This window comes from Dipteris shenzhenensis, chromosome 22 (assembly GCF_047967505.1).
Source record: "Dipteris shenzhenensis isolate YYH24624 ecotype China chromosome 22, Dip_SZ_1.0, whole genome shotgun sequence".
Classification (NCBI taxonomy): Eukaryota; Viridiplantae; Streptophyta; class Polypodiopsida; order Gleicheniales; family Dipteridaceae; genus Dipteris; species Dipteris shenzhenensis.
Window position 1 is genome coordinate 46,282,889 of NC_141617.1, and position 72,089 is coordinate 46,354,977.

At 42.2% G+C, this 72,089-nt stretch overlaps 2 protein-coding genes across 4 annotated transcripts in view; both read left to right on the forward strand.

Annotated features, from left to right (window-relative positions):
* The first annotated feature begins 13,062 nt into the window (after positions 1–13,062).
* LOC147888180 (zinc finger (Ran-binding) family protein) lies at positions 13,063–48,277 on the forward strand. The gene is made up of 9 exons (XM_087393813.1): positions 13,063–13,277; positions 30,003–30,179; positions 30,584–30,909; positions 31,103–31,193; positions 31,343–31,437; positions 31,558–31,706; positions 47,117–47,197; positions 47,403–47,487; positions 48,014–48,277. The coding sequence occupies exons 2-8, from the start codon at positions 30,005–30,007 to the stop codon at positions 47,449–47,451; spliced, it is 966 nt and encodes a 321-aa protein (XP_087249939.1). The 5' UTR covers positions 13,063–13,277; positions 30,003–30,004; the 3' UTR covers positions 47,452–47,487; positions 48,014–48,277.
* A 22,073-nt stretch (positions 48,278–70,350) lies between these two features.
* Positions 70,351–72,089, forward strand: part of LOC147888181 (uncharacterized) — a 2,222-nt gene continuing 483 nt past the window's right edge. The window contains exons 1-2 of one of the 3 annotated variants that reach the window (XM_087393537.1): positions 70,351–70,930; positions 72,039–72,089. The exon at positions 72,039–72,089 is cut by the window's right edge and continues 475 nt beyond it. In XM_087393537.1, coding sequence (XP_087249663.1) covers positions 70,754–70,930; positions 72,039–72,089 — 228 coding nt within the window. In that variant the 5' untranslated portion in view covers positions 70,351–70,753. The other 2 variants (XM_087393538.1, XM_087393539.1) reach the window with 2 other exon arrangements.

The following is a 72,089-nucleotide window of genomic DNA, read 5'->3' on the forward strand; positions in this document are numbered from 1 at the left end:
AGGAGGAAGGGCATACGTGGCATTCAAACTTAGAATCAACAACTGAAGACCAAAGTCAAACTTTGGCCTTTTATACATACCACCTTTTGAAATGAGGGCCAACCGTATTCTCTTTATACCACTCTCTTTCCTCATTCTTTACAATCATTCTTGCCCATTTGGCTCCAAGGCACAATCTTAGTTGTATGGACTTGCCACTATCCATCAAGTGACATGAGCAATTGGCAGTGGCATATTGTTAACCAAATCAGTTAGTAATGATTCTCTTTCTCTCTATCTCTCTCTCTCTCTCTCTCTCTCTCTCTCTCTCTCTCTCTCATCGCACTACTGTCATGGTGCTCTGCCATTGCCACCATTCTCGCCACTGCCATCAAGGCATTGTCATTTTACCACCTGCACTGCCCTCCACCACAACGCTCTGCCATCACTTGCCTCTACAGTGCCATATGTTAGTGTTGGCGCCCTCTGTTTGCCGCTCGCTCATTTTTGCCTTCCACTCACATCCTTAGCATCATGTGCCTCAAGTGCCTCAGGTGTTGTACAACCCTACTGATGGCATTTACCATTGCCTTCCCCTTGGCACATGTGCCCTATTGCCTCATGTAGTGGGCCACACTACCATAATCCACGTGAGCCACACTCCACTGCCCACTCATTGATTGTGCCACCTCAATTTGCCTTTGCCTCAATCTTGCCACCCACACTGATGGCACCTCATCGTGTGCTATTCACACTGGTGGCATCGCTCGCTACATCGGCCACCTACCCCTACTGCTCCTAAGGCTTTCCTCTACCCATTTCCCTTGGGCACCATGTGCGCCCTACCAATCTACCTTCCCATGCAACCATGCCACCTTGGGTGCTAGCCATGCCCCTCACTCCCTCCATTTTGTTATTTTCTGTCACTGCCTTCCTCCATTCCTCCTCCATCCCCTTTCCATTCTCACAACACTTTCATTTTCTCCTTCATCCCCCCCCCCCCCCCCCTCTCTCTCTCTCTCTCTCTCTCTCTCTCTCTCTCTCTCTCTCTCACACACACACACACACACACACCGGTGCTATTGTAGCAATCCATTGTCACTGTTGTTTGCCCACTTGACCATCGAGGCACTGCCATTTGACAAAGCCCACCCAAGCACTGGAACCACCAAATTTACAATGGGATCCAAAGGGCCTTGAAAGTACATGCATCACAGAGGAACAAATACTTGAGAACAAGTTGCCTATTGAAAATCCATCACTAGTCTTACAAAGAAAAAAAGATTCCTTAAGTTGAAACCTAATATGCAAATGAAGACTGAAATGGAGAATACATTCCAAAAAGAAAAGCAAGAGGACATCATTGAAACGGATCAAACATTCTCTACAACAATCAATAGTACTAGTATTCAAGCAAGTATTTCACAATGTCATGAGGACCTAAGGGAAGCTCCTTATTACTTAAAAAACTATAGAAGGGGAGATGCAGTAATAGAAATGCCTAGAACAGTAAGACATGAGGAAATAGATAGCCCAAGGGAAGCCATTGTTTGCTTTCGGCTCATTTCCTCCCGAGAAGTAGCACCTATAGTGTAAGAGGGTTTTGCCAAACAAGAAAATTGGAACTTACTTTGGATGGAGAAGAAGAGAAGCCTGTATACATCAGTGAGCAACTCGCACAAGAAGAAGAAAAATGACTAAAAGTACTACTGATGTAATACCTAGATTGTATGGCTTGGTCCTACAAGAAAATGAAAGGAATTTCCCTCAAAGGTGTAGTACATATAATATCTATTAGGGAAGGATCCAAACCTATGTATGTGGACCCTATAGAACAAGCCCAAAGTATGACACCCATGTCTACAAAGGGCTTAAAAAGGTATTGGATGCCAATTTCATCTATGAGATCAAGTAGACCGACTGGGTTTCACCGATTGTGATTATTTCAAAGAAGAATAAGAAGCTAAGGATATGTATGAATCTCAAAAACGTCAATGCAACAACAATCAGATATCACTACCCCTTACCACCATTGATGACAGAAACAATTTTGGAATGAGTAGCTGAGTCAAAAGTATATTAGCTTCTTAGAGGGGTCAGTGGGTAAAACCATGCATAGATTCCTCCTAAAGATCAAAATGATAGACTTTGCCATAGAATAGGGTATTTTTGCATATAGAATCATGCCATTTGGATTATGCAATGCCCCAACCGCTTTTCAAAGGGTCATGTACATTGCCTTCAAGGAATTTCTCAACAAAATTCTACAGGTCTTCCTAGATGGTGCATACATTCAAGTAATTAGGATCAGCTGAAATGTCTTGAAGATGTATTGAAAAAATGCAGAGAGTATGGCATCTCCTTGAATCCTCTAGAATGAAAATTCTTGGTCACACATGGAGTAGACTTAGGGCATATATTCTCTAGACATGGGATTGCTACCAACATGGATAAAATCAAGATCTTCATGGAGCTTCCTCCTCCACAAATTCTAAGGGTGCCCAAGTATTCCTGGACCTGACTTGCTTTGTAATTGTCCATAGAAAAAGTATAGCCTACTATCCCCAAGGTAATGGACCAGTAGAATCCACTAAAAAAATATTATGCATCGTCCTCAACAAGAAATTAGACCCAAATTCATCTCACTGGGTGGAAAAACTAGATGCAAGTTTATGGGCATATCAAACCACACTCAAGGTCAGTACATGATTTATGCCTTTTCAATTGGTGCATGGACTAGAGATAGTGGTCATACCAAGCCTATGCGTACTAGTGTAAGAATGTATGGGAGATCATTAGTCCCTTCAAGAAAGGATATACCAATCAGAGAAGCATACAGAAATGCGATTAGAATCCTACTAAGCCATGCCAGCTGAAAAACAAAGAAGAAAAGCATGGTTGGTAGAATCCTCAAAGAGAAAGATATCAAGGAAGGCGACCTAGTCCTCCTCTATAATGCTAAAATCCATAAGGACAGGCTCAAATATCTAGGTCAAGGGCCTTACAAAGAAAAAATGATTAATCCAATTAGAGTTGTGCTACTAGAGACACTTGATGGAGTCTAGTTCACTTCAACAATCAATGGAAGTGGACTCAAGCACTACTACAACAACTTGCGACTCCTCCACGATAGCATGCAAGCCACCCTTGACAATGTCAGAGATTTGGGAGTCTCAAATCTCCCCTAGTTAGCACTAGATTGTTGCACATGCACTCACTTGCATATGTACATTTTTGCACATATAGATAGACCCAATCACTTTTGACCTAGGGCCTAGAGGAGATGATTGGGTCCTAGTTGTCCTATGAATTTCTAGAAAATAAGCATATAGTAAGTCCCTGTTAGGTCACATGCACTTCAATAATTTTGCATAAGCACATACTAAATTGCATCAATAAAAACTCTATAACACACTTTCATTTTCCCCCTCTCAAAGCATATCGTGAATTCATATCTTTCATAACACACTTTCATTTTCCCCCTCTCAAAGCATATCATGAATTCACATCTTTCATAACACACACATTTTCCTCATGCACAACTATCACACCTGCATACAAATTGATTTATAAGTTAATGACCAAGATACAACTCCTATCAAAAATGGATGCAAGCCGGGAAGAAATACCAAAGCTAAAGAAGATTTAACACAAGAATCTGTAGCTTATTGATGAGACCCCTACCCAAGTTCACAGGCATCTACCTCTTCTCAAGAAATGTGACCCCAAGAATTTGTGGTGTAGAGTGATAGCTCTAATGAAGATTCACTGCATGACATGGAGCTAGGAGAAGTACCAATGCAGCCCAAGTCTCCTTCCCTTTGCAAGACTGTTGATGCAGTCAAGTCCTTGGAACTTATATGGCCACCTCCCTTGACATACGCTCTTTCCAATGCTACACAAGCTTTCCTAGGTCAAAGGGGACTCGCGGAACTTTGTTCAAATGCCCATAATCCTTGTAGGAAACTCCTACTATGAAAGCATATATCTAGGAATTCCTGCACTCATTTCACACCAGGGATGAACATGCTAAAAAATACAGTACCATCATTATAAATTAGAGACCACTCAATATTTAGATTGATACTATATTAATCCAAAAGGCTTTTTCACTTTTAATTAAAAGTGAAAAATATTCCTTAAGGCCTGCCAATGCCAAGTTTTAAGAAATTCAACATTTCCTCTCCTTGGGCTCCAAGTTCCATAGGGATGGAATAATACTTCATACAATCATAGACCATAAACTCAAGGAATTAGTTGCATTTATATCCATAATCTTGTGTATCAAGTGTGGAATAATTGATCCCTTCCACTCTGTGCATTTGTTCTACTCATTAGGAAGCTAAAAAAAGACTGGATCTAGCATTTGGTCCTCTTCTTAACAAAGACCTCAATGGTTCATGTGTCCAAAAATGTGAAATTCCCCACCTGCTGGCATTAATCGTCAATACAAAGATTTAGAAAAAGGAAACGGACCTACCATTGCCACTAAGACCTCTTGAGGATTTGGGCATCCTCCTGTCACTAATGTGTGAATAGTCACAATTGTCTCTTGATGCTACATTACCCAGTGAGGATGTCCCAAAGGAACAACTACCTACATTAAAGGTAGGGAATGAAGAGTTGCAATAGGATATGCTACATCTCAATGCACAATTGCAACCAACAAATATCCAATAGCAATAAGAGCCAGAGCCTACAACCATCCAAGGTCATGGACTTCAATGAGCCACAAAGGGTTCTATTGTAAGCTCAACAATAGGACTCCTACACCCAAGTGTCAAAACTAGATGGAGCAACCCCCAACCAACACAGCAAGCTCAATGTGGATGCATAGGCACTAGATGTATTAACAATTTTGACACTGCCATCCCCTGACATCAAGCTAAATAGATGCAACAAATGTCAAAAATATTTACTAGGTTGGCCAAGGAGGAGCATATCCAAAAATTGAAATGCTAACCTATAGTAGAAATCCAAATCCAATTACAAAATATCCAGATAGAGGTCACAGCTCTTGGGCCCAAATTGTTGAGAAAGAGCTTGAAGAAGTGCGGATGAAGCAAGCTCTCTAGGCTAAGGAGAAAGCAATGCTTGACATGACTTCCAATCTCTAGCAGAGCCAAATACAACTATCAATAGCAATTCATGCTATGACAATCCTACAAACCTCCAATGACTACTTGACCTCAATACATGCTCAGCAAACAGAGGAACTTGTGCAAGCGAGGCTCACACTTGTTTGAAAAAAATGAGGCAATGCCCATGTTCTACATTGAGGAGCTCACAAGGAAATGCCTTCTACTCAAAGAACAACTTGCCACTAATTTACAAGCAACCACTACTCAAGCCCAAGTCTCGAAGCAATGGTCAAGTACTAGTGAAGTCATTCCTCAATGAAAACAGGTCATTTTACAAATGAAAAAGGTTAATTATGCTTATATCTAGATCTACCATAAGGAGAAATCAGATGAACTGCACTCCCATAGAGTTACAATCTATAACCTAGAACTCCAATCAACCTAGCATAGACCAATGAGGCAATGGATGAAACAATAAATAAAGTCCCATTATAGTGCATGACTATAATTTACTAAGAGGTTGGTGCAACCCTACAAGCACAACATCATCTTAGAGAATGACACTAATGCAATGGAGGAAAGTCTAGTTCAAGATCCTATCTTCACCCAGCCATGACATGGGAATGCTCCATAGGGGAAAAAGTTTTGTGCAAAATTTTGAAGACATGATAGAAGATAAAAATTCCTTCTTTTTCCTATCCATTGATGTAGGGTTTACTACACTCAAGGTTGATGCTTTCATTCCATATGTATGCCTCATGGGCAGTCCTCCCTTGAAGGCCATTGGTGGTTTTCTACTACTACTACAAAGGCCCTCAATCTTATCCACAAGGAATGACATGTCCACCATCCCACCCCTACAGCAGATGATCCCATTTCACCAAGGAAAAAATGTGTCAAAGGACTTCTTGGGCTATCTAAGTTCTAACTTCCCATATCTCACCACTCTCTTTGCCAAACTCATAACATCACTCCCCTGTGCTACTATCACTCTCTTAAACTTTTTGGAGATCCAATCAAGTCTATGTTTCCTTCATTTCCTCTTTTCTCATCCCTCTCACCACTTCCACCTCACCCAACACTCTAACTTATTAGCCCATCACAACTTCATGCCTCAAAACCCATTGGCTCTTCTAAAGATGAAAGGTTTCATTAATGGCAAAGAAGTTGTTATTCTACATGATGATGGTAGTACACATGATTTCATTTCAGAAAGAGCCTTAGCAAAGCTAAACCTAGAGTCTTTCCCATCTAACTACAAGGTCAAAGCTGCTTTTACCAAAACAAAGTACAATTGCACTAGAGAAGTCAAGAATCTTGAAATCTCAATCAAACCCTACAAGGATACACGAGACTTTCTAGTGGCACCCCTATAGGGAGTAGACATCATCTTAGGAATGCCATGGAGGCATCAATATAATCCTAAGATAGATTACGATTCACATCAGATGTGGATTGAGAAGGACAGACAAGAAATATGTCTAAAAAGCTCAATGAAACCTGAGATCAGTCCTTTACTCAACCACACACAAGCCAAAAGAGCAATTAGAAAATGTGAGAAGACATATTTGATTTTGGTGAATACAGTAATGGCTACTCAGCCAAACACTAAGCTTATACACCAAAAGTTTCTTTCTCAATTTTTTGATTGTTTCCTAGAGGATTTACTGCCTGGACTACCATGTTCTCGACTTGAAGATTATAGGATAGAAATTCTACCGGGCAATACTCCACCTTGCAAAGCTCCTTATAGAGTCAATCAGCTAGAACAAAAGGAAATTCAAAAGCAAGTGGAGGAACTGATAGAGAGAGAATTGATAAGATCCAGTAGTTCTCCTTATGGAACACCTGTCTTATTAGTCAAAAAGAAAAATGGAACCTATCGAATGTGCATAGACTATCGTGCACTAAACAAAATCACAGTGAAGAACAAATATCCAATCCCTAGGATTGATGATCTTTTGGACAAATTGAAAGGGGCTAAGGTATTCAGTAAGATAGATCTCAAATCCGGTTATCATCAAGTTCGTATGGTAGAAGAGGATATATACAAGACTGCCTTTAGAACTCAAATGGGACATTATGAGTTCCTAGTTATGCCTTTTGGGCTAACTAATGCTCCAGCTACTTTTAGTAGAATGATTAACCAAATCTTTCTTAAACACCAAGATGATTTTTCGATGATATTTTGGTGTTTAGCAAAGACGTTGAGGAGCATAAGGAACATCTGAAGCTAGTCTTTTCACTCTTGAAAGAAAATCAATTGTACATAAATCCTAAAAAGAGCAGTTTCTTTCAAGATCAGATAGAGTATTTGGGTCACATTGTATCCGCCGAAGGGATTCGAGTAGATCCAAAGAAGATCAAGTGCATAGTCACATGGCCTAAACCCCGAGATATACATGAATTAAGATCATTCTTGGGATTGTCTAGCTTTTATAGAAAGTTTGTCAAGAATTTCGCATACATTGCACATCCATTTATAGACCTTCTTAGAAAAGCTAATCATTTCTTATGGATCGAGCGTCAAGATAAATCTTTTACAGCTTTGAAAGAAGCTCTCACATAAGCTCCTGTGTTGCAACTACCCAATTTTTCTAGACCATTCTTTGTAGTTGTAACCGATGCTAGTGGATATGGAATTGGAGGAGTGCTTATGCAAGATGGACATCCAATAGCATATGAGAGCCAAAAATTAAAACCAGCGGAATACAATTATAGTACATATGATAAAGAATTAACCACTATTGTGCATGCCTTATGAATGTGGAAACATTATTTGATGGCATCTAAGTTTCTTATCAAAACCAATCAGCAAAGTATCAAGCATTTGTTGACTCAGCCACCATTAATATCTGATAGGCACATCAAGTGGGCATCATTTATACAGAGTTTTCAGCCCATGATTCAATATCAACCTGGAAAAGAAAATGTAGTTGCTGATGCTCTTACCAAAAAGCCAAGTATCAATCACATCATTGCTGTAGAGGCCCAGCCTTTCAAAGGTATGAAGAATTCTTATCAAGAGGATCCAGACTTTTTCCATATATGGAACAAATTAGAGAATAATGATTGGAATCCTATGTTGGACTATTCATGCAATGATGGATACCTCTTTTATCAAAAGAAATTATGCATCACTCGACCCTTTAGACAAATTGTAATGGAGGAAATGCACCAACCACCATATATGGGACATAGGGGAGTGATTGCCACTTTACAAGTGATAGCGAGGGAATTTCATTGGCCTACTATAATAAAAGATGTGGCTAAGTTTCTAGCCAAATGCATCACTTGCTAGAAGATCAAGAGTTACAAAGGAAAGACCCCTGGATTGCTAATGCCTTTGCCTATTCCTATGCAAATTTGGGAACAAATATCTATGGATTTTATAACAGGTTTTCCTACTACAGCGAATCAAAATGATATGATTTGGACGATAGTAGATCGCTTTAGTAAGCAAGCTTATTTCATCCCGTGCAAGAAGACTTTAACAGCTCAGCAAGCTGCACATTTATTCATCAAGCATATCTTTGTTCGTCATGGCTTGCCAAGGATTATAGTGTATGATCAAGATTCAAAGTTTTGCAGTAATTTCTGGACTGCATTATTTCATAATCTAGGCACTAAATTGGATTTCTGATCAGCTTTCCATCTAGAATCGAATGGACAAACTGAAGTTACAAACAGTAGTATTTTGGATATGATAAGAGCTTATGTGGGAAGTCAACCAAAGCTTGGGACAAATATCTTAATAGTCTCAAAGAAGCCATTGCAATCGCTCAAGAGAAGTACACAAAACAAGCTAATAAGAAACGAAAACACATGCTTTTTAAAGAAGGTGATTATGTACTTCTTCGGATGGAGAAAAGAAGATTGAAGAGTGTTGAGAAATGGCCAGTAATCAAAATGTCCCCACGTTTTTATGGACCATTCAAGGTGATTCAGAAAATCAATGATCTAGCTTATAGGCTTGAATTACCTGATAATTGGAAAATACATAATGCTTTCCATATCAGCCTCTTAAAGCCCTTCAAAGGACCTTTATCTATTCATCATGTCTATGAAGAGGCTCCATTAATTGTTGATGAAGAAGAAATTCGAGAACCCGAATGCATTATTGATCATCAACATACCTCAACCCGAAAAGGAAATGTCTATATTAAATACTTACTCAAATTTAAGAATCATTCGAGAGATGATGCTCAGTGGATGCCTGAACGGTTCTTTCGAACTTTTCCAGACCTCATTAGTTCCTATAATCAAACACACAACTGAGGTCAGTTGTTGCAATCCAAGCAAGAGGGATGTTACAGAAATTATATTTCTGATATATCTTGCTTTGGACATTATTATTTTAGTCGTGTGACTATGGCAAAGTACTCCATAGGAGCGCACCGGACGCAACGGGGGTCCTAGTGGATACTTTGTGTGGTTAGTTGGGGACGCCTGACTAGCTTGTGTTTCGCCATGCTAGATGATCATCAGTATTGTGGGTGATTCCATGTTAATACTGATGTCGCTAGTGTTATTGGACTTGTGCTTGATTATTGTGCTTTGAGTGCGGTTATGTTGGGATCGGTTGATTTGGTGATTTGTTCAATCGATTGTTAATAACTAATGTAATTGGCAGCTTGAGTACATGTGATGGAACTAGTTATCATCAAACCATGAGTAGAATAACAAGAAGAACATGTATTGAGAAGCAACATTCTTGCCACCTTTAGCCCACATGTTTGTAAATCAAGCTTGACCACCTGAGAGTAGCCATGTAAGCACCCAGGGGAGGATTTGATCTTGTAACTCACATCTGACCACCTTGCAGTAGCCAAAGGATCATGGCACCAAGGGGAGGTGTTGAGATATGGTGCCATGAGCACATATTAGAGGCTAAGGTATGTTATAGGAATGTATTAAAGTAGCCACCCTAGGATGTGGACTACATGATGTGGAGATATGGATCAAGGATATCCACAAGAAGAAATGTGGATGAGAGGATCCCATCTGTGTTGACTATTCTAAAGGCTCTCTCTATATAAGAAGCCTATCTTTGTATTGTTTAAGTACACATTGCTATTGATTGAGTGTGCCTACTTGTGTCTGCTTCTCATGTCTTGTTTAGTGTTCTTTGAGCCTCCTTAGTCCTTTGAACAATCTTGTGTAGACTACGCTTAGCATGATCCCAAACTCTTGTTAGAGGGCCCCTGAGGTATCTTACTATCTTGCCCCTAGGCACAATCACCACTCCCAGGTCATGCTATTTGTGCAAGCATGCCTAAAAAGCCTTTACCCTACTTTTGTCATGGTCATTTGCCTTGATTCATGTTTGTCCAAAGTGTTCCCCTTGATTTGCACTTGTAGTTCTAGAGTATTGTGATGCCTAGCTCGCATGCTCCTTCTCTACCTACAATGACAATACTAGCTAGTACGTGACTCTTTCTTGGCAAATCACTCCATTTTGTTATCAAGCCTGAAAGTCTGTCCAAACGGCTAGTTCAAACACTATCTATTGTTATTGGCTCTAGATCAACAAGAATAGCTCTATTTGTAGATTAGAGTCACCCTAATCTTCAAATCACTCCATTTCATTGGCGGAGGATTTGTTTGCTTTAGAGCTCGGCTCTAGATCAATGAGAATAGCTCGGTTTGCAGATCATCATCATCTTGATCTTCAAATCACTCCATTCCATTGGTAGAGGATTTGTTTGCTTTAGAGCTTGAGTGTTTATCAAAATTCTTGGAATTGCGATGGAGGTTTGCAGTTACATAGGCATTCACAATCCATCGTTGATTCCCTCTACTGCACTCGCTTTTCGTAATATTTGTGTACAATTGTTGTTATGTAGTCCTTTATGACGTGAATGAGCAATTCTCGGATTCGATACGCTCAACCACAACATGATGCTCACATTCTTTGATCCCAGTTTGCTCTAGTCCATAAATATCACTTAGCTTCTTCATGTGTTTCTCAGATTTGATACGTTCAGTTCCAACATGACCCCCAAATTGTTCGATCCTAGTGTGCTTTAAGCATAAATACCCAGTCTGGTCTAGGATGTTGGATTTATAGCTTGCCAAGAAACTATTGCAACTAACAACAAATCACCTGCTATTCCCAACCACAAACTTATTGGTTCAAAAATGAGCAGTGGTGAGGTAGAGCATTTCTATGGGGTAGAAGAAAAAAAACTAAGATGCTCAAAGTGTGTAGGTCTTCAGAAATTGGAGTACAATGGACTAAGCTTCAAATAGATTAGGAAAATATGGTCTTACCATTGGAAGTAGGATAACTGGAGAATCCAACGGCAAAACTAGCAAGAGCAATGCTATCTCGACCCCTACCATCCTTCCTTTCCACCTGTGCAACAACCCGTCTTGGAGTCTTCGCCTTCCTTCCAATTTAGACATAGCTTGCTCATTTGGTCTTTAGCAAAACGTATTGGTGATAATAACAAGAGCGTCTGTGACTTTGTCCATCAATGATCACTCTCCCTTTAAGCCAATAGAGCCAATTTGTAGCTCTAAGTCCGAGTCTTTCATATGCAAGCTTTCTAAATGATTGTGGGGCAGACTATCTACAAAAAGAGACTATTAAATGCTTAGAAAACAACTGCTTTGGCAAACAATGCCAACATATCCCATCAGCATATGCCAACATGTCTATTGCCACCTTACTGGTTGGGAGGCCATTCTCTTCTCCTTTCACTATTCAAGCAACTTTTATACTTGGACAAAGTAGGATGCATCGTTGGTCTAAAGGTAAAAGGATTTCAAACTTAATGTAGCAATTTAAATGCTTATGCTCACTACAATTTACGAATGCTCCTACTGGTGTCTGAAAGTGCTTGTGAAAATAATGGAGAGTAAGTAGTGTTATCAAGCCAAGGTTATTTTGTTCTTCTATGTAAAAGTCCTATTTGTGAAACAAAGAGCTATGTGCCAAATACAATGTGCAATCCAATGTGAAATTTACCCAAGGAAGGGCACGTTCCTTGGTCTTATAATTTTTTGAGAGGGGGTGTGCCAACTCTCCCACCCACATGAATGTGTGGTTATGTGTTGATTCTTTCAATAATTAAATGTGTAGTTCCAAAATATGAAAAAAGTGCTACGTGCCAAATGCAGACTCCTAAGTCGTGAACGCAGTGTTCTATTTCAAAAACAAAGTGCTATGTGTCAAATGCAGTGCACAATATGCTAAATGCAATCTATAATCTGTCCAACGAAGGGCACATTCCTTGGTCTTATAATTTTTGAAGAGGGGGCGTGCTGACTCTCTCCCCACACCACTGTGCCAAATGCAAACTACTAAGTCGTGATGCAAAGCAAAGCGTTATGTGCCAAATGCAATGTGCCAAATGGAATCTGCAATCTACCCAAGGAAGAGCACATTCCTTGGTCTTATAAATTTTGGAGAGAAAGTGTGATGACTCTCCCCGAACACAAACGTTTGGTCATGTGCTGATTCTTTTAGTAATTTAGTCTCTAGTTCTAAAATAAAGGAAAGTGTCATGTGCCAAATGTAAACTACTAAGTGCTGAATGCAATGTGCCATGTATGCTTGTAATGTAAAGTGCTATATGCCAATTGCAAAGTGCTATGCACTTAATGCAATGTCTTATAACTCCAGGAAAGCAATGGGCAATCAAGTACAAATGGACCTTTTCCAAAGTTCCTTTTTAACCTCAATGTTAAAAATGCCTAATTGCATGTACGTTTCTTTAGGAAACGCTCCCTTCTTTTCCAACATAGCTGCCTGCTCAGATCTAGTTTGCATTTTCTTAAATTAAAACATCCTGTACCATTTCGCACATTTCAGAATGCCCTTTTATGCAAATCTCTTGCTCTCTCTCTTTTCCCCACATAATTTCCCTCTTAATAAATGCCCACAAGCATTCATGCCCTTGGTTATTGCTTCCACTAGATGTTTTTAAAATTTAGCATTAGATTAAAGTGTTGAGTTGAATGAAAAGAGGGCAAAGGTGATTTAGAATGAAGAATCAGTCAGTGGCTAGTTTTGGAGAAGAGTTGTTCATTTATCGATCTCTAAAAGTGAAAGGATACATTCACAAGCATGGTCCTTATAGACTCGAATTCCCAAAAAAAACTACCTTGGAAATGGCTTTACCGTAGTTAATGAGAGACTTTGCTGTCTTTTAGGGCTGGCTTCCCTCCAGACTTTTCGAATCCATTTGCTGCAGCAACAGTAGCATCCAGGTATGCCCTCCTTTCTCTGCCTCGATGTGTCCCTACTTCTCTGCTTCCGTAACAAATTCATTCCATCTACCTTGGCGCTGGAGAATTAGGATCCTCTTTGTTCTGTCCGAGCATTTACTTGACCTCGCAGTCGCGTGAATTTGCTATATATAGGAGAACGCAGAGTGGAACGACTGCACGGTATTGTAAGCGCAGCTAGGAATATTCCTCTCTTTCAATACACGCGTAATGATAGTCTCTTAATGTAGGCATAACTTCTTGTCAAATGTGGGTATGTTTTCCAGTGGGAACTTGAACCTGCTGTAAGTGCTTCTGTTGGTTGTGGCTGTGTTTTCTGAAGCTCTCACCGTGCGGTTCATGGTTCCAGTGCATATAGGCGTCCCTGTCTCCCTTGTCAAAGATCTTTATCTGCGCTTACGTTTTCTTTGTCTTGATTTGGAAACATATTACACTCTTGATATTTGAAGTGCTAGGTGTATTGGTAGTTGGGTAGTGCGTGTATTAGTCTGTGTGGGCTGTTTGTCTGTAGAGACTATTCGGTGTGTGCTGTTCTCATGTTATCCTCACCCTCCTCTTGGTAGAAAGAGGCCATGCTCCAGAATCAATTGCTCACCATGATAATGGGAAAGGAGAGTTAGCTCGTGATTTCCTTGATTCTCAGGGATTAACTTGTAATAGTTGGTCATAAGGTAAGATAGCAAGTAGTTGACCATGCTTCTAGTCAACAAGCCTTCCAAGGATGTACCGAGTTTGGTGGCAATTCTCATTGTTGGAGAGTAGGCAAGGCCGATCACGTTCGAAGAATTGGGCTCGCTATTGTTTAGGAAGAGGAAATGAAGCTGTACGGTGGAAGTCAAAGTAGCTTTGATAAGGCTTTCATGGCGAAAAACAAGAATGGAAAAAGAAATCCACAGAATGCCAAGTATTCAAAAAATGTTGGGATGTTGATGATGGGGAAAGTGAGAAGAAGAGCAAGAAGAAGAAAAAGTGTTTTTGTTCTGACATGCTTGGATATTTTGCTAAAGCTTGTAAGAAGAGAAGAAGAGCAAGAAGAAGAAAAAGTGTTTCTGTTCTGACATGTTTGGACATTTTGCTAAAGCTTGTAAGAAGAAGAAGTTGACCAAGCAAAGGAGGAGGACTAGTTTGACGTGGTAGTTTCTCTTTTCTGAGTGACGATTCCATGTTCCATTGAGATAGAGTTTTGTAGACCCAAGTGTGACGGTATACACGAGAGACCTTGAAAAGTAGAGCTAGACTTAGACTTCGTGACAGAGGATGGAAGCTGTTGCTCAATCTTGGCCACTCTAGTATCACCTGCAAAGATGGAGGAGGTCACCTAGAGACGGAGCTTGATGAGCTAGAAAAGTTGTTCACACAAAAGCATGGAAGATGAGGGTACTTTTGGCTTGCTCCAATTGCAAGCAATACCAGACTAAGTTTTTAGATTATGTATTCTCAATATACTTCATTGGAGTTTTCAATAGATTGCTATGGGATGGAGCTTGAATGAAGAACTTTTTGATTAGCCTTCTCCTTTAGTGCTAGCCTTCGTCATGGCTGAGTTTGCCCTTCACCTTAGGAGTGCCGACAGAAACTCGATACGAAGACTTTGTATAAATGGATGCTCAAGTTTGTGTGGGTGTGTGTGGATTTGTATGTGTGTGAGCATATTTTTATACTATGGTCTACACCTACTGTTGGGCGCTAATGACGTCAGTGGGGATGTCATAGTAGCTAGTCCGTGCTATGCGTGATGGAGTTTATGGTTTTCAATCTTATGAGTGACTATTGTGAGATTGAAATTGCACTATGTTGTGTTCTTAGAAAGAAAGAAAGAAAGAAAGTCTATTAACATCCATTGGAGACCAAAAGGTCTATGGGACCGCAAGAAACCCTCTAGTACATCTGCTTTAGGGAGGGCACATGGCAGCTCCCAAGGAGTGCAAAAAGCAACCCTAATTATTTAGAGTACCTACATGATATTCTAGAAGAGTAAACAGCCATACATTAGTTTAAGACTGAGAGTCTTTTGGTTTTAATTTAAACTCTTTGATTAGTGCTACACCTTCATGGTAAATTGCCAATTTTCCATCTTTTTTGGCAGCCCTAACTTTAGAGGATGAGTTTGGGAATATTCTTGAATTCATCTAGGTATATGCTTTTGCCGTAGTAGCGGACATGCAAATTTCACCTTATAATGTTTTTGTCAAAGTTGCGGCTTGTTGGTATTGCGATAATTCTTTCTATCCTAAATGGTGCGTTGCCCTATCAGCTAGATTTAGATGCTCGTTTGGGAGAGACTAAAATGAAATCGTTTAGACTTCACGAGTAGTTGTAGCTTGAATGAAGAGATTTTAGACTACTTTTTGATTAGCCTTCTCCTTTAGTGCTAGCCTTCGTCATGGCTGAGTTTGCCCTTCACCTCATAAAAGAGTATACAAGAAAGCCGCAGCTATAGTATATAGAGACAGTGAAAATATGGTTAGGAGAGGCATGCATCCATCCATATACACTGCTCAAAATCTATGTGATCCTCGGCGATCAATAGTCAAGATGCATCAATATCATGAAGTCTCACAGCAGAAATACTGTCAGCTCAGTATCTCGGATGAAACATACAGTGTCATCAAGTGACCTCATGAAATCACGGTGAGCCCGTCTGTACCGAGGGAGTGGAGGTGCTACTCCCCTCTGTAATGCTCCAGATGCTCGCTCCACTGAACTACCTGTAGGAGCTTGGACTGCAGTTGGCTCTGACTGGAAAGCATCAAGGTAAAGCTGCAATATCCCAGGTGAATTTGCCAGTTCACCTTCCTCCATCCATTTCGCATCAAGTGATGGGTAATTTTGAAATTTTACCAAGTAGCGACGGATAACTTTACCCTTGAGCTTTCTATCTCTGTGTGCCAGAATCTGCTCTGGGACCAGAAGTTCATCTTGTTCTTCCACTTCAGGCTGCACCTCATCAGGTAAATCCTCGGGAATATCTCCATGATATTGCTTTATTAAGCTCACATGAAAGGCATTATGTATCTTCCAATGCGGAGGCAACGTCAGCCTGTAAGCTACCTCGTTTATCTTTTCAAAAACCTGGAAAGGACCATAGTAACGCATGTTCAGCTTTGTGTACAACCTTTCCTTGCCTTTCTTATTTTTCAGCCTTGCCTTCTGAAAACGCAGCAAGACCCAATCACCTTTTGTGAATACCAATTCCCTGCGGTGCTTATCTGCTGCTCTTTTCTGCTTGTTCAAACTTCTTTGCAAGGCATATTTGATCTTCTTGTAAGCCTCTTCAAGGCTTTCCACAAAACGATCAGCTTCGAAGATTTTCTCTTTTGTATGCAAAATGGGAGGTATCTTCCTGGCACCTTCCACTATTTCAAAAGGTGCTTTACCTGTGGATGTGTGCACTGTATTATTGTAAGCATATTCTAGCAAAGGCAAATAATGCTCCCATTTGCTTTTGTGGTCTGAGACATAGCATTTAAACATATCCAAGATGGTAGAGTTTTCTTGCTCCGATTGTCCATCAGACTGAGGGTGAAAAGATGACGAAAAATTCAGCGTAGTGCCCATATTTTCAAACAGCCCTCTCCAAAAGAGGCTGGTCATCCTCGGATCTCTATCACTGATTATGGATTCAGGCATCCCATGATACTTGAAGACATGCTGCAGAAACAATTTGGCCATTTGATTTGCTGTAATTTTCTTTTTTACTGGCACAAAGTGGGCTTGTTTGCTAAACCTGCAAATTATTGTCCACAATCCATCATGTCCAGTAGGAGTACGTGGAAGATAGAACACAAAATCCATAGCTATGCTTTGCCATGGTCTATCCGGAATCGGCAAAGGGTGTAACAACCCAGGTGCCTTCTGCCTGTCAAACTTTACTTTCTGACAAACCATGCATGTTCTCACATATTCTTCCGCATCTTTCCTCAAAGATGGCCAATAAAAGTATTGCTCCATTGCTGTAATTGTTGCTGTAATTCCCCTATGTCTTGCATATGGAGGAGCATGACTTTCCATTATGATTTTCTGTCGCATCTGATCAGTGACACAGAGTCGTCCATGCGTCAAAATGAAACCCTCTTTCAACATATAGTGATCATGCCTTTGACCATCAGAAAGCTGATCATAAATAGTTGAAAAATCAGCATCATTAACATATTGATCTTTCATCACATCTAACACATTGTTGTAAGCAATGCTCACTGCTGAAACACTGGGTTTCTTGGAGATTGCTTCAGGCTGTGGTTTCTTGGAAAGTGCATCAGCCACGACATTTTTGTTACTCGGCACATGTACAATTTGAAAATGAAACATTGAGAGAAAGTTAGCCCATCTCATGTGCTTTTCAGATAATTTTCTCTGCATGAGAAAATATCTAAGTGATTGATGATCTGTCTGCACATAAAAATCAGCTCCAAGAAGGTAATGTTTCCATGTGGTCAAAGCATGTATCACTGCTAACATTTCCTTCTCGTATGTCTGTAAATACAGTTCAGCATCTTTGAGAACTCTACTCTCATATGCAACCACTCTGCCATCTTGCATCCTGCATTGTGATATCCCTGGATATGCATTCTCAACTTGCCAATGATAGGAGTGACAGGTGTGTTGAGTTCAGGGTTGGCCATATCACACATGCCGGTTTAAAGAAATCTTCTTGTTTCTCATCTGCACATCAGCCCCCACCCTGTACATCCAAGGCATCCCAAGCAAAGCATCACACTCTGGCAAAGGCATAATGTAAAAGTCCTCTGCATTGTGATATCCCTGGATATGCATTCTCAACTTGCCAATGATAGGAGTGACATGTGTGTTGAGTTCAGGGTTGGCCATATCACACATGCCGGATGGCCCCATTTCCTCAGGCTTGATGCCAAGCCTTCTTGCCATATTAGGAGTTATGAAATTCGCCTTTGCCCCTGAATCAAAGAAAAACAAACAAATCTGATTTCTGGTTTTTCCCCATGCTCTGCACATCTCAGTCTTTTTCATTTCCTCTTCATCATGTGCATGTGGCAAACTCTCAATCACATTTCGAAGACGTCATGCGGAGGGTTTAGGCCTTTTGCCCTTCCGATCATATCATCATATGACCTGTCTCGTTTCTTGGATGGGCAATCATAAGAGCGGTGTCCCTCTCCTTTGCATATAAAACATTTGTTTTGCTCCATGAGTGACTTTTTCTCTTCATTAGATAACTTGGTACGGGGCTGTTAATTAGGCTGTCCATGCCTTTGACCAGCTTTGAATTGGGCTTTTCCTCCCTTTTGAAACGGTCGTTTTCCATAATGGTGTTGGGCAGCCCGTTTGTTGTCTTCTTTCTTGCTGTCCATAAAGCCCAAATTCTTCTCTTGCATCCATGCATATGCTGTCCTTGCATTCTCAATTAATTGAGTCATAGAACCCACCTTGGTTTTGATGCAATAATCATGTAGCTCACTAGGCAATCCACAACAATACCTCTCTATTTGCTCTTTCAAAGAAACATGCCTGTAAGAGCTCAATGGCAGCAAAACATCCCAAAACCTCTTGGTGTAATCATCAAGATTCTTGCAAAGTTTGTATGACAAGTCATGCCAGTGTGAAAGTACTTCAACTTCAAAAGTTGGAGTAAGCCAAGTAGAAGAGAACACTTGCATAAATTCCAGCCAAGTAGCAGGTGCATCTCCATGAAGCATAAGGTTGGTGTACCACTTAAGTGCATTGCCTTTCAAAAATGTGGCGACCTTCCTCATCTTGGATGCTTCTGTAAACAAACCCCCAAGAAATGCAGCATCAAACTGTTGAAGGAATGTGAGGGCTTTGTACTTGTACTCCATTATATGTATCAAACCTGACATGAGAACCACCATCCTTAAATTCTTTATATACATTTGATATTGGCTGTCCCAAAGATGGCTGTATATTTGCAGCATTCCCTTCACTAGGGAGAGCCATGCTTGGCTGAACATTAGGCATGGGAGCATATGTTGTGGCTTGCATGCTTGGCTGCATTCCCACATTGTCATACATGGCTTGCTTTCTATGCCCAATTGGCGGTGTAATCAACATAGCATCAAAGATAGAATCTGTACCAAAATATTCAGGTTGCTGCCTCAAATATGGCTGAGGTGGTTGAGCCACATTTATGGACTGCACATTATTATTTTGAGGAGTAGAAGTACCCAAACCAAAGCCTTGTGCTGGCTGCTCATACTGTTGCACTGGCTGTACTTTTTGTACCTCTTTCTCAAGTGCTCTTTTGGGTGATTCCTCTCTCTTGGAAGTCACTTTCTGAGTCATTTTTGATGGCTGTTCCTCATGGGAAACTGATGCATGAGTGTGCGGTCCGCCATGAGAAGCTGATGCATGTGTGTACTCACTCTTTCCGTGCTTGTGCTTTCTTGATTTCTTCTTCTTCTTGGCATTTGTTTGCACAATCTGAGCCAAATTTTGAGCCAGCTGAGTCAAAGCAGTCATTGCACTTGCAAGCTGTGCATTCAAAATAGTAGCATCATCTGACTCACTACTAGAACTAGTATCACCGTTGAGCTCAGTTGTAGCTTCATGTGTGGCCTGCTCAAAAGGCATTTGTTGTGCTCCCTGCAGCTGTACACTAGCTGGATCATTAAGGCTTTCCTGCCTTCTCCTTTGAGGAGTTGTGGAGCTCTCTTGCACATGGGTACTCACCATGTTTATGGTTGTAATATTCAGTTGTCAAAAAGTGCAGCAAAGATATCCTTCCACCAAACTACCGAGGCCCACCTCTTGAGAAAGAGTGTGTGGTATCCCGACAATGGAACCAATGATACCGGCCTCTAATCACTCTGAGGGCAGTGGAACTAAACCTTTAATCACTTCAGCACTTATTTACAGCTTACAAAGCATATATCACAACCATTAACCATTGCATGATCACCATTTGGCATTGACCCATTTGTTCACAAACAAAACCACTGAAAAAGGGATGGAGGCTAGAATGCCCCTGCTCAACAAACATAGACAAGTGCACCCAATTGGCCCCAAACACCCTGGTGCCCCTTTCGGTATTTCTTTATATTTCACAGTGAAATGATTACAAGTTGCATCTGGGAGACCTTCCCTGCAACTGAGCACGCAGCCCCAATTCACTAAGCCTTTGCAAGGCTTTCAAGCATAGAACACCATCACATTAGTGCACTTAACCCATAGGCTCAATCCAAAGGCATTCTCTTTTCCGAGTGCAATTCCATTGGCTGTCCAGATGCAATCACACTGCACCCCAGCTGCACTCTCTTTGAGTGGTTTCCAGATGGCACTCACAAAGCTTTTCAAAGCTCCAAAATAAAATCAGCAAAGTACCCAATCAAAGAATGACTCATGTAGCACTGCCTGGGCACGTGTGAGCCAAGAAAGGGGCGGCTCACGAGGCCAACCAATAGCTTATGGCAAAAAGAAATTGCAGCAGCAAAATCACAACTCACCAAGCCCTGAAAACTCGAACCAAGTCCTCAATCGCCAAGAGGACATAGTAGCCAATGCCCAATTGCATTCTCAGCCAAAGAGGAGTGCAAAGGCATGAAGAAAGAGCATTTACAAGAGCCGACCAGCAAGAATTCCACTGAAAAATGCGAAAAGAAGCACGTCTGTCGCGAAGAAGTGGGAGTTCTTAGGCTCAAAAGAAGCGTGCTTCAGAGAGGAATGCATTGAGAAGGTTTTGGAGAAGTTTCATCATTGGAAAGTCCTCCAAAACTGAGAAAAACCAGTCAATCAGCGCGTGGGACCACTCGAAATTCAACAAAAAGCTGTAGCTTTGCAAGAGGAGAGGCCCAGGAGGCGATAGAAGCAAAAAGGTCCAAAAAAAGCCACTTTTGCAAATTCGACCAGCAAAAGAAGTGCTCAACTCTGCCCGTTCTACCAAACGCACGGAGGGAAAAGCATATCACTACGAAGGGGAGGCAGAGGGGAAGCCATCGGGCCAAATGGAAGTCGAGGAATCCAAACGGGTGAGGAGTTATGAAGAAAAACGGAATTCAGCTGAAGCCTTACATACAAACATAGGAGAATATCTCATTGAGGAGGCTTTTCATGCTTGCTGCAAGATTATCCTGGAGATTAGTGACAGACTTCGACGAGTTTGAGTGGTGAGCTGATGATGGGGCTTCTCCAAGTAGATCTAGTTGCATGATGTAGGTTGTGATTCTCTCAGAGGCCTATAGGTGGAGACTTGCGATTTGAAAGATCAAGGGAGGTCAATTGTGTTTGTGGAAGACCAGTACTCTAGAGACTATTGAAGGGAGTATTAGTAGTGGGGATCGATGTGGAGTAGCCACATGGATCTCGCTCTAAAGGGAATCAATGTACAGTCCAAATACGATTGGCGATAAAGGATAACCTTGTTGGATAGGCACCCATAGAGTCTTGTGATTGCCCAGAGACTCATCAGAGTTTGGAACACCCACTACCACTAGTTTGTGGATATACGTGGGGGTCAGCATATTAAGATGAGACTACAGAGGTTTGGCAAACATGGGGATCTGGCAGGCTTGTAGTTAATACTGACCTCATTGGGATGATCCCAATGGAGAGACGTGACCCACATACCAGATTCCTAGCACACCTCAGCGATACCTTTTCATTGCAGTTTGCCACATCTCTTGAGATACCTCACATTTCGTCGGAGAACTTTGAGAGGAGCGTGAGACCTCGCGAATATGTAAGCATGTAACAAGATATCATGGACTTTTCTGTTGAGACTGCCATCTCCAGGGTAGACTGGCCAACCAGCTCCCACGCAGCAGGGGGGCCAGAGGGGGTAGGCTGGCCGACCAGGTCCTGGCTGACCAGCCTCTGGCCGACCAGCTGGTCGGCCCAGTTGGCTGACCGACCAGGCTGGTCGGCCTAGGCTAACTGATCGACCCTCCTGGCCTTCCCTATATAAGGGCCCTCCCCCCTTCCTCATTTCATCTACTCCCTCCAGCAGCTCCTCAAGGCTCCAGTCTTCAAGCTTGCTCCTGGCCGTCCCTATCTGAGCCTCCCTCAGCTGCCCTGTTGGCTGCCCACGCTCCCTCAGCAGATCCCTCCTCTTTCCGGGCTCCTGCCTCCTCGCTCCAGGCTTCTTCAGTCCCCTTGTTCCAAGGTTCCTGCCTCTTCACCCCAGGCTCCTTCAGCCTCCTCATTTCTAGGCTCCTGCCTCCTCGATTCAGGCTCCTCTAGCCTCCTCGCTCCCAGGCCCCTGCCTCCTCGCTTCAGGCTCCTCAAGCCTCCGTGCTCTCAGGCTGCAGCCTCCTTGTGCCCTTTCCTCTGCTTCAGTTCAGCCCCTTCTGCAGCCTCCTTGTGCCCCCTTCCTCTGCTTCAGTGCAGCCCCTTCTGCAGCTCCTGTTTCTCATCCTGTTCAGGATACTTTGTATTTCAGTTGCTGCCCTGGTTTATGGGCTGAGTTACAGCAGATCTGTTTGTGGCACATCTTGTTGTCTCGAGTGTTCTCTGTGTGGTTCTGTAGCTTCAGTTTGTTTGCATCTTCCGCTGCCATTTTAATATGGTATCAGAGCACCAGAATACTCTCTGATCTTGGCGCTCCTGTATTGATGAAGTTGAAGAAGCTTGTCGGCAACTCTCTTTCCCGCTGACTACAGGGCTCTCTTCTTCCCCTATATATATTTTTTTGCTGCCTGTTGGCAGCCCCGTTCTAGATTTCGATCTGCTCACCAGCCCCGTTCTCTTCAGCCCTTGGTTGCTGTCCACTCCCTGGTTTCAGTCATGGCTGATGAAACAAAGGATTCTGCTCCGGATCTTCGCGTTCCCCCTATGTCCAGTTTCTTTCAAGAGTCTGACAAGCCTGCACGCATCCCCACTCTTCCTACATTTCCAGATGCTCGGCAGTTAGATGGGACCAACTATTCCCTTTGGAAAATTTAGATGGCGTCTGTATTGGAATCTTATGATCTTGCCGAGTTTGTTGATCCCGGGATCCCTCGTCCGTCTCCTGAGGAGGATCCACATGCTTCTCTTATCTGGGACAAATTGAATGCTCGTGTACGCTCGTTCATCTTTCTCAATTGTCAACCAGGGGTTCTCAATCATATCAAGCACCTTACTTCTGCACGTGCTATTTGGGAATTCCTTGATGGCATGTACCTTCGCGTCACTCCCATGAAACGTATCTCCTTGGAAGTTCAGCTTCGCCGCCTCGATCCGGCTACTTCCCCTTCCATACGGGACCACATCAATAAAATGCAGAGCATGCATCAGGACATCCTCCATGCAGGCAAGGCTATCTCCTCCGAAGATATGGCTATTACTCTCTTATCTCATGTTTTTACTGTAAGTCGATATGCAGCATTCTATTCTTCTCTTATTACCTCTGGCCGCCTCAGCACCATCACTTGGGAGGAACTTGTCCCCATGATGATGGATCAGGAGGAACAGTTCATTAAAACCTCTGATGGTTCTTCTGAGGCTCTTGTGGCCCACCGTCCCAAACCTCGATCCAAGAATGCCCCGTCCTCTGCCACTAACTCATCTTCTTCAGATCCCTCCAGTGACCGTCCTGCTCCCAAAGGTAATTGCAATCACTGTGGCACTCCTGGCCATTATTGGCGCAATTGTCCCTACCGCAAACACAAACGAGCTGACGCACCCATGGCCGCTGCGGCTGATGCTTCCCTTACCCCCACTCCTGCATTTGTTCACCTTGAGCTCTTGAATTCGGGACCCCTTCCTGCAGTAGAGTCATTGGCTCTCCATAGTTCTGATGCTCGTGAATGGATCGTTGATAGTGGGGCCTCTCGGCATATGACCCCCTCCTCCTCGCTGCTCCAGGATCTCACCCCTCATTCTGTTCGGGTCTGCATCGGCGACAAGCACTCTATTCCTGTTCATTCAGAGGGCTCTCTTGATATTATTCCTGATGGCAAAGGGGGTAAACACTCCTCTCGTGTTCTTTATGTTCCGTCTCTCGGCTTTCATCTCCTTTCGGTTCATCAGATTTGTCAAAACAATATGAAGGTTGAGTTTGAAGCGGCCTCTGTTACCATCCGCGATCGTGCTACCGGACAGCGGGTTTGGACCGGCCATTCTACTAATGGTATCTACAAGCTTGTCGCCCTTCCCTCCCTTACAGGCACCTCTCTTGGCGACCTTTGGCACTATCGGTTTGGTCATCTACACATTGATGCTCTCCATCGTGCTTTCCGTGATCAGCTTGTCATCGGCCTCCCTAACGTTGGCACTCGCCAAGGTCTCTGTCCCTCTTGTATATTGGGCAAACAACATCAAAGCCGTTCGCCCATCATGCCTCTCGCCGTGCCACCGTTCCGCTTGGTCTTGTTCACCTCGACCTATGTGGCCCTATGCAGATTATGTCACTGGGGGGAGCCTCGTACTACATGCTCCTGGTTGATGACTTCAGTCGCTATTCTTGGATCTATTTTCTTTCCCACAAGGATCTGGCTTTCAGTCGTTTCTAGACCTGGCTGACCCTGGTCGAAAAAGAATCCAACCACTCGCTCAAAATTCTTCGTGCTGATAAGGGTGGTGAGTTCACCTCTCTCGAGTTTGATCGGTTCTTGAGTAGTCATGGTGTCAAACGGGAATTTGCCAACACAGGTACCCCTTCTGATAATGGCGTGGTTGAACGTAAACATCGTACCGGCGTGGAAATGGCTTGGACCATGCTGACTCACAGTCAACTCCCTCAGTCCCTCTGGGCCGAGGCCATGATGACCGCGATCCATACTCTTAACCGCTCTCCGACATCAGCAGTTCCAGGCATGACCCCTTATCAGGCTTACTATGGATCTAAGCCCGATGTTTCCCATTTTCGGGTATTTGGCTGTGATGCTTATGTTCATATTCCTAAATCCGATCGTGGAAAGCTTGATCCTAAGTCCCACAAGCTCTTGTTCGTAGGCTACAACTCCGTCTCCACTGGATATCGCCTATATGATCCTCGCCGCCGCATTATCTCCGTGAGCAGGGATGTCCTTTTCGACGAGCAGGTCCTTCCGCCATCCTCCAACTCTCCTCCTGTTCTTGGAGATCCGTTCGATGCCCCGGAGCCCTCGATCCCTCCACCTGCCTCGTCTCCCGTTACATCACCTCCTATTCTCTCTCCTCCGCCTCCTTCTCCGGCTCCACCCTTGTCTGCTCCTCCTTTGGAACCCCGCTCGGTACGTGTTCCGCGATGGCTCATTGATACTCTTCGCTCCTCCGGTCTTGAGGACCCCTACTCCGAACCACACCCTGATGATGGGCCTCGTCGCTCTCATCGCCACTCCCCACCGTCCTCTTCTGATCCCCTCCATGTCAATTACGCCCTTATGTCTCGCATCCTCGCCACTCGCGAGCCCACTACCGTTCCTCAGGCTCTGGCCCAGCCTCATTGGAAACAGGCTATGGAAGCGGAAATTCATGCTCTTCTTCGGAACCATACCTGGGACCTTGTTCCTCGTCCCTCACACCATTTCGTAATCTGTGTTCGGTGGATATTCAAAACAAAGTACGCCTCTGATGGTTCTGTCGACAAGTATAAAGCTCGGCTGGTGGCTAAAGGCTATGCCCAACGACCCGGCATCGACTATGGGGAGACCTTTGCACCTACCACCCGGATGAGCACCATCCGAACGATCCTTGCTCTTGCAGCCCACCACCAGTGGCCCATTTTTCAAATGGACGTCAAATCTGCGTTTTTGAATGGTGATCTTCAAAAGAGGTATATGTGGATCAGCCACCCGGCTTCATTAATTCTCGTTCTCCTTCCATGGTCTGTCGCCTTCGCAAAGCCCTCCATGGTCTGAATCAGTGTATTGATACCTTCTTCTGCCGCCAAGGGCTTCATCGCTCTCTGGCTGATCCCAATCTTTATCTCTTTCATGAAGGACAGCTTCATACCTTCATCATTCTTTATGTGGATGATCTAATCCTTACTGGGAGTCATACCAATCATATCCTTGCCATTAAAGTTGCTCTTCAAACTGAATTTGAGATGACGGATATGGGCCGCCTCCATTTTTTCTTGGGTCTTGAGATTTGGCAAACCAAGAGGGGGTATTTTGTCTCTCAGCAGTGCTATGTTCACGAGCTCCTCGAAACTTTCCACATGGCTGACTGTCGGCCCATCACTTCTCCCATGGATCCCAACTCTAAACTCTCTGCTTCTGGGTCCACTGCTTATCCTGATGCCTCCCTCTATCGCCAGCTTGTTGGTTCTCTTATCTGGCTACTTAACACTCGACTGGATCTCGGCTTCTCTGTCGGCACCCTTAGTACCTTCATGCAAACCCCTTCGCTTTCTCATTGGCAGGCTGCTCGACGTCTCCTCCGCTATCTTCAGGGGACCTCTACTTTCGGGCTCCTATATACTGCCGGTGGTTCCTCTCCTTCCCCGCTTACTCTCCGAGGTTGGAGTGACTCTGATTGGGCTGGCGACCCCGATTCTCGCCGCTCTACCACGGGCTATGTTTTCTCCTTCGGCTCTGCGGCTATCTCCTGGTCCAGCAAACGCCAACCCACGATCGCCCTATCCTCCACCGAGGCTGAGTATCGTGCTATGTGTAGTGCCACCTGTGAGGCTGTGTGGCTTCGGCGCCTTCTTCTCGATATTGTGGTTTTCAGCAACCCGCTCCTACCACACTTTTTTGTGACAATCAAAGCTGTATTGCCCTTGCTCGCAATCCGGTTTTCCATGCTCGGACAAAACACATCGAAATTCAGTACCACTACACGCGAGAGAAGGTTCTTGACGGTACCATTTTGCTCCTCTTCAGCACTACCGACAACGTCGCCGACATTTTTACCAAACCTGTTTCCTCTCCCCTTCTCCAGCGTCATGCCAGCTCTCTGGGTCTTGTGCCACACCTTGGAGCTGAGAGGGGGTGTTGAGACTGCCATCTCCAGGGTAGACTGGCCGACCAGCTCCCACGCAGCAGGGGGGCCAAAGGGGGTAGGCTGGCCGACCAGCCCCTGGCCGACCAGGTCCTGGCCGACCAGCCTCTGGCCGACCAGTTGGTCGGCCCAGTTGGCTGACCGACCAGGCTGGTCGGTCTAGGCTAACTGACCGACCCTCCTGGCCTTCCCTATATAAGGGCCCTCCCCCCTTCCTCATTTCATCTACTCCCTCCAGTAGCTCCTCAAGGCTCCAGTCTTCAAGCCTGCTCTTGGCCATCCCTATCTGAGCCTCCCTCAGCTGCCCTGTTGGCTGCCCACGCTCCCTCAGCAGATCCCTCCTCTTTCCGGGCTCCTGCCTCCTCGCTCCAGGCTTCTTCAGTCCCCTCGTTCCAAGGTTCCTGCCTCTTCACCCCAGGCTCCTTCAGCCTCCTCATTTCTAGGCTCCTGCCTCCTCGGTTCAGGCTCCTCTAGCCTCCTCGCTCCCAGGCCCCTGCCTCCTCGCTTCAGGCTCCTCAAGCCTCCGTGCTCTCAGGCTGCAGCCTCCTTGTGCCCTTTCCTCTGCTTCAGTTCAGCCCCTTCTGCAGCCTCCTTGTGCCCCCTTCCTCTGCTTCAGTGCAGCCCCTTCTGCAGCTCCTGTTTCTCATCCTGTTCAGGATACTTTGTATTTCAGTTGCTGCCCTGGTTTATGGGCTGAGTTACAGCAGATCTGTTTGTGGCACATCTTGTTGTCTCGAGTGTTCTCTGTGTGGTTCTGTAGCTTCAGTTTGTTTGCATCTTCCGCTGCCATTTTAATATTTTCAACCCGTGGGGAAGTTTGTTTTCTTGGGGACTTCAACACTAGGATTGCAGAGAATTGATCATTGAATTTCAGAATAAGCATATGCCGAGTCTTTGCAAATAGGCGAGTCCTAGGGACCTCATATGGGCACACTTTCATGGGTATGGGCAGGATACATGACCCGATTATCCACAATGGTTTGGACAGGTGGCCTTCTTACGAGGGCTTACATTCTTCCCTCATGGAGGAGGTTCTAGTTTAGTTCACGACCTCATGGGATCCCCTACCTTTTCTTCTCTCATTATTGACTTGTGCATCCTGTTGCTACCTCCCTCTCCGACCAAACCTACTTGTTCTTTAGCTTGTCCACCTCAAACCCTATACCTAGTGTATTCCCTCAACGCGCATCATCTGTTAGGATATCTTCTATCTACGCCGTTCGCCTCTCAACTTTGTTTGTTGAAACTTGATATGGATCCCCCCCCCCCGAAACCCAACACACACACCCCCCACTCCACCCCACCCCAACTAGAAGATAGAGCCGCTTTGATCACCTTCTCCTTTCACAATGTTGCTCTTCATTTTTTTAAGCCCACCTCCCATTGAATCAGTCCCTTGCAGTATTTGTTATGATGATGTCTTTAAGTCACTGCATTGTCAACTCAGCTTTGAGACTAAGTATCATCTTCGGATTAAGGCGGAGACCATATGAGAATATCGCCTTCTATTCTGTTGGAAGAAGAGGGATTTCATCTATCAAAATGAGGAAGAAACTCTAAACATTTTGTTGAGCAGTAACTCGAGAGACCTTTGGCAAAAGTTTCTCGAGTAGAGATCCATCTAGTACTGATGTGCACATACAGGAGGGGATGGGTGAGCAGGGAGATATCCTCAGTGCAGCATTGGGATGGGAGGGGAGAGAATGAACTGCATGAGATTTAGCGGAGACAGAGGAGGGGATTGGGGTTATTATTATCAATGGAGCATCGTGATTGGAGGGTCATGTCAGTATCTCGGATCATGATATGATATCTCCAAGGGGAGCTGACGTAGATACCATCCTTGTACAGCATGGTACAACACTGTGATTCCTACTACGGGTCACTCTAGTGTTAAATTGCTCCTTTGTACTGTTAGCAAGGAGGAAAATTTACTTTGTCTTCTTTTCTTTCTCTTCCCATGCTGTCAGTTTGCCTTGCCCCGCAGCTTCTTGTCCTTATGTTTGTCTTTTTATTTTATATTATCTTTCTCTGTATCCTTGGCCATGTGTGGACGTTTGGTCATATCTTCAAAGCAGGGGGTGATGTGGGTGGACAAGTGAATTTCCACCTCCACTCAACCCCCAGCCACCCCACCCTGCTGATCCACCGCTCAGCTCTCAGCCTCTCCACTCAGCCACTCTGCTCAGCATCACCACCCCTCCTGCAGTCAGCCCCCAGCCAGCCTGCTCAGCCTCATGATCTCCCTCCCTCTTCCCAAAAAACCCCTTTTCTGCTGGCCCTTCTACTCACACCCCCTTCCTATGCCTCCTCCCTGTTGCAGCACGAGGGCCCCCTTTTCCTGGGCCCCATGGTTTGAGGAGAGATGAGAGAATAGGAGTGGGCTTGGAGAGAGCTTTGACAGAGCTGCATGCAGGGCAGCACAAATAGGGTGGAAGGTACAGGAGGAGTTATTCTTCCTGCAGTGGAAATAAGGAGATGGCCCGATTTTGTGTGCATGATTTGTTTATTACCTGGTATTGTATGAACAACGAAACACCTCTTTGTTACAAGAATGCAACTAAAATGTTCACAACATCCATCTTATGGAAATGCTTTTATTGCATTTTATTTGCTTGATCATGTTTTCCAAGAAGTATATCATAGATTTGAAGCTTAACGGTTTGTTGGGATTTCTTTTTTGGGGTGAGGTAGGGGGAGTGGTTCTGTAAACTCAATGTTCTTATTGCTTTTCTGGGGATAAAATTTTACAGCTTATTGGTTTCACTTTCTATGCATGTGTGAATGTATGCATCTCAACTGCATAATACGATTATTATATTCAGAAGTGCTGAAATGATTAACAGGTTTGAGCTCATTTTGTTTTTACAGAGATGGGGTCTGCTGCTGGGACTCGAGAAGGTGATTGGAAGTGTGATGGATGTGCAAATAGAAATTATGCATTTCGTTCTTTCTGTAACCGTTGCAAACAGCCGCGGTTGCTAGTTGACTCAAAAACTCCTTCAGATTCAAAGTGGCTACCTCGCATTGGCGACTGGATTTGCGCTGGTTTCTCCTATCCTTGTTTGGATATCCTGATATTGTCCATGCTTGTGATCTCTCTATTTGAACATGCAATCTTCTAACAGCTTCAATCTGCCTTTTGAAAGTGGTTTATCTTATGACTTTATTTGCTTTCTGAAGGGTTAAGCATAGATCAACTACATGAAGATCTTATTACATGAATCTTTGTTTTGGGCATTGCTTGTCTGATTTGTGAAGAACGAATCCTATGAAATGCTGTGCCCTAATGCTTTATTTTTTTTCTGAGATGACCTTATTCTACATCACATTTGGGTAGCGTGTGTGATGTGTGTGTGGGTTTGGGTGTGTGGGTGTTGTTATTGGATCTTGTGCATTTGCACTCTGGTGTTTGGAAATGCGTATCGGGTGCGTTTGGTGGGGATCAAAAGGTTGCAGCAACAACAATTATGCTTCAAGAGAGAAGTGCAACAAATGCGGTGAACCAAAAGAGGTTGCAGCTTTGCCAGCAATGGCACTGCCTGGGGCAGCCATGGCAGCTCCAGCATTTGCTCGTCCTATGGCAGACCATATAGGAGGGCTAGGGTTAGGCATGAACATGGGATCGACAGTGCCCTTGCATCCACCTCGTTCAATGGGGTTGGATTGGCCTTTCAGCAACAGTGTCTCGGGTGGAAGCATGGCTGATGGTGGAAACTGGCGTCCTGGGGATTGGCTTTGCATGTGTGGTTACCATAACTATTCTTCTCGTTCAATGGTATGATCCATTCTGTAATTAGGTGAACAAAATCTGGATTTGTCATGTGAGAATCGCTTTGTCAATGCCCCAGCTTATTATCTGGCTATGATTGGAAGATATACTCCATGTTTGAGTATCAGCAAGTATAGTCATGGATTATTTAGTTATAAGTAAATAACCATATTGTGGTTTTTGAATTGCCTATTGACAGTGCAAACACTGCCAAGCACCAATGCCGCCTGGAGTGGCCGTGTCTGGAGGTCCTCTTGCTTCACTGCAGCCCCAGCCCCCGATCTACTCAGGTGTGCGAATTTCTTCCTTGTATGAAGGCAAAGGCCAGATAAGGGACCTTTGGCACCTCATAATTTTGAGACTTGTTGTTGGTTTGAATCAAGGTATGCAGAATATCAAAGGTATGCAGAATAGATAAACATGAATTTTATGGTTGAAGGTCTGGGTGTGAAGCGTTTAGCATCCGATGACTTGGGGAGTGACTTTGTCAACAAACGATTAAATTTTGGTGGAGACTTTGCTCCTCCTTTTCAGGTAGTTGTTTAACAAGGAAGTATGGCAAGTTCTTGATGGAATTTGGAGTGGTTTGGGGCCTTGATATTCAAGCTTTGTGTTTTTTGCCAGACCAATATCAAGCTTTGTGTTTTTTGCCAGACCCAATCGTACAGTTATGGTGCTTTACCGGGCATGGGAACTTCTTTAGGAATGACAGGAGGCGGCAGCATACCTCCTCCTAACTGGGGGATGCAGGCTCCTACACAACCTTCAGGGATGACACTTGTGCCAGCCATTTTAGGAAAAGGGTATTTTTTTGTGCACTTTCTTACTGAGATTGTACTTCTTGTCATACTGTATGCATATTAGGCATGCTATCTTGTAATGCATTAGCATGGTTATCTCGCCAGGGCTTGTCACTTTGTTGCATCGCATGTACTAGATCAAAGTTCAGTCTCCCAAAATGAAAGCCAGGATTGGTTGACCAAGCTTATTTGGCTTGACATCTTTCGAATATTTGTTTAGGTCTAGAGAGTCTTGGCATGGAAATAGGGAATGGATTATAGCTTGGTATGGTCCACCCTTTGGAAGTAGGACCCCATTATAACCTTTGTCTTAATGCTGGCCTTCAAAGAACTTGGGTATCGGAGCAAAAATCTGCACATAATGGACACACAGGTTCTGCCATGCCAAAGTTATTTCAAAATGAAATAGCATGTGCTTTTGGTTTTTCAGCAAATGCCAGGTGCATTGTGATGTGCTGGACATACAGCACCTAGCGAGACACACCTTTTAAGTTAAAAAAAAAAATCCCGTGTGTTGTAATGCATTGCTTCCACAATTGCTCCATGTGATTAATCGATTAGCAATGCAAGGACAGACTTTATCATGATGCAGGATGGGAAGAGCTAGAACCATCCTTACTGCTGGAGCTTATTGTAGACTTACTATATTTGTCTTGAACACTTGTTGAGGCACTACAAAGTGAAGAAATTGTGAAATGTATCAAAGCTTAATGCATGATGGGATGAGCCTAATGACTGACCCCATCCTTGACCGCGATCACAGTTTTTCTCTGCAATATTGTTGCCAAACTCTGTTCTTAACACCCAGCCAGGCTGGATGGGAGTTAGGAATTCGTGAGGCAATGCAAATGATTAGATTGACTTGGATACATGTGACCAATATGCTAGCAGTTTTTTGTATGCTATGAATGTGCTCATTTGTAGAAAGAAAGAAAAAAGAGATTTTTTTTAAAATTAGAGTCTTCGAAAGACCGATGGGTCTATGAGACTGAAAGAAAACCTGATACAAATCACAGTAAGGGTGGAGCTACTAAAACGAGCATCATCACCCGTGCTGAATCCTAAGTCTGATCATACATAATCAAATACATCTGGGTATGACAATGAAAAGAAAAAAGACTAGAGCGGAATAGAATCCTCCGTATGTCATGTCGCCGTGGTTGGTGCATAGCCGGTGATGGGAGGCTGGTGTCCGTCAAGGGGTCCGTGCATCTCGGTCTCCTGGAGGAGGCTCGACGCAAGACCAGAGCCACTGTGACTCCCGTGGGATGTATCCTGGGTCTAAACAATGACGGGAGGTCCCCCAAAGTGATCTATGTGTCCCCTCGATGTCTCGTGTGTCGTGCTACGATCGTTAGGTCAAGGTTTTCGTCACATCTGCGGCTAGAGATTAGACGATCAATGTCACTCGATGGGAAGAACTCTGTGATCCTGCTCTGAGAGGTGTTTGATGGTGTGGCCAAGCCCCGTCGCCTGAATAAGTACTCTTTGTGTCGGACCCCCTCGTGAATGAAGGCCGCGAGGCATCTCTGATTTGGGTAGGCGAGGAATCTGGAAAGGAGCCCGGAGCCGTCTCTGAAATTTAAGGATATATTTAAGGAGTCCAGTAAAATTGCTTTAAAACAGAGGCATCCTCATTATTGTGAATTATTTTAATTTACAGATATGCTGGAGGAGACTACAAATCTATCTTCAATCCTATATATATATATAAAGTGATGTCTCCTCAACTCGACTCCTACCTTTCCTTTCTTTCTACCTCTGTCACCACCAGGGCTAACTTTACCATCCTTGCTTCTCATGTCTTGCTATTGGCTTCCTGGGATCCCCCTCACCAAGCCTCCCCACCAATTGTCCAGCTTGCTTGTGACCTTTGCCAAATTGCCAAGCCTCCTTGCCATCATTATCACAAAGTGAACCATATGGTAGAGGACAGCTGCAAGCCAGTGGATGTAAGGAAGTGGTTTGGGAGATGGGATGTGAATAAATCTCATCACATAACCTATTGTAGAGATGGGGATGTCATAGAGGCCGTCCTGCAACATAGACTATTGGAGTCATGGGAAGGTGCATTCGTTTGACGAGGTTCCTATATTATACTTAGCAGGTCTACCCTTCATGTAAAAAGGGAAGGTTTTTCTTGCATGAGGAGAGCACACTCAGGCTTATCTTATTCTACATTTAGTGCAACGTAGAGCTGCGATGATCTGCATGGGTTCACACCATTTTAGATGTGAGACGCTGACGGTAGGGGGTTGGCTATAAATCTCTAGGGAGCGCACCTCTCTGTCGGATGGAGACCATAGATTTGGAGCAACACATCTGAGTTGGAGCAGGACATCTTCTTAGAATGCCCTTCATATGAGGACATCAGGAGATGCTACCAGAGCATTACATGAAGCCAATCACCCGTGCCAGGTTTGGGTGGTGCAGCTGTGACGCATGACTGCCACTGGAGCTTATATAGTAGACATCTTAGTAGCACGCCATCATAGGATGGGTCCACATGGGACCTCCCTCTCATCTTATTTTCTTGTCTTGGAATTATGTTTGTTTGGGTCCCATAGGTAATATTTGGCACCTTCAATACACCTTGGAAAACTTCTCTTTTGAGGAATTGAATCTAAATACGCTCCATTATATACAACTTAAAAGTTCGTTGGATCGCTTCTTAAAAGTATAAGCTTTCTTAAAAGTAAAAGCTTCCTTTCAAAGCAAAGAACTCTATCTAAATAAGAACTCTTGATTTTTATTTTTACTTCTCCCTCTCTTGACAAGGTAGGCTTGAACTCAATTTTGAAGTCTCTTGAAGTAATGGATTCTCTCCCTCATATCGTGAGAATAATTTGGAAGCATCCAGAAGTAACTTTGAAGTATGTAAAAACTTTAGGACAAAAGGCTTTATGGAGACGTAGGTAAAAGGCTTTTAGAGCATTCAAAATCTTCTATCCTTAGAGAACCTTGTTGTAAAAGTAAGAGATTCCAAAGCCTTATTGATGCTGATTTAGGACTTGTAGTGACAGCTGATACTTCAATTTTGCTTTCTAGTAACTTAAGAGACCTTTTCATGAAAGGCACGAAATTTTAATTGTAACTCTTTTAAAGAGTCTTGCCTTTTAAAAGCTATTGATAAGGGAATCTCAAAGTTTGCTTTGCAAATAGAAGTAAGTTTAGGAGTTCAAATTTTCTTATCAGAATGGAAAGGGAAGATTTTGAAGAAAGTTGCTGTGAAACTAGAAGAAGTGCCCTCCAATTTAGGAGTTCAAAATATCTTATCAGAATGGAAAGGGAAGATTTTGAAGAAAGTTGTTGTGAAACTAGAAGAAGTGCCCTCCGTTAATTGCTCAAAGAAAAGTAACCAAGAAGATGAAACTCTTCTTCGAAAATTCCATAGGAAATTTGTCATTTCTTATATGGACAAATGTTCCAATAACTTTGTTTTTATTTGCAAAAAATTTTACTTAGAATGTCTTTTGAGAGAAGTGAACTCGTCTGCCAAAACTTACGCCCTTGCCTTAGTTTCTCATAAGGATTTGATCTCAAAACACCAGAGTATTTGCCAGTCTTCTGGGTTTGTTTGCAATCCTTTTCTTTATGCTGCTTGGAAGTTTCACAAAACTCCAAAAAAGCCAAGATTTATTGCAGCTGCTTGTGAGACTACTTTGACAGATCAGTTAGACACTGAGAGTCTATGGGGGAGTATAGCAGCTCAGCCCCAAATTATTATAGCATAACTACATTCAAGTACTATATTAAGGGTGGTCTGAATAACATCATTTTAAGACTGAGAGTCTTTGGGTTTAGGTTTGAAATCTCTAATGTCTCGATAAACCGTCCATTTACCTTCTTTCCTTGCTTCTTTCACTTTGATAAGCTCATTTGTCCTTTGTTTGAGTTGGGTCGGAGTGAGTTCTTCAGATATCCAAATCCTAGTACCCTTGAGCTTGTTGGTTTGTCTAAGGATCTTGGTTCTTAAAATCTTTTCTTTGAAATAAATCTGTGCTTGGTTTCCCTTTCGAGTGATAAGACTTAATGTCATTTTCATCCCAACCGATTTGTGGCACTGCTTTCTTGAGTTGGATAATATTTTCCTTATCAATACATTCCTCTTCCTCTTCCATTTGAAAATAGCTAAGGCAACTATCTTGGAATCCCCCAATACGTAAAATCTTATTGTTACTTGCTATGGCTTGCTGCTCTCTTACCTCTGTGTAAACATCACATTTGTCGATCTTGTTATGTATTGTTGCTGTAATTTCCTGTCCCATGGATTTGAGCTGAGTGGTGACCATTTCGTGGACCTTGGGTACAAGGTGTGGTGTAGGAGTTGCAGTATTGCATTGCTGTAGGACTTCTTGGATTACCTCTTGCCTGCCTTCATTCTTCATTTCTGAAACTGTCTTCTCCAGGGAAGCAATGCGGAGCTTTGCATCTTTGAGTTCTTGTTGTAGGAAGTAGATGTGCTCATGTGGATCAATCTTGCTTTGAAATTTGTGAAAATTCAAGGCATAAGGAGGAGGTGTCGACGCCATGGCAGTGTAGGATGGCTTCTTGTTAGCTGGAGTCAGCTTCGTCTTTGAAAACTCCATGCTGGGAAAGACGTGTGCAATCTTGGACCCTTTGTTGAAGCTAACACCCCAGATTGAGCCAGGGGCTCAGCTCAGTCTGAGGTTGAGTTGGACGACGACTCCCCTGCTGTTGCGGGAGCTAGGCGATGCTACGGGCTAGAGAGAGAGAGAGAGAGAGAGAGAGAGAGAGAGAGATTTTATTCTTGTTTTTTTTGGGGTTTTTTGGGAATATTTTATTTCTTGATTTGCTTAGTCACCTTCTTCCTTTCTTCTTTATTTTTTGTTTTCTTTCCCTTTTGTTTATTTGATGTATTTTAGTAAGCACTGGGTTTGCCCAAGAGACTCCGCGGGTCTTTAGAAACTTAGTATAGCTGCTTATGCTTGGGCATTGATGACGACATAAGTGTTGCTTTGCTTGCTAAGTATGTCTTCCTTTTGTTTTTTTCAAAAGTTTTTGTTACCTCTTTTTTATTCTCTTTTGTTTTCTGTTTTATTTTGTGTAGATTTTTGGACTTTAGAACAAAAAAAAATCTAAATTTGTATGATTGGATATATTCTAGAATTACAAAGGTATATAATATTTGGCCTCTTTACTGATGTGGTAGTATGAACAGTGTAACCAGAAAACGCATTTCGGGCAATAGAAACTTTTCTGCCTGAGACACAGAAACGTTTCTAAGAAACGTGGACGTTCTTTTGAAATATAATTTATAAAAAATACATTATTTTTATCATTTATATAAAATACTGTATGAATGGCTGTCTACGAGGTGTGTGCGCGCGCCTCTTGTGCTAACGTGATAGCCTACGTGTGCCGCTGATTTCACGGCTACCTGTGTGGTGTCCATATCCTTTTTTACTGCTATTTGCTGACTTGGTCCGGCCAGTCAGATGGCCATCGGTGTAAGCATGCCCATGGAGGTTATATTGCAGATCAGCCTATCAGCAGATTTTGGAGTTTGTTGGGGATAATATTGGCAAAGCATCAAAAGCCTTGCACCAGATGTACACAAAACAAGCACCACAAAGGCATTTAGAGTACAATAAGGTCAATAAGTTTCCCTTGAGATCATGAAGAAGAGACACAAGCATGTCCAAAGCTCTCGTATGTTCCATTTACCATCATTCAGGTCATCAACAATATTTCTTGGAGCTTGGTGTTGAACTTTTTGCAAAACGCTGCTGATATGGGGCCTTGCCAACACTGGATGAATGCAAGTGGTCAAAATTGTCCTCATCAATGGAAGATATTGCTCTTGCCAGGCTTGTTTCTAGTGGCATGCTACATAACACTTTAATACATCGAATGCCAGCTGGTTGTAAACTCTCTTTTGCTGGTTCGGATGGGCACCAAATTTGTAACAAAGGGTTCTCTAGATTGCACTGGTGAACTTGAAGTCTCTATTTGATATTATGAAATTTGGGAATGCGACACATTGATGCTGCTTTGCATTGATGTAGAGGTGATTGTCCTTTAGAAGCTAGAGGTCCTGTTGGAGATGATTCCAATGCTGGGCTCGATCCTTAGACAAGTTGAAGACGTCATCAAGAAAGACAAAGACATACTTGCCAATGAGGTTCTTAAAACCCACCATAAGTGAACTTTCCAAACTTGTATGAGTTTGCAATGCTGCCCTTCGGATTCATAGGACATCCACCACAATAGAAGGAATATAACGACTTCAGGTCACTCTTGGAAAACATGTCTCCATTGAACAATTTTCAAATATAGGCAGCCTGTGCATGGTGAACTGACTCTTGCTTGTAAAGTTAGAGTGCTTGCTAGTCCACACACATCTTGGCAGTGTTGTCCTCCTTCTTGACAAAAAGCATTAATGGTGCGTATGGGGGATTTCTTGTTTGAATTAAACCTGCTCTAAGTAACTTATCCATGTGCTGATACAGATGCTTGCTTGGCAACAAAGCTTTAAGAAGCAGCTCTATTTTCTTAGGTGGCAGTAAAGACAATGGCAAACTAGAAGTCCGGCTCAAAAGCTCTCGCTCCAGCTAGCTGGCTGAAATTAATGTTCTGGGATTTATGTCTTGGAGCCATGTGACAAGTTTGGAGCATTCTCTTGGAACAATCAGCTTAAGCCCCTTCCTGATCTGGCTAGGGTGTAACATACCTACACTGTAGCTAATAGCCTATATCATGCTAGTTTAGGTCTAGTTTCACAACTTAAGTAAGCAGAAATGACAGTAGATAGTGATAGATGGATAGGACAGCTTGAGAACATTAGATTTCATGTGCAAAATCATCAAAGTACCTGGATTTAGGTGTAGATCCTTCAGCTGTTGGTGGTAGAGAGAGAGGGCCTTGCTGGTTAGCCCACAAAGGGCAGGAGGGGAGCCCCTCTATAGGGCTGTGTGTAGAAGCCCCTATGGGTAGGTGTGAGGGTCAGCCCACCTACAGCAGGGGTCGGTCCATATGACAGCCAATTGGAAGGGGGGGTGGCTGTCTATATAGCCCCCTTCCCTCACTTGTTTCTCATCTCGGTGTGGAGCAGTTGTGCCTATCTATATAACAGAGTTTTCCCCACCGTACCGTGGTTTTGGCCTGAGATCCCTTGCATTTCTCTTGGTCTGTCTCTCCCCTTCTCAGTTCAGTTCATGAGTTGTTTGCTCTCTCTGTCCATTTCTGTTGAGATCCGTTGCACTTCTCACATGGTATCAGAGCCATGGTTGGCTAGAGACCCGAGGAGTGGAGGGATGCTGTTTGGAGGTGTTTGTGAGGAGTGTGCGCAAAGGTGTGGACCGTACGGTTGTCAACTAAGGCGTGTCTTTCAAGGGTGCTTTCAGATTCGAAAGGAAGTTCTTGAGGGTCGGGACAGTGGAGGTGTGAAGGTACATAGGCACGGAGCCTCTTCACATCATCTTCTTGAGCCCTCTCCTCTCCTTTTTTCTGTCACTCCCTCTCTACCTTCTCATCCACTCTCTCTCTTAGTTCAATTTTCTCCTCCCTCCGACATGTCTACCTTGGCTGAGATGGTGGAAAGCAAGGCAAAAATTCCAGTTTTGCCCACCTTCCCGATCAGTCGTCAATTGGATGGTCTCAATTACGGTGTTGGTGGCGGGTCATGATGGAGTCTATGCTATAGTCATATGATTTGGCAGACTTCATATTGATGGGAGTTGACAAAGCTGATCCGCTTGCGTCCAATCTAGGGATCCTGCAGTAGGACCGGGCTCAGCTGTAGGACCATGTCAATGCAAGGTAAGGTCGTTCTTATTTCTAAACTGTACTCGTCAAGTGGTTAATTACGTGAAGCATGACGGTGGGAAAAAGTATCTACGATCATTTGGCGTCCTTGTACAATTGAACCTCTCCCATGAAGAGGGTCTCTTTGGAAGTCCAGATGGGATTGTTAGATCCCTAGAAGTCTTCATCGATGCGGGAACACATTGACATGTTACAGGAACTTCAGCAAGAGATCCTCGAGGTAGGGAAGTAGATAGAATCTGCTGACATGGCCATAACATTGCTATCCCAACTATCTTCTTATTGCGCTGGATTCTATTTGCCCTTGATAACCAGTGGAAGGATGAGTACGTTGACCTGGGAGGAATTGGTCTCCATGGTGCTTGACCAGGAGGAGAGTTTTGTAGATCGTACCTATGATGGTCCCGCTTGAGGCTTTGGTAGCTGAGTAGAAAGAAGAAAGGAAGTTGATAGTTGAGGAACTGGAAACAGTCAAGGCCTCACGTAATTGTTACCAGTGTGGCTAGAAAGGTCACTATTGGCAGTAGTGTCCTCAGAGGATCATTGAGGGGACTAGTGAGCAGCAGGACGGTTCTCCAGTCGCCAGTCAATATTTCCAACCTTTTAGTAGAATGCGGCAAGATGCGCTGCCAGCAGGCTTTTTGGATCCAGATGGAGGATTGCTTGTTTGTGGCGGTACTTGCAGACAGGTGCAGTGGCAAAGGAGTCTTTGATCAAGACAAGCTTCCAGGCATGACCTTGAGTAAGGAGAGTTGTCTCGGCTGACCCAGGTGGCAGTATATTACCAGTATGTATTTTGTTTGGACGTCATGACCTGGTAGATCCAGAGGGGGTTTCCTTGTGTCTTGATGCATCTATTGCCTGATGAGCTGCTGGAAATCCGGATGGGTCAGATGATTGCCAGTGCAGGAATCCAGATCGTTGATTGATCCTTCTGAGCTGTTGTAGACCTATTGTTTCTGGAGCACCCAGGTCTATAAATCTGGGGGAATACACTAGTTTGGACTTGAGAGGGGCTTGTATAGCTCTGAGATACATGTTCCCATGCAGGGAAGCAGACCTTGCACCGAGAGCATTATCAGTTGTATGGTTGTACCAGTTGTACCAGATGGCTTATTGTACCAGTACCGGACCAGAGGAGTATGCCTAGTGTGGTTCTCCTTCCTTTAAGTGTATACCTATAATCATAGAACATACCTAGAATTGCCTTTGCTACTTCAAATACATTTTGCACTTGTTTGTGTACACTTTCCACCTCCTTCGTTATCATCCAAGATCAAGGTTGGTTGCTTCCCCTTCAGCCCACAAAGCCCCCTTTGCACATCCTCCTCTTCCAAGCTGTAGTCACTTCCACGGTCCACATAGCCTGTAGGCTATAAAGTATAGACTCTGCTCTAGTATGTTCTATAATCTAGATCTAGTAATTTGTTTCAAGTTTCAACTTCAAGCTTTCAAAAGGCAAAATATGGTAGAATGTGTACATCAAGAGGCAAACTATGGTACTATTAGCTCCATGTATGTGTACATCAAGAGGCAAACTATGGTAGTATCCAGTTGATTGTTAATGGTGATTAATCATTGCATTCTATGGACCATAGTTACTAGTATATTGTCCCTCTCCCTCTCCCTCTCCCTCTGATGCTCTTATTAAGAATGTTTGCAGGCTCTCTCTCTCTCTCTCTCTCTCTCTCTCTCTCTCTCTCTCCGCACTAGTGTGTCTCTCTCCAGCCCAGCCCCCCCCCCCCCCCCCCCCCCCCCCCCCCCCCTCCCCCCTCCAGCCTTCCTCTTCCTTCCTTTTCAGCCAGCTCCCTTAGCTCAGCTCGGATGGAGATTTGGACCGCGCCAACAGCTCCGAATGGGGGGTAAAACTCCAACTCGGTTGGCCGTTAGGATCCCTTCACGCCCCTAGCCTTCCGGCTTGCTCATCTAATATGTAGCTTCTTTTATCTGTTGCGCGCGGCAATCGCGACACAGTTTCCAGATAGTTCCTCAGTTTTTTCTCAAAATCCGAGAGCACCATCAGCTTCAAAAGGGGGGTAAAACCCCAACTCGGTTGGCCGTTAGGATCCCTTCACGCCCCTAGCCTTCCGGCTTGCTCATCTAATCTGTAACTCCTGTTATCTGCCGCGCGCGGCAATCGCGACACAGTTTCCAGACAGTTCCTCAGTTTTTCCTCAAAATCCGAGGGCATCATCAGTTTCAAAAGGGGGGTAAAACCCCAACTCAGTTAGCCGTTAGGATCCCTTAGCCCCCGCTACTGCTTCAGCCGAGCTGCAATACCTGTTGCTTCTTTTCCTGTCTCGCGTCGCGCCACCTCTCTGCTCCTTTGATCGAGACATACCAACTGAGGTAACCCTGTCAAGCTGTTCACTCTTTAAGTTTCCAATGATCTGAAAATAAATCTGGCTGAAACAGAATTCAACAAACGGGTGAATAGGAGTGGAATTTTCTCACATTCCACCCCAATAATGAGCAAGACAACGAGCAAGACTGGGGGAAAAAAAGCAACAGAAAATATGCAGGACAAGACACATACTGAGATGCAAAAATCACCAGCAACAATGTCTATAGGTCAGCACGTGAGTGCAGGCCCAAGTACAAGTTCAATGCCAATGTATATGGGACAGCCCCTGAATGCAGGCCTGAGTGTAGGCCCGATGCCAATGCACATGATGATGCCAATGGAGACGGCCCCGGTAATGCTAGATGAGAATGCAGCCACATTTGTCCCATCACAAGGAAGTTTGTGGACATTTCTCACATCTATACAAGCAACACTTGCCCAGCAACAAAGTGAGCTGAGCAGTTTAGCACTCAAGTGCCAAGAACTCGAATACAAAAATGCAAATCTCGATCAGACTGTCAGAATACAGGCAGAAAAAATACAGCAGCTACAACACATGGTGGATGAGAAGTCAGAAAGCAAAAGCATGCAAATACCAATAACACAATCAGCCAGCTGGGCTAACGCAGTAAAGAATGGTGTTACAAACAATGATGAAGCCAAGCTGAAGTACAACAATATGGACATACTTGGTGAAGAAGGACCTGATGCAAACGAACGCCGAGAGTGTGAAAAGCGTGCACAAAATATAGTAATACGTGGAATCCCAGAGCAAGAGACTGAATCCCCACTATCACTAGCCAAAAATATTACAGAATTCTTTGCTGATCATTTTGCTATGCAAGAAGTAACAGTTTTTGGAGCACATAGGGTTGGCAAGAAAAAGGAAGAGAAAGACTACCACCGTGCAATTGTATGCACATTGATGGATGCAAGGAAAAGAACAATTATACTAGACAGCAGTAGGATCTACTTAAGAGGAACATCTTACTTTATCACTGAAGATAGAACGCCCAAGCAACAAGCAGAAAGACGCCAGTCCTACGAAGCACGCAAGAAGAGACAAGAGGCAAAAGAGGACACCACCCTCTAGGGACACGCGGCTCATGGGACCCAGAAAGAACTCAAAGTAATGTTTTGGAACTGCAGAGGTTTCCCCTGGCAGAAGGGAGCAGGGCTTAATGATGTGCTTGAGGATGCAGATGTAGTCTTTCTTGCAGAGACATGGGAGAGGGATACGCATAGACTACCTCCAATCAATGGATACATAATACATTCGATATGCCAAACACACACTGGTACAAGAGGGCAAGGAGGAGTTGCATGCTTATACAAAGAACACTTACAAGATAGTATTAGCATATGCAAAGATGACCCTTACAAACGATTCATCTGGATCATGGTGAAAGCAGAGCCCCTACCAATTTTCATAGTTGGATGCTACATACCGCACTCGGGGTCAACATACTATCAACGATATGATAGAGATGCATCAGATCCATACGGAGACTTATGCTCAGATTTGGTGGAATTTAATTCCAAGGGGAGAGTATTGATTCTAGGAGACATGAATGCACGCATTGGGGACACCCAGTTTCAGTCACTTACAGGACATGAATATGACAAAGATAAAGAAATTGAGATAGACCCCAAGTGGCAGAGATACTCGGAGGACAAGGAAGTAAATGCACATGGAGAGGCATTGACAAGCCTAGTGAATGGGCTTAATATGATAGTGCTGAATGGATCAGGCCTCTTTCCACATACAAAAGTTCCAACATGTTTCCCAGCTAGTGGAGGGTCAAGTGTGATAGACTACGCCTTAATTTCACTAGATGCAGTACATTTGGTACATGATTATATAATTGGCCCAAAATATCCAGAATCAGATCATACCCCCCTTTATCTCAAAATGCACATACCTCATTCGGCAGAAACTACAGCCCAGGCAGCAAAGAATTGGTCTTTTCGGATGGACATAGACAAGAGGGAGGAGTATGCTGACACCACTGATGCTCTTATTAAGAATGTTTGCAGGCTGAACTGGAGTGAAATGAAACAGGCTTTACTCTCAGCTGCACATACAGTCATGGGACAGAAAAAGATCAAGAGAGTAAGCACAAAGGGTTTACCACAAAACAAATGGTTTGATGGTGAATGCATAAAAGTCAGGCTGAAAATTAAACAGATGCCAAATGACTTGCAACGTAAAGAGGCTGAAAAGCACTTCCATGCACTTACTCGGAGAAAAAAGAGGAAATATCAGTTAGACAAAGAGTGGCAAGATGCCATTGATTTTGCTAAGAACCCGAGAGGAACATGGAGACAAACTAAAGGGAGATCAAAAGAAATCATGGGAGACTTCACAGATGAGGAAATGCTCCAATATGCCAAGCAACTTTACACCCATCCACATGCCTTACCTATATTCACAGACATAGCTCACTACAATAGCCCACATATTTTCTCTTTGGACGATGTGAATGAGGGCTTGAAGAAAATGGCCAATGGAAAAGCAGATGATACATTGCATATAAAGGCTGAACTACTAAAATGGACAGGGGACTACACACGAATATGCCTAGTCTCTTTGCTTAATGATGCAATTGCCAATGGCTTCCCCCCAGAGTGGCAAGAAAATTGGATAAAACCAATATATAAAGGTGGAGATCGTAACCAGCTTTCCAATTATAGAACCATCATGGTGGGATCCACCATGGCCAAGCTCTTTGGCACAATCATTGAGACAGAACTTAGTATATGGGCAGAACTAAATGGTAAGAGGGCCATCGGACAAGCTGGTTTTCGAAGAAACCATAGCACTGTGGATCACTTGGTCACACTACGGGTTCTAATGGAAGAGAGCCGGTTGCAAGGAAAGCCTCTCTATTGTTGCTTCATAGATTTCAAGAAGGCATTTGACACAGTGCCTAGAAACAAGTTGGGGGAAAGAATGGACCAATTAAGAGTGCCAAACCACTTAAAAACAGCAGTTTTCAGATTGTATGAGAGGGTAACTTGCCAACTCAAAGGCAGAAACGGATTGTCAAATACATTCCACAGTAATATGGGGGTTAAACAGGGTTGCCCTTTGTCACCAACATTATTTGGACTATGTATTGACAGATTGGAGGAGTTGGTCAAAGAAATGATGCAAGAGCAGCAGCTAGAGGGCCCTGAAATATGTGCATACACCGTACTACTGTTGTTATATGCAGATGATGTTGTCTTTTTCTCATACACAGCAGAAAGTATGCAGAGGATGATGCCCATTCTACACAAGCTCTGTGCAGAGAGTGGACTCATGGTAAATGCCACCAAAACTAAAATGATGATAGTAAAAACAAAGCAGCCTGCAAACACCCCAAGTATTATGTTCAATGAGCAGGAAATTGAGAGGGTAAACACATTCAAATACTTGGGAATAGATGTGCCAGCAAATCATAGATGGAATGATTGTGTCCATAGAAGGATAGATGCTGGGTGGGGAAAGTATTATCATTTTGAAAATGACTGCAGAAATAGTGACACTAAGAGATGGAGCATCAAACGGATTCTATTTGATGCATATGTGGTGCAAACAGTGCTATATGCAGTAGAAGTATGGGGAGGAAGCATCTCAGCATCAAAATGGAATGATATTGAAAAAATACAGAAATCATTTCTAAGACGGCATCTAGGAGTCAAAATTACTACACCGTACTCAATCATGCTTATTGAGACTGGTACAAGGCCCATTGAACTGAGAGCACTACGAAGGGTTTTCAAATATGTGAAGAAGGTCAAGAACATGGGGTGGCAGAGATTACCAATGAAAGCATGGGAAGCAAGTAAAAGGCCTCAAAAGACAAACAAAAGCAAGATGTTATCATCTGGTTGGTGGCAAGACATTCAAAGATGGTTCCAAAGATGGAGAGTAACATCCTACCTTGAGATGTCATCCGGGGAAATGGATGAGAAGGCATTTCATAAAGCTTTGTTGGGAATATTGCAACAAAAATGGCAATCAGCTGAGAAAAGGGCTAAGTATGAGTACTATTGTACACATATCAATCCCATCTATTGGGACACCTACTCCAAGGAGGAAGATAATGCACAAAAGTACATAACTATACCCATACCTGCAAATGCAAGAAGAAGTATTGCACTCATCCGCACCCGATCACACACTTTGGAGGTAGAGAAAGGTGCTTGGGGAGATGTCTCAAGGGAACAAAGATTTTGCAAGTTATGTGACCAAGAACAAGTAGAGACAGAGGCACATGTCCTCCTTACATGCCCACGATATGCATGCATAAGGAGGGACTTTAACAACATTACAAAGGAACACGACACCCTCGCAAGCTTGCTTTCACATACCCATATAGCCACTCTGGGCAATTTTATTGCCAAGATTCTTCAATATCGGGAATGTTGTATTACTCAATGTATTTCAGAATAGTTGTTTTCCTACCCCTTCCATAAAAGAAGGGAGACACTTGTATTGTGATTTTCATGGGTCCCATGGGTCGGTTTCTCGGCCCCCAGAGGACGGTAATACATTCTTCTTCTTCTTCTTCTCCCTCTGTACGCCTTGCTGTCTCTCCCCCTCCCTACTTTGTGGGGAAAAATAATATTTTACAAAGAGGATGTACCTGACATACCTCGATTTTTTTCCAGATGGCGCATGTACTGGTGCTCGTGCAATATGTATGAGTACCACCTTGCTCATAGAATCCAAATGCGGTCTGTAAGGGTGTCTTGTGAACATCTTTAGGCGCTACCGAACATGATAATGTCCACTCTTTAAATTACTGTACTCAATATTGTAGCTCCTTCATAGCTACTCCTTAGAGCTAGCCAAAAACAGTTATTCTTATGGAACCTCAATTCTGGGCCTGTCTTTTGTAGTGTCCCCAATAAAGTTTTTAAATATTGGCAAACTTTCCCTCGAAGCCTTGAAAGGGTCCGATCTCTATCTGGAGTCTTGCGAGCCTATGAAGGATCCCTTTTTCTATAACAATCCTTCCTGGCTGCCTTTCATGTCTTTAGATTATGCTTCTTTCTATGTTGTGCTGTTTTTAATAATCTTCATGAAAGGTTGACACACTCTGCTAACAACACCCTCCTTTTAGCTTGTCCTCTTTTTATAAGTTTTGGCTTATTCTGGGGATTTTCTACAATGTCGATAAGATGGGAAGAAAAATTAAATTTAAAGAGGGATTTTTGGGCACCCCTAGGTTTGAATACATGTTTTCATGTTGTGCGCACGTTCATGCGAAGTACTGTGTCCTGATCGCAGTGCAAAGCAGTGGCGCTCGGGAGATTGGATGTGTGCTGGCTGCAACAATCACAACTTTGCATCCCGTGCTACTTGCAATCGGTAGTGTATGCGGAATAGTTTTAGTTTTGGGGATCAAGAATCATTCTCAAGGCTTCCTTAATATGAGTTGTGAATAGATCCTCAACAATGATTCATTTAAGCTCCATGTCAAGAGTAGTTGTATTACAGGGTGCCAAGAATTACCATCTGTCTTCCCTTTTGGTTGCTATCGTAAGCTAATCACTTTAATGTAAACTTTTATCAGGTGTGGTGGACATAAGGAAACGATGACCCAACTTTTACCTGTTGCTTGATGCTGCAATGTCTTCAGATTTGGTCCCAGCAGGCAGGTACAATTTCTGGTTATCGTGGTTGTAATCTAAGTTTTCCATGAGACACAAGCAGATATGAATTCCTAACTGCAGGTCAATTTTTGACAAATGATCCCATTCTGGAGCTTTTCTGAGCTAAAACTATAACATAGCCTTTGTAAAACAAGATCCTTCAATGTTAGTTCAATCTGAAATTATAAATTTGGATAATTGCATATCAATTCCAACTAAGCACATTCAGGTTTTCATTGAATTGTAAGTCTAGTGGTAATGATGTAGCTTACGCATCCTCACGAGGTTGTATAAATAAGAGTTTTACAGGTGCATCCTGGAATGCTTTAAAGCATGGTGCATTAGGAAGAGCTGATTTCCTGGGGTAGTCTGGTGTTTAACTGTTACCTATGTGTCTTTTGTTTATATGTATGTTTGTATTTCACTTTCCTTGTCTTCCTAAGGTTTGAAGAATGTGAAAGGATTTTTGTAGTAGCAATGTTATGTGGTGGTCTGATGGTGAGTTTTGTTCTGTTTCTTGCTTTTTGAACAGTGTGGTGGCAATTGTTGAATAACATTTGCAACACTTCTTTGTGGATCTTTCGACAGCTTTGTGATGAACAAGCTGACATCACCATCGGGTGTACCTAAGTTTCCACGTTGTATTTTACTTGCCTAGTTCTTAAGGTTTGAGTATTTATTTTAAATTGGGCTTTTGCAGTGATAAAGTTGTGTTCTTTCTTTCAAAGGCCATTTAGATATTATGGTTTTGAACCAATGTCTCTAAAAAAAAAAAAAAATCAAATAGTAAGTTGTATTTTGATGTTTTTTTAGAGGACCTTTGTATCTTTGTTTAATGGTTTTAACTATGAAATCTATTAGCTAATTAGCAAAAATTGACAGTAATCGAGGATTCAAACCTTGAAAGGTTTGAGTCTATATGAACACTCATTTGATGTGATGTTGTCCATGGTAGATGTTGGATGGGATGTAGGAAATATGATGGACCAAAATGGCCTCATATGTATTTGATTCTAGGTTAATGTACCAAAAAATTCGTCTTATTATCTATAGGGCCTCTTGATTAGTGCGTTACAGGTGCAAACAAGTAGTTTTAGAAGGTCCATATCTTGGATGGAATGTGTACATCTTACAAATGGTCGTTGTACGAAGACTTTGTATAAATGGATGCTCAAGTATGTGTGGGTGTGTGGATTTGTATGTGTGAGCATATTTTTATACTATGGTTTACACCCACTGTTGGGCGCTGATGACGTCAGTGGGGATGTCATAGTAGCTAGTCCTTGCTATGCATGATGGAGTTTATGGTTTTCAACCTTGCGAGTGACTATCATGACATTGAAGCTGCACTATGTTGTGTATTTAAAGGATGAGTTTGGGAATGTTCTTGGATTCATCTAGGTATATTCAAATGGTCGTCGTATATGAGATGAAAGTTGAGAGCCCAATAGCACAAATCATGTTCTCCATGTGTCGATTGTTGTGAATGCAATGCAGAGGCATTCGGGTTGAAGTAACTTTTGTAGGGTGATCTCCCCTTCGTGCTTTGATCCTTAGAGGCATTCATGATGACTTGTATAGTAAGTGTACCTTTTTTATGGGTTGAAGTATTTTTGTAGGGTGGTGTTCCTTCATGCTTTGTGAGTAGCAATTGGATCCTTTGTTGCTACACGTCATGCTTCTAAAAAGAAAAATTAAAACTATAGGCTTCTACTATGGGATATTTCTTTCCTTGTTTTGTAGATTTATATTTGTCATACTGCGTACTTTGACTCTTAGAAATTCTATTATGTGAATACTATGATGTTACTTGCTTGATGCCAATATGTACATCCTAGTATACATGTTCTTACTACATAACCCCTCTAATGCTATACAACTTTGAGACATGCATAATGGTACCAATCCTTACTAGGTCTATATTAGAAGCATACCATCCATATTTCTTAAATGCTTTAACAACAGTAAGAGAAAAGACATGCACACAAAATCATAAGTAACCTGAATATTATAAAGTATGATTGAAGTCTAAAAAACTACATTAGGGCATTGCTCATAAAGCAACTAGTTTTCTACCTTATCAATGGTGAGTCATTCTAATGACTCATCAAGTGATTCACCTTGTATTGGCAATGGACTCAAAGGTCACATACATCCATATCTTTTATTCAACTAATTACATAAGTGTTGCTTTGCTTGCTAAGTATGCCTTTCTTTTGTTTTTCAAAATTTGGTTACCTCTTTTTCCTTCTCTTTCAATTTCTCTTTTATTTGTTGTGGAGATTTTTGGATTTTTGAACAACACCAAATGTAAATTTTTGTGATCGGATAAATTCTAGTGTTATGAAGGTACATATCATTATTCCACTAATTACAGTTTAAACAATATAAACCTAAGAAGGTTCAAACTTTGAATCGTATACTAAAGGCAAAATCCCAAAAATATAGTCGAGGTCCTTAGCCAATATTAGCCAATATTCCACACGATACGACCTAAGGTTTTAGTCCTTTGTTTCGTGGCTTGTGAAATGGATTATCTTTGTTCATGCGTCTTACCTTATTTAGCAACTCATCCACACTATCTTGCTCTTGCATGTTAAGATTCTCCAATTGTCGTTTAAGAAAGGCAACATGCACTTAAAACAATCTTGCAAGAATATCCTAAGCCTTCTTGGATATCTTGGATGATTGAATACATGGAACGATGGTCCATCTCATACAAATGCTTCTAAAGTATGTGGATTGTTTTAACCAAGAAATCACCTTGCTTTGTTCTTTGGTGTTCCAGATTCTTGTTTGGGCATTGTGATTGCTAAGATTGAAAGAAAGTGAAAGATATGACATAGGAGAAAGTGAGTGGCTTGCATCATTAGGGGCGATGGAAGGCTCCTATTCTACTCACATGAAATCCCAAAATTGAGATAAACATGTTGATTGCCTTTTGAAACCCATCAACCCTCTTTCCCTAAGAGGGGATCAAAAGGTTTACAAATTAAGGTTGCATATATGAGTGAAAAGAGTTTGCATCTTCAACTCACCTAATTACACACACTTAGCTCTATCTTTACATAGGCTTCCATCTAGCTGTGTGCCTACATCTCGTGTGACCCACCAATAACTAGCCACCACAATGGAAGAGGGCTCGTCCTTTTATAGCCTTTTGGTTGTGATGTCTATTGCATCCACTTGCACTCATTCTTGGATTCCCTCAATCATCCTTATCATACATCCACCAACCACCATTATGATTGCAAGTCTAGTATCGGGTCCTATGGTGCCAGTCAGTCCATCATCTTGAGATCCTTGTCTTTCTGGCCTTGTAGTTTTGCTTGTCTGGGCTTCATTGTCTTTGCTTGTTGCCTTTTCCTTTGTCATTAGTGTTTCGTCTTTCTCTATTGGCTCACCCTCACCTTTAGTTGTTGTCTTTCCTTTTGCCATTCGCCTATTCGGTTGGGGTGCTTGTTTGGACTTGAGCTCTTCATCCTTTTTCCTTCAAGCTTCATCCTTCATCCTTCAAGCTTTGTCCTTTGTCTTTGTGTCTCTTCCTTATTCCTCACCTTTGACATTTGTTATTGACGTTGTCGTTGCTCATTTTTGGTGTTCCCCTTTGAATTCTTCCATGTCCTCATGGACCTTGGTGCTCCCATGGCCATTTGTGAAGTTATTTTTTGTTGGCCTTCTTTTGTTTTAGTGCATTTGATGGGCTTTCTATTGATGCTTCCATGGTTCATGGTCCTTCCTAGTCCTATCTTCGGCCTTTCTTCGGCTTTCACTCAATGGTCTTCAGCTTTAGAGTCAACTCTTAGCCTTGCTTCCTTTTCTTTGGTTGGCCTTCATCTACTCCTTTGGTCATCGTCCTTCTCCTTTTTGTCTTTTGTCTCTTGAATGCTATCCTTTGGATCTAGTTTGATCTTTATGTATGCTTTTGGAACCTTCCTTGTTCATTGGTTCTCTTGGTACCAACATTCTACCTATGACTATATAGTCTTGGAGTTGCATTCGTCAAACACCTCGCTGTTGGCCTTCTCTTGGTCTCGCATTGTGATCCTTTGGTTCCTCCCTACTTGGTTCTGCATCCAGATGTTTGCCCTTTGATCTTTCAAATATGGTATGCTTTGTTCATTGGGATGCATTTGTTTTGACGTTGCACCATTCATCTCCATGAACATGCATTTGTGAAGTTGCCTTTCATTAGCCTCTTTGTTGTAAGCCTTGATGTGCTCCCCTCCATGCAAATAGCACTCTCATGCTTCATGGTGATTCAAATGCTACATCGTTTGAAAGTCTCATCTTCAAAGATCAGCACATTTGTGCTTTGTTATTTTTTGACGGTCTTGTCTTCATGCCAATTGGCTCTTCATTGAGGTTGCATCCTTGAAAGGTCATTGTCGTAAGCCTTCTTTTGGTCTCACAACCCATGTCTCTTCATGCTTATTTAGCCTCTTATTTCTTTTGCTTGGTGAGGCTTATCCTTAGAAGCTTTTGATGTCTTCTTTTAATTTTGCACCATCAAGAGCCCCTTCATGCTTGCTTGGTCATACCTCTTCTTCGACCTGGTGGTCTTTGCCATTCACCCTTTGCTGATGCATTGGAACTTGTTTCATTTTCTTTCAATTTGCCTTTGATCTTCATTTTATTGTCTTATCTTGCATTTTTCAAGGCATGCCTATAATGTATCTCACTTTATTTATTCTTTTATTGTCACCTATTAAAATTCAAATGCCAAGATTCAATACATACAAGGAAAGTCTAGGTCTCCCTGTCATATCCTTTAGCTCATTGCTCTTGCTGCATTGAATGTAGCATGTGATGACTTGCCTTCTCTTTAACTTCCCTCCTTTTTGCTCTTTTTATTGCATGGGGTTTGCTCAATGCCATTAATCTATGCATATTTATCTCTCTTGCTAGATGCCTTTCTTTGGCTAGCAAGTCTTACTTTGGAAGCAATTGGGTTGGTAAGTACTATGACTTGGTGTCTCGTTGGTTGACTTTTGCACCTGTTTGCTTCTTTTGTCTTTGTTAGCAAGGAACCAATCGGGTTGGTAACTACTATGACTCGGTGTCTCCTTGGTTGACTTTTGCACCTATTTGCTTCTTTTCTCTCTGCTAGCTTGGTCTTCATGCTCTCTCATGTGTGATCTTGTTATTCGTCACTCTATGAATGACTTGCACCTCCTTGGCTTCTTTAATGTGTCTTAGGATTGCTTGATCTCTTTGGCATTCCCTTAACTAATTTTGGGTTTTGCTTTTGCTTTTCCTCATGGATGCAATAAAGATGTGGCTAGATTAGTCTAGCCTTGGCCATCTTGCTATCTATGCTTGATTCGTCACTTTGTGAATGACTTGCACCCCCTTGCTTGCTTGAGTGTGCCTTGAATTGCACCCCTTTGCTTGATCTCTTTGGCATTCCCTTGACTAATTTTGGGTTTTGCTTTTGCTTTTTATCATGGACGTAATAAAGATGTGGCTAGATTCGTTTAGCCTTGGCCATCTTGCTATTTATGCTTGATTCGTCACTTTGTGAATGACTTGCACCCTCTTGCTTGCTTCAGTGTGCCTTGAATTGTACCCCTTTGCTTCAATGTGCCTTGAATTGCTTCATCTTTGCAGCGTTCTCTTGGGTCCTCTTTCTATTCCTCATGTGCACAACAATGATGAGGCTAGGTGGGCCCATTCTTTGTCTCCCTACTTTCAAACTCCTTGCCTCTTCTTTGCTTTAAAGGAACGACACTTGGGCTTTGCTCTTGACGCTCACATTAGGGGAGAATTGGGGTCTCAAAAGGGCCTCATAAGGAATGGATTAGGGAATGCTTAGTGGGCTAATGCAAGGAGCTTGGAGGGTCCCAAAGAGGCCTAACTAGCCCAACCTAGGTGGGTTAAGCCTACATTTGAGCCCACCTCTCCCCCCATCAATGAGGAGAGGGGGCCACTTTTTGAAATTTGAATTTCAAATTTCGAATCTCCCTCCCTCTCTCTCTCTCTCTCTCCCTCCCTCCCTCTCTCTCCCTCCCCCTCCTCCCTCCCTCCCTCCCTCCCTCCCTCCTTCTCCCTCTCCCTCTCCCTTCCTCCCCCTCCCTCCTCCTCTTCCCTCCTTTGTCTTGCTCCTTCTCCTCCCTCTCCCCTCCTCCTCCTCCTTTTGGCTCCTCCTCCCTCCTTCCTCTCCCCTCCTTCTCCAGCCGCCCAAGCTCCCTCTCCTCTGCTTCTCCCTCCTGTAGAATCTCTCCCCTCCTCCTCCCTCCCGTAGCATCTCTCCCCTCCTCCTCCCTTTTGCAGCAACTCCTTTCCTCCCTTCTACACCTGTCGCCCTACTCTCCTCCTTCTCTTCCTCTTGCCCTCATCTGCTTCTCCTCCTCCCTCTTCCTTGCAAACTATGGACGAAGCTTAATGCATTTATAAAGTTGCTTAGACAAGGTCAAATAGATGAGCTTTATTATGAGAGATTCAAGACAGCATTGGGAGAATTCATATCATTGATGGTAGAAGCATGGGGGGAGTCACATATTACACATTACATGGTAATTCTCCTTAGGTTGAAATTTTATGCTTTAAACTTGAGTCAATTTATGTTTCTAATACAATGTTTTTCTTTACAGCATATTCTTTATACACATGCACCATGGTTTGTGGAGCAATGGGGCCCTCTATTCATTTGGAATACTCAAGGAATGGAGAAATCAATATGGACATCATGTGGGGTTTTGTCTTTACTATGGAGCAGCAAAGGAGGATCCAACATTAGTTGGGCTAGCCAACGAGGTGTCAATGGGAGGAACTTGGGTGGAAGATGGTTGGGGTTATGGAGGATCAAAGGGGTTAAAACTTTGTGATCCAAGGGAGGCCAAGGGTAAAGACTGCTACTGCTGATATCAATTAGAGGCCTATCTGGATCCATCAACCAATCCACTGATCAAATATTGATAGGAGATCCATGGCAAGATTAGGATATAGTCAAGTGACCTAAAAAAGATCTTAAGTCCTAAAATATTAGTTTCTTTGTAATCATTTATAGCATGCGCTAGAAGAGCTCTCTAAATCTTAAAAATGTATGTAGGGAAAATAGTGGTTAATTGACTGCTTTGTCTTAAAATTATATAGGGAAAATAGTGGTTAATTGACTTCTCTATCTAAAATATCTATGAAAAAAGCAACCACTTTGATGGCTCTAAATAGCATTAAAACTACTAAATTAGATTTCTTGTTAAAAAAGCATGGTGGTCACATGAAAGAACTAGCACGATGGTCCCACTATTCTGTGGACCTCCATGTGTCACGCACTGTATTCTTGTTTAGTAAAGTTGTGGAGTGTTGATCTCTCCATGGTGTTAAGGATGATTGCATGTAGAGATCATGTGTTGAGTTGTGCATGCTATTTAGAATGGCTACATGCTCATGGAGTAAAGGCTTGGAAACAGATGTGTCAAGCTCTACACGGTGTTCATATGACACATTGTGTCTCATCATTACACCAAGGTGGCAACCAGCCAGCGGGTGCGTCAATTTTACGAGCAAAAACCTATGAGCAGGTTTATCCGAGCGTGTTTTTCAAGAGATTTAAAAACATGTATTTCCTTAGGATACATGGTTTTTACACTTTTATTTTCACTAGAACTAGATCCCTTTATCATAAAAATATACAGAATTTTCACTCATTCAATTTTACATAACATAAATTTTCTTCTTCATAGACATCCTTTGTACCCCTGTTATTACCTTTAAAAAGTGTTGAAAAATAATTCATTTAAGGAACATCCCTCATAATCACTCTCAATGTAATAATATTATACATATATAATCACTTATTAAACACATTTATATCAATATGATAAGAGCTTTCTAGTGTTCTAATAGCATAAATAACAAGATATTTATGGATATGTTTCTAAAGAAGTTTAAATTACTATACATAAGTATTAACTTGGGCTTATATATCACTCTTATAAAATAGATTTAATATTTAATACTATACATGCAATATTTTCCAAAATATAACCCTAACCCCATAGATGTTCTCAAATGGGGTTTTTCGATCAATTTGAGTGGCTGAATGACTATATTTGGACATTCGATATGAAAGTTATGCCACTTTTAAAAGTGCTGTCCATGGTAGTTTCATCAACAAAACTACCTTGGAAGACCTACTTCAAAGGGGTTTCGCTGGCGAAACTACCTTGATGGGCTTGACTCAATGAGGATTCTTTGGATAAACCCTTTCATGAGAGGGTTTTCAATGTCACCCCCTATTAAGTAAAAGTTGTAAGAAGAATCATAAGGGAATTTTCATAAAGAAGTATACTCTTCATGTGGGTTTCTTCAAAAGTCATCCCATTATGTTACTCACATGTTTCCTAGTAGTTAAATTAGTTTATTTTAATAGTAGCTACTAGAAGGCAAATTAGTTTAGTTCAATTTTGTTGGTTCGGTTCATGCTTGGATTGTGACTGTCCAAAACCAACTTGGTGGTTGGAACAAAAATATAGAATTTAGCTGGTTAATATATCACTGAGCTTGTACTAATCAAACACCAGCTATGTGATTGTCCTAAACGAGCTATGTGAAATTATTTTGTTTTGTAGTAGTGAAATTTCTTTATTTTCTAGTAGCTTGATTAGTTTAATTAGTAGTGTGATTGCCCTAAACTAGCTTGGTGGTTGAACACCAAGCTGTTACAGGCTAGACACCAGTTATGTGATTGTCCTAAACTAGCCCAGTGGTTGAAATTGTTTTGTTTTCTAGTAGAGTGAAATTGTTTTGTAGTAATGAATTAATTTTTTTCCCTAGTAGCTTGATTAGTTTAAGTAGCTTAATTATATATATATATATTTACACGCACTTGATAATATGTTTGTTTTCCTTATACTAGTACTTTATTTCCCCAAAATTTTATCTCCAACATGTTAGGTGAGCAGATGGAGTTGTATCTAAAATTTCTAGCTCAGAACCTTGACCTTTCAATTGGGCAAAGGAGTGTTGAGCATTGTAAGCCCTAGTACATCAAGAAACTCAAAGACAAGAATGTGTGTTTTAGAATTTAACCTAGCCCAGCAGGCACTGTATGACTTGAGATTTGGTTGTGTTCGAGCATTGCTCCATCATGGAGATAGATGCCCATGTCTCGTAGATGAAAGTGCATTCTATAAGCCACTCGGAACCTCATCATGTGTTGCAAGGGAGACAGTTTGGTAAGGTCTCTAAGGGAGCAAGTGATCTATCAAAAGGGATACTTTGAGTGGCACCACATTGAATGCATTCGTGGCACATGCATCCATTATAGTCTAGAGAAAAGGCAATTTGATGTTTGTCCAAATGAAATGTGGGAAGACAACCTATGGCTCTAAAATGGAGGGGATTTGAATGTCATGTTAATGTTGAAGGATCAGAGAAAAGGAGATTGCTAGTATCTTATAAGAGCACTTAGCCAAGGGATCTTGTAGAGCACTTGGTTCGATCAATACCAAAATATATGTTTCATAATTTCATAGCCAGCTGGCAAGATAAGCAGTTCAAGAACTGCCTTGCCAATCCCAGGAAACTTTTGTCTCTATCATAGATTTTACAAAAAATTACTCATTTCAAGAACAAGTTGAGATACAAAGTGCTTATTAGTACAATAAAAAGATATCGATTCTAGTGCATATCATGTACAATCATTTTCTTGAGTCTTGTACAACAACTGATGCCAATCTTCTTGCTAGCTCGGAGGCTAGGCCAATGCAATGGACATACCATTTCTACATTTTGGATGATAGGGAACATGACACCTATTTGTGCAGCATGCTTTTCTATTGCATTTGGAATGGCTAAAAAATGATGATCCCCATGCACAATAAAATTGAAAACAGCATTGGGTGCGGTTTGATGGTGTTTCCTCTCAGTTTAAATCAGTGGATTCTACTTTGTCTCAAGGTTTAAATCCCATCAATCTAAACACGATGTGGAATCTCTTTGGGTCTAGCAATGGAAAGGGATAACATGATGGATGTGGTGTTGTTAATAAGGAACATATACCAATTGACATGCCCTTAAGAAAAGCTCAATGATGCCCATGATGCTGTAACATGTCTCATAACCAACCTCTCCATAGGGGCACAATCAACATATAGTAAACAAAGGCTTAGGAATAGTGCCTGAGCAGAGTGTTCCATGAAGTGAAAGTGAATGAAGTGCAAGGGTACAGTTCAAAGTTGTGAGTTTATTAAAGAAACTCATAGTTTGCACAACATAGGGGGATTTTCAAAAAACCACCTTGTTTTTGTAGTATTTCCATCACAGGGGATTGTGAGAATTGTGAGGACACTACAACTGTGAAGAGATGGGAGGTAGTTCAAGTTTTCCCTCTATTTGAACATAAAGTGACAAACAATGGAGAGACAAATGATGCCTCACCATAGTTTGGGGAGTGTTTTGATGACCGCACTAGCTATCTAGAAGAGGGAGATAACTTTGCAGTTGTCACATGGATTCTAAGTGAACGAGGAAGATGACCCATACTTTGTGTTGCACTGTACCAAACCCAAGCACAAGGTAGAGGAGGCATTAATAGATGATTGGGGAACAAGCTGTAAAAAGTGGGATGTAGTAGTTGGAGATATTGGGTACAAAAAGACATCCAAGAGAGGCAACAATTACATTCTATCACATAAGAGTCTGCAAACATTTGTGTACTCTCATCTAGTAAGAGTGATTAAGTTCCAGTTGCAAGTTGTGCCTAAATAAAAGAAGAGTAAGAGTGTCTTCAAAATGGATTTAGAGACATGAGCACATCATGGGGTATCTTGGAGTAGTGGGCAACTAAGACAGTACAAGAAAATGCATTCTAAGAAAAACTTGTATTCCTCTTATCCTAGAAAAATGGAAAATGTATTTAGAGTCAGCTTGTACTTAGTAGATCCCAAACCCATTGTGCTTCTTTTACAACCATTGCACTTGTTTTTAGTAAATCTCAAACCCACCACTCTTGTTTTATGTAAATCCCAAATAGAAAATCCCAACCACACTTGTTTTACAACCACTGCACTTGGTTTTTACAATAAATCCCAAACCCACAGTGCTTGTTTTAGTAAATCCCAAAAAACCGCACTCTTGTTTTAGTAATAAAAAATGAGAAAAAAAGTATGCCACTTATCCTTGTAAAACCACTAGCTTGGTGAGCACAAATATTGAATGAATTAATTGCATATCATTCATCTTGTAATAATTAAAGGAAACAACTACATTGGTGGTAATTAATCCTAGACGACATATCGTGTGCAACCAACCACCGCACTGGTTGCGATTCTAAATTAGCTTGTATGAATGCAATTGTTAATATGGACCTTGAGGGGTCCCCTTTGGGATCAAGGGCCATATTGACATGCCAGTGGAAATATAGGGCATGTCGATATGTTCCTTGCCCCTTAAGGGGACCCCTCAAGGGCCCATATATTGTAATAACCATCATGCTAGTGATCACTTATCCTATACTACCACCATGCTAGTTGTGATCCTAAAACAAAGGAAGCTTGTGAGACCACTTATCTTGTACTACCACCATGTTGGTTGCAATCTAGGAGAACTCTGGCAATAAAGGGTGGTTTCTTTAATAATTGAATAGATACATATCATACATTGAGGTTTTTTAGCTACATATGATCGCTTGGAGGTCTTTTAGGTACATTTGATTGCTTGAAGGATGGTCCCTTATTGCTCCTTTACTTGAGGGGGATGGCTCCATATTTTACTTTTTGCATTGAGCTCCCTTCATTACGTTGCTGTGAGCTCTTTGGGATACGTCTACTCTCTAATGGGAGGTGGGTCAAAGACATAAGAATGATGCTTATTAGTGGGAATTATCTTATAAATACAAGACAACCTCAAGAAAGAAGAGCTCGGATTAGATCACTCCTTGGGCTCGATGCATTGGCCTCTTTCGATCCACACTGTGTTGGATTTCAATCAAGATGGAGGACTACTTTTCAAAACTTTCAAGATCCATGGCAAGCTCGTGTGGAGCCCTAGTGTAATCCAATTTCAGGGAATTGAACAAAAATTGCCAAAATTTCACATTCTCTTTGTCTTCTCCACCATGACTGCTCTTTGCCTAATCTGCATCTTTCCTTGATTTGAAGCTCTCTTGCAGCTCCTGCATTAATGCTCTAATTTTTGTATTCTTCCTTTTCAGTTGCTCTATCATTTCATCTTTATCGATGTTCAATGCATTCTGCATTTTACAGAGCTATTGGTAAAGAACCTCCTTTTTGGCTCTCTGATCTTTAATAACTTATTCCATCCCTGCTAGTTCTTGCTCTGCTTTGTCCCCATCCATTCAAACATCATCAAGCTTACTTGGACTCCTTCATGATTATTTGGATGGGTGGCTTATTAATTGATTAATTTAAGGTGATTATTAAGATGGCTCATGATTATTTGGATGGCAACATTGGGCATCTAGTCACCATGGTGGCTCAAATTTTGATTAATTTAAGGTGGCTCATTATTATCAAAGTGCCATTGTTACTATTTAATTGTGGCCTGAACATGGAGAATTCTATTTAGCTACTTTGCTCTCCCCTACTCTGCTACTTACTCCATGCTCCCTACTCTAGTTCTCACCCCCGCTACTCTGTTACTTTACTCCACACTCATTTCTCTAGCTCTCATCCACTCATTCAGTCATCCACTCATCCGCTCGCTCCCCTACTCATCCATGCTCCACTGCTCACCCACACTTTTCACCAAAGCAAGAACCATAGCCAACAATATTGCTTACCCTTGATACAACGTGATCCCAATCTTGTCTGCTTCCTCATACAAGGTTATTGTGTTGCACCCGCTAGGAATTGAAATGACTGATCTTGTGGAATGTCTTCGTATAATCTCCATCAATTCCCCCTCAATTTTTATGCCATGAGGCTCTCAACAATTGCTAAGTTGTTACTTTTTTAAAACTATCTTTGGATGTAGATGTAACCTCTTTTGTCTAGTTTTTGCTAGATGAGGCCCTCAGTAATTGCTGAGTAAATTATCTTTAGATGTAATCTTTTTATTCAACTTTTGCTCTCATCAATGGTTGAGTTGTAATACTCATCGAGTTTAATCTCTTTTAAGTTTCAACTTTAATGTAAATAATACTATTATTGCAATCATTAGTAGCACTCATTGCAGAAGCAACTGGTGCAAAAGAAAATAATTTTCCTTGGCTTTAGGATTAAGTGCAAGCATTTCTAAAGTAATTTCAAGAACTAGCATGGTGGTTGTAAGGAAATAAGTTTTTCTTGGTCAAGGATTAATAGAACCAATGCAATGGTTGCATAAGGAAATACATTTTCCTTGGTGCTAAGACTAACTACAAGTAGCACTGAAATAGTTCCAAGAACTAGCGTGGTGGTTAAAAGGAGATACATTTTCCTTGGTTTAGGATGAACTGCAACCTGCACTAAAATAGAACCAACGTGGTGGTTGCACAAGGAAATACATTTTCCTTCATTTAGGATTACCTTTTAAATTAAGGAAAATTCCTTTAGAATTAGCTTTTAAACTAAGGAAAATATTTAACTTTGTGCAACCATTGCACTAAAGTAGAACAAATGTGGTGATTGCAAGGAAATACATTTTCCTTGGTTTAACATTAACTGTAACTTGCACTATAGTAGAACTAGCACACGTTGCTTGCACAAGGAAATATATTTTCCTTTGTTGAGGATTAACTTTTGACCACTTGTTTTAAATTATTAATTGCACTCTCATTACACTATAACAGCATGCTATTCCAACCGTTGAGCTCATTTTTAACTTGCACGATGGATGCTAAGAACATAAATTAGGAAAGGGAACCACTCGATGCAAAATACATTAACAATTGTGGGACTCCAACGTGGGTCTTCCATGACCTAGCCAATTAAGATAAATACATTTTCTTTGGTTTAACTAGAAGTAGCTATAGCCACCACTAAAATAATTCCAATAACTATGACGATGGTTAGACCAAGCCATTGTCACCGCGATGGTCGTGAATCTAGATTCAGTACAAAAAAGTTGTGCGTAGATGACAAGCGGCAAGCTGAGATCTTGAAGAGATTGTGGTTTCGTAGAGTTCAAATTAGTCCATCCATAGTAACAATAAAAACTAAGATCAATACCAAAACGAGATACAATACTCTACTTTGTAAGAGAATGCCAAGGGCTATGGACAATCTAATTCATTGTCAGAGAAAGGAAGATGAAATACTAAGATAATGATGCTCTTTGATCATTTCAATCTATTGACATGATTCCCTTTAATAATTTCCCTTTTCTTAATAAATGGCCTTGAAGGTAATGCCTTGATAGTAATGTTCTTGTGGAAACTACCCTATGGTGCATAGTTATGATTGCATGAGAGCAATATATGGATCATTTAAAATGTTGATGCCCTTCAAAGTTAGTAGAAGAAAAGATAGCCCTTCATATTGAAAGAAATAGCCCATTGTAATAAAGTTTTCCCTATCAAATGTTGCTTTGATCATGATCATGTTGATCTAGAGGCAATGGAATGGTGGATTTGCCCTTAACTAGAGGAAAGCCCTTTAGATTTTTTCATGGAATGGTAAATGGTAGCCCTTTAGAAATGGATTGGCTCTTTAGTGGTGAGGATTATCCCTTAGTGATGAAGGGATTTTGATCTTTGGAAATGTCCGCGATAATATGACTATCATTTGGAAACATCAATTGTGCCTTTTTTACCTTCGAAAGGAGATAGTTGAGGTGGAAATTTTAGATTGGACTTTAGGCTTGATGTTAATGTTTTGTGAGCCCCAGGTGGCTAAATACATGATAGCAGTTAACTCTCTCGCTCGCTCTATAAATAAATAAATAAATAAATTCATTCTCAATATCTATGCACCTCTCTTAATTTCACATACTACTCACTCCACTTAGAACATGATGTGGTGCCTAATTACATTCATGCTCTTTTCTAATGTTGACAAAGGCCAAGCATTGGCTTCATTCATCCAATAATTTGTTTTCAATGTAGAGATGATATTCCAACTAGGATATCCATAAGTGTCAAAATAATCAAGGATCTATTGAGATTGGCCTAAAAGTTGTATAAAGATAATAAACATGGAAGGTTTGAGTGCTTGCATCTATGATGCCAAAATTTCAGTCTGATTCAATAATTAATAATCTACTCCTCTTATCAAAGCAGGATCGAAGCTTACTTTAGCTACATATTATTAATTATAATCGATGCATCGCCATCAGTAGTCCCTTTGTTTTATATGAATTGAATTAGTGAAATAGTATGCTTACTTACTCTCTTTCCTATCTATTGTTTAAGATGCCATGTCCTATAATAGCTTAGAAACTATAAATTCAACAGTTTTGTCTTTAAGTGTAACATCCCCTGAATTAGAGGGCTCTATCTGCTTATCCCTTCCAGCCACGGTTTCTAGTGTCCCTCTCTCGTAAGTATACTTTCCTTTTTACATCATCCTGAAGATCACTCTCTGGAAACCTCCCCCAAGCCCAATGCTTGCAATGTGGCCTCCTCTTTTGGTGCCATGTGTCCCATAAGGGACCTTACCCTTCTAACCCCCTCATGGGCTCTCCTTTGCACCTCTTAATTAATGTCTAGGCCTAGGTGTGACCCTAGACCCAAACCATCTAGGCCTCATAGTATGCAAGCATCGTCAAGCCCTCTGGTTTCCTGCCTAACCACAATCACAATACATGGTTTCAGGATTATGGCTGACGTAACATTCACTGCCCCTTAAGAATGGTTTATATCCTCCAAAATAAAATTGGGAAACCTCCTCTGCAGATTGCTTACCCTTTCCCATGTTGAACTCTCTTCAGATTTATCTTTCCACTTAACCAGACATTCTTGCCATATAGTATGTTGCATTCTTTTTTCTTGTCTATCTAAAATTCTTTCTGGTTCATGTGATAAAGATGCAGGTTCAATGAGTTCAACTAAGACTTCATTTCCAATGAGATTATCATCATCTCCTAATTTTCTTTTTAGCCTACTAACATGAAAAACTGGATGTACTCTACATCCCTCAGGTTTGTAAGCAAGTTCTCCAATCCTCTTAAGTATTGTGAATGGTCCACAATACCTAGGAGACAACTTCGGACATTTACCTGTCTTTAGAGATTTTGAAGATTCAGGAACCTTAAGGTAAACTTTCTCATTTACTTCAAACTCCAACTTTCTACGGTGGGGGTTTGCATAACTTCGTGCTCTATCATGAGCTCTTCTTATGCTATCTTTAGCTAACTTAAGCATTTGATTCATATCTTCAAGAAAGTCTTTGGCCGCTTGAACCTTCTCTTTTTCGAGTCCCACTGTCATTGGGGCTCTTCATTGAAATTCATACATCATCATGAATGGACTAAAACATGTAGCCGAATGTTTGGCACTGTTATATGCAAATTCTAATATGGGTAGATACTATTCCTAATTAGTTTGTCGTTTACTTACATATGACCGAAGCATATTCTCAATGATCTGATTGACCCTTTTAGTTTGACCATCACTCTGTGAATGATCCGCGGTGCTCATATTCAATGAAGTTTCCAACCTGTTAAACACAACCCTCCAAAAATGGCTGTTAAATTTGCTATCCCAGTCACTAATAATACTGACTGGTAGCCCATAAAGTCTATAGATATGCTCCACAAATAGCCTAGCTAATTCTGGAGTTTTAACATCTTAACTAACAGGAATAAACTAAACCATCTTGGTCAACTGATCCACAATTACCCACATAGAGTTGTGCACCCTCTATGTCCTAGGTAACCCCACAATGAAATCCATGGAGATGCTTTCCCATTTGCTAGATGGAATCTCCAATGGGTGTAGGAGACCTCCTACCTTAAGGCGTTCAGCCTTATTGACCTGGCATTTTTGGCACTTCAATACATAATCTTGGACGTTCTTACCTATTCCAGGCCAAAAGAATTGTCTTTTCAGATGCACATATGTCTTTTGAATCCCCGAGGATCTATCACTTGGACTATCATGACATTCAAAAAGGAATCGGCACCTAATGTCATTATCATCCGAGACACATAATCTACCCTTGTAGAGTAGGTAGCCATCTTCAATAGGATATTTTTTCCACTTGAGTCCTTTATCACCAATTTGTGGCATGTCACCATTTCCGTGCGACTCCTTAGTGAAAGCCTCTCAATTAGTTGGATCCCTATTTTTAATTGCTTTCCATATTTCAAAGAAGTGAGGATCAAACTCACATTTCCCCTTTAAGGACTCTAGGAAATCATTCTGAAATTGAGTAAAACTCAGTTCATTAACAATTGGCATTCGGCTAAGAGAGTCTGCTACCACATTGAACTTCCCTTTCCTATATGTCAATTGTATATCAAACTCTTGCATTAACTCAACCCATCTAGCTTTTCTACCTTCAAGCTCTGGCTGATTGCAAATCCACTTAATACTCTCCTGATCAAAGATGATCTCAAATTTTGCACCATATAAGTACTGCCTCCAATTTTTTAAAGCATAAACTATAGCATATAGTTCCTTCTCATATGCCCAGTGACTTCGTTTGGCACAATCTAACTTTTTGCTTTCAAAAGCCACTGGTTGACCTTTTTGTATAAGTACTGCCCCAACAGCAAAATCACTGGCATCTGTCTCAACCACAAATGGTTCATTGGATCCACTACTTTTAACACAGGAGCTGCCGCTATAGCTACCTTTAATTTTTCAAAACTTCTCTTTTGAGGTTCATCCCATATGAAGGTACTTCCATTCCCCTTAAGCTGGCCCATCATCAGAATAGCAATCCTAGCGTAATCTTGGATGAATCTTCTATAGAATCCTGACAAACCTAAGAATATCTATAATTATTCTAGATTTGTAGGATGTGGCCATTCCAATATGGCCCTTACTTTATCAGGGTCCATACAAACCCCTTCTTGGGATATTATATGTCCCAAGTATTTCACTTCTTTTGCAAAGAATTCACATTTGGATTCTTTAGAAAGAGTGAATTATCTCGAAGCAGTTGGAATACTTTTTGCAAATGTTCCAAGTGCTTTTTCTTGGTTTTACTATAAATAAGGATATCATCTAGAAATACTACAGCAAATTTCCCTAGATGTGGCCTTAAGACACTATTCATAAGTGTCATGAAAGTTGCTGGAGCATTTGTTAATCCAAATGGCATTACTTTAAATTGATAATGCCCATACCTAGTATGAAATGATGTCTTAGGGACATCCTCTTCCCTAATTTGTACTTGGTGATATCCTGATCTTAAATCAATTTTAGTAAAGTATTTTGCCCCTTGCAATTGATCAAAGAGCTCATCAATGCGAGGCATATGATACTTATTTTTTATGGTGATTTTAATACTTGGTAATCTATGCATAAACACATAGTGCCATCCTTTTTCTTTACCAGTAAAACTAGTGCAGACTAAGGTGAGCTACTTGTTTGGATTAAGCCCTTCCTAAGATATTCCGTTAACTGTAATTCGACCTTACATTCCTCCGTTTGACTAAGCCTATATGGGGGTTTACAAACAGGGGTAGATCTAGGAAATAAATCTATTTTGTGATCTACTTCTCTCTCAAGAGGTAAACCATCAGGTAAATCAGACGAAAAAACATTTTTAAATTCAAACATTGAATCATTGAAAGAAGATTTATACTTTTTAACATTATAAAAAACAACCTTACTTCTTTCTGATGCATAAGACATAAAATCACCAATAAAAGTAAGTCCACAAAGATATACCTCGCATTCTTCTGGGTGTAGTAGTCATTCCAATTCCATCAAACAAATAAGAGGAGAGTTAGGCACATCATGTTCTCCTTGAATCTGGAAGACCCTACCCTCTTTTTCAAACATATTGGAGTTATTAAGATAACTCCTCTATAAGCTATGCCCAAGACTATATAGCCATTCTCGACCAAGCACTACATCTGTTCAGTCGAGATGCATGATTTGGAAATCCAAGGCATCCTGATAACCTTGAATATCCACCTCTACACCATATATCATGGTGTCCCAAACTTTTTATCATTGCCCTTTCCCATAAAGACCACATATTTATGGGCACTGGGACTCTCAGGCATTTTTAATTTCTTAACTAATGAGTAGTTCAAGAAATTATGTGTTGATGATCATTGACCATCACTCTTACTCTTTGCCCCTTAATTTTTCCATGCAACCTCATTAAATCATGAGGACCAAAGGTGGGCTACCACATTGCCGATGATAGACAGCACATGTGGGTGCTATCCTCATGATAGACCTCTACCTCAGTGTACTTTTCAGCACCATAAAGCGGCAACACTTGCACCGCATATAAGTTCTTTGTGGAGGTCTATTTTGGGCTTTAGCTCCCGTTGGTTTATTTTTAGGGCAGTTCCAAGTAGCGTGGTCTTTGCCCAAACATTTGAAGCAAAGATTTTCTTGCCTGGCCCTTTCATAATCCTCTTTCTTCAAGAGAGAATAATTTTGTGTTTGAGGTTTCTTAGCTGGTGCGGAACCTCCTTCTTAAAGTGCCCCTTCCTTTTCAAATTGGAAAATTTATTGAACTTTGGAACAAAACCTATTTGCTCTGAAGTTCCAACTCTGAATTTCCCCGTTGTATCATCGTATATTTGGGCATGCATACTTAATGGCTTCCTCGAAGGTTTTAGGATAATTTCTTTTCACGTCAACCTTATAAGTGTCTTTGAGACCTCTCATGAAACCCCTTATCTTTTGGAATTCATCAATTCCATTCAGCTTAAGGACTGCCTCCCTATAGTTCACTATGTACTGGACTAGAGTGTTTTTACCCATAGTGCAATTGTCCCAAGCCTCCCACACTCTTTCTATTTCATTTTTTGGTAAAAACTCTTTTAGGAAGGCTTGTTAAAACTCAGTTCAATACCTAGGAATTCTATCACTCTCCCTGAGGCTCATCCACCATTTATAGGCTTTATTTCCAAGGGAAAGACTTGCTTCCACGACTTGATTTTCAGGAGGTGTATTCCTGAGTCGGTGGAAGTCTTGCCACTTTTGCAAGAACGTATTAATCGAATCTTTATTATGCTCCTTTTTTTCCCCATTGAAAATTGGCGGTTTTAAGTCCTTAAGAATGTTCGAGGTTTCTCTAAGTCGAGAGGTGGACCTCTCAACTTGATTAGGAGGAATTGGTGATTTTTCAGAAATAGATACTGATTGAGAATCAGCTATCTTAGTTATAGCTTCAGCTAGGGTTTTTAATGTTTCACTGATAACTCCTGGTTGTGTTTCTATATTTTGTGTTTGAGTTTCAAGTTTAGTGAATTCCATATACAGAATTCTATAATCACTGTAATCAATATTCTCCATTTCCACATTATCCTCTTGAGTTTCAGTTTGTACCTCCTCATGTGTTTCCTCTCCAACTATTGCTTTTCCCTTTCTAGCTCTTTCCTCGGCCTTCCTAATCATACCATCCCTTTTTGGAGTTGTCATTTTAAAGACGTATATTTTCTAGAAATCATAAAGCAAATCACTTTATATCAGAGAGAAAAATGTGATGCCCATTTCCCTAGTATTTGTTCGAGGCGTTGGATTTGTCTTCACGTTTTCTTCGATTCGCGCCTTCTTGCTTTCTTTCAATTCACAATCCTTCGATCCCGCTTCTTCTGTTTCCCTCAATGTAGAACTTTGAACTCCTCGACACCTTCTTCTTCTTTCAATTTGGTGAGGCTAAGGAGTTTTGGAAGAGTTATGGGTAATGAAACTTGGAGAGAAAAAGGGCAATGAAGATAACCTTAAGACCCTTGGAAAGCAAAGGGATTTAACCTTTGGAGAAGGGTATAATAGTCTTGCTGATGTGGCCTTTTTAAAGGTTGAATGACCTTTGCTGATGTGGCACGGCTTCTTGCTCTTAATGTTTCAAATGCCTTCTTCTCCCCGCACGTCGAACTTTATCTTCCTTGCAGACAAAAGAGACGGACCGTAAATTACTTGAAACTAGCAGCCAACAGGCAGTAGCTAGGAGCCCAGATGTACATCATCTCTGACAGCTTTAGTGAGGCAGCTACATAGCAACTTTCGTGACGGTTTCTTTACAACAGTAAAGATAATGGGTCACGGCTCCTTTGTAGTGCATACACACTACCCAGGTAGCGCACTGAATGTATTGTGCGCAGGGAGTCGACTGCACATTTATACTTCAAGGCTCAAGCTTAACTTTGAAGATCTCAACCTTGGGCTTGGAGCATCATTTTTGTAACTTGTGTCTAGTGAATCTCTACACTGGCCGTAGTCTCAGGCGTCGGCACGAAAATTCATGAAAATCTTTAATGACGAATCGAGGGTACTTCTTGTAACAATACGGTAGTAAAGTCGTGAGTTATGTTCTCGCATCCTGCGACCCAACCAGCAACAAAAGATGGCCTTTTCTCTGCACAGACTGCTTTATGTAGGCTACTTGCTCCACGCTTCGCCACGGTGACCACGCTTCAGCTGCGGAGAGATGAGCTCAACACCAACTCTGATACTAATGTAACATCCCCTGAATTAGAGGGCTCTGTCTGCTTATTCCTCCTAGCCACGGTTTCTAGTGTCCCTCTCTCATAAGTATACTTTCCTTTTTACATCATCCTGAAGATCACTCTCTGGAAACCTCCCCCAAGCCCAATGCTTACAATGTGGCCTCCTCTTTTGGTGCCATGTGTCCCACAAGGGACCTTACCCTTCTAGCCCTCTCATGGGCTCTCCTTTGCACCTCTTAAGTAATGTCTAGGCCTAGGCGTGACCCTAGACCCAAACCGTCTAGGCCTCATAGTATGCAAGCATCGTCAAGCCCTCTGGTTTCCGCCTAACCACAATCACAATACATGGTTTTGGGATTATGGGGCTGACGTAACATTAAGGTCCTATGGTGATAAGTGGGCTTTGAAGGTTGGACCCAAGAGATCCTCTCCTTGTTGGCTAACGGTTTCACACCGTTGCAGCTGTTGCAACCCAATGTACGCCGGAATCGGCCGGACACTGCATAGCAACCGTTCGTTCATTTGGGTACATTGTGCAGACTGCAGATAATTGCAGGCAGTGAGCAGCAGAGCTCGAGCAATCAAGAAGAATTTGTTTGCGAGAGACGAACATGCTCTAGTTATGAATTTGAGTTTATTTCGTGGTTCATCACCCATCCACACAAAAAGGATTGTGATGCAGCGCATATGATTGATCTGAGGCTGCTACCCTGTGCCTTCTCAATGTGGGTGACGCGTAGAACCGAGATGCAGTTGGCCTCTATGATACGGAAGCTCGGATGCAAAGGCCATACAATGATACTGAACCCCATTTAGAACCACAAGATCGCACTTGACCGATTGGAGCGATCGGCTCCTAATTTTTGAGCTGTGTCATTCAGTCGGTCGGCGGGTACTTCGAGCTGTCCAGCCTGGATGGATAGAGAATTTCGTATGGAGAATTTCTTTGTTGGAACTTGGCAGGGTAGCCTTCTGGGGGACGTACGCTGTTCACATGCACATTCACAAAGACGCACACACAACACACAGCTAAAAGGCAGACTATGGGGGATCTGCATAACCCCCGCTAGATCTGGGCGTAGATTCTTTTAATCCTTTCTAAATTATATTCGGCCTTTGCACGCAACGTGACTATATTACTGCTCGCACGGTTCACTCCTGGACTTTGTCCGAAAGCGAGTTGAGAAAACGACTGACAGAGAGAGAGAGAGAGAGACTCTGAGAGAGAGAAGGGGGGTTACACTGGCAGCGACCGTTTTGGTGTCTACGAAAAACCATTTCTTTATAGTGCCGTCTGATTAGCGTCTTTATCTACTGGGGTTGTGCATTTACATCAAAGGTTTCTAGAGATTTAGCCGGATGATCTTCTGTGCAATCGGTCTAGCCCCGGTTGGAAGGAAGATACCGTGGCAGTTCCTACATGAACTTTATTGATCGTAAAATACTTGCGATTCCGGATCCGGCCTGTAGCTCGACCCTCTCCGCTTCAACAATTCTGGCACGCGCACAGACTTCGTCTAGGGCCTAACCTCCCTTCTGTCCCGTTTGTTCACGCAGTCTTTGCGACTTGGTCCTACTGAATACGACCACAACTTCTAGTTCTAGTTCAAACTATTTTACTCTCCCCAAGAGCAATTGCCCGCTTAATCGCCTTCCAGAAAATTCGGAAGCGATGTTAAATAATTTCTTCTTTCCGTCCTTTCCTCATTCCTCCCTTGCTTGCCTCCTCGCACCTTCCCCCGTCAAGTGGTTGCCTCCTGCACGCCTCCCCTCCTCAAGTGGCCCAGCCGTTTAGACGAAAAGTATGAACGATCCGAACCTTGATGAGACACTCGTTGAGGCCTCTATTCATGATTCTCACACTACGAGAGGTAGCAATTCCGAAGTGACCCTGAAAGAATTGACGCAGAAAATGGCGGACTTCGCAAGCGCGAGAGACTGGGAGAAATTTCATAGTCCAAGGAATCTTTTGCTAGCTCTTGTAAAATCTCGCCGCCCTCTGCAATAAGCCCCGTGACCCGTTTGGAGTACGTTAGACTCCGCTTTAGAGAAAGTCAAATTCGTGTGTCCAGCGATCAGTTCTGGTGTATGTGAGCTGCCTTTGTTTGAAATGTTACTAAAGTTTGTGCCTCCCGAAAGATTTGGTCCCCCGGCATACTTACTCGGATTGGCATAGTTTCTACCGGACGTCTTTGCCCTGTGCAGGGCCGTTTGATCGGCTTTGAAAGCCCTGGAGCCGAGTTCTGGGCCAACTTCAAACTCCCTGCACAGCTAGGACATGGATATTTATCCCCAGGCAAAAATATGGCTCTATGGTCACAGAAATGAAACGCCCAGCAACAAGTTACGAAACGACAATTACATGAGCTTGTCACGGTAGCTTTGGCTGGAATTGGCTTGCTTCGGCAAGCTTTCGTTGGTTTTGATGGAGGCACAGCTGCTCATGCAATCTTAGACGAAAAGTACTACTATAGCGCATCAACAATGAGCTGAATACGTAGATTTATGTGTGCTTCGTAAATTGAGATAGAGACGGGAGGAAGACCAGACGTGTCTCTGATCCTTCTAGTGCAAAGGAGCTTTGGAAGCCTTGCGAAATATTCGTTGCGTTCGAAGTGATGTTGTATGAATGTTTCCGCCTTCCGAGTCTCCGACGCAGATCTAGAGTCTTCAAGTTACCCTCGTTGCAGCTGCAGGTAGTGGCCGAGGGGTGCTCAGCTTTGAAGGTGGCGGCTCCCGTTACTTCAAAACTTGCGTTGCAGATTTTGTGGTAGCGTAGTATTAAAAACCTTTGCATTTGAGGCTCTTGTGGGTTGGTAAATTGGTTATCCCCTCAGATTCAGTGTTCTAGGCAAATTAGGTAGAACCGTGCTAGAAACGCTGATTGTGCGTGAATCTGTTATTCTGGGCTCACAGTTTCGCGAAAAGGCCATAGTTGTTTGAATTTTCAATCGGGTACTAACCATGAGAGATTCTATCGACTGTGGGCACTTGTAGTAAGATCCATGGGTGTTTTCGTTGAGCTGAGCTGTGTTAAGTGCGTTGTCGACCGAAGCCGCATCTAAGTGGTGGATGGTGGACCGTTGCAGGTCGGGGAGGTTGGAGAGCTTTCTGAGATCTTCCAATGGAAAGGGGAAGTG

Excerpts from the sequence above, each read along its gene's own strand:
- LOC147888180 (XM_087393813.1), top strand. The coding sequence starts at position 30,005 with ATGGGGTCTGCTGCTGGGACTCGAGAAGGTGATTGGAAGTGTGATGGA. Across the intron at positions 30,910-31,102 it reads ACTATTCTTCTCGTTCAATG|TGCAAACACTGCCAAGCACC; the intron begins GTATGATCCATT and ends GCCTATTGACAG. Across the intron at positions 31,194-31,342 it reads CCAGCCCCCGATCTACTCAG|GTCTGGGTGTGAAGCGTTTA; the intron begins GTGTGCGAATTT and ends TTATGGTTGAAG.